Source organism: Cygnus atratus, chromosome 6, assembly GCF_013377495.2.
Source record: "Cygnus atratus isolate AKBS03 ecotype Queensland, Australia chromosome 6, CAtr_DNAZoo_HiC_assembly, whole genome shotgun sequence".
NCBI classification, from domain to species: domain Eukaryota; kingdom Metazoa; phylum Chordata; class Aves; order Anseriformes; family Anatidae; genus Cygnus; species Cygnus atratus.
This window is the reverse complement of record NC_066367.1, coordinates 6453807-6525668: the sequence shown is the minus strand read 5'-3', so window position 1 is coordinate 6525668 and position 71862 is coordinate 6453807. Positions and strand designations below refer to the sequence as shown.

Sequence of the window (71862 nt, the reverse complement as noted above, 5' to 3'; positions counted from 1 at the left end):
TATCTTTCCACTGTAACCTAAGAAAAGCAAACTGCCTTTCAATGAAGTCACCAAATGTCTTAAGTACAACAGCAATGCAGAAAAAAACTGCAGAACAAATGCACTGACAAAACACGTATGCACGCTAGTGGAATCAAGTTCGCTGAAGCCACTCCCTGCTCCTTTAAATAATCAGGTTTGGGTATGCAAGAAGACAACTGCATATTTTAAAAATATAAAAATAACATGTCTAATATTGGGACAATTAGTTTACAGTCTAAACAGTACTCCCCCTTATTAAGTTAACTGAAAGCACTATCACTGCAACACACCAATGTGATCTCACCGAACATTATCTTCCCTTGGCTGGGAAGGCTGAATCATGCTCTGTACAGTGCCAATAAACTGCTCATCCTCAACACATTCCACTTCCAAACTGTTATAAATCCTTCAAAGACTCATTTGCAAAAAGTATGCAATGCAAAGGCAAAGTTACATCAAATTATTTGCTTAAGTATTTGTTTGATTTTAAATGCCAAGAAGTTACCCTTATACAGCCTGTGATCCACTTGCAGTGTGAGAGAAATCTAGAAGACCAGTAAGTTATTACTAGCTTTAAACCAAAATGTGCATTAACTTAAATGTCAAGCAGATATTCAGACATCTTACCTGCAATCTAAACCAATCTAATCTCATTCCTCTGAAGTCAAATACCTCTCCATCTTCAACTGTAGCAGGGAAAAATACAGAACATAAAGCCTTTAGGGAAACAACTACAATTCAGAAATACTAAATCAGATTGTCTAAAAAAATAAAAAACAAAAACAAAAACCTCCAAAGTACTTGAAAACTTAAAGTGTTTGCTTTTAATCGAAGAATTTCAAACCAGCACAACCATGCTAATAGGAATTTAAATAGTTAGACAAAATACGTATAACATACTTTCTAAATTAAAAGGTAGGATTATTTCAAAATAGCACCCTTCAAAAACCTTATCTGTACAGACCTGCCCAGGAAAAGGGACACAGAACAAGAAGCAGGTATCGTAATAGAAGAGAGACAGGGGAATAAATACAGTTTATGCAAGTTATCTGCTAGCACTGATTGCACAAAACAAAAAGCAATGAAGCTTTCAAGGAGAATCTTTCATTCAGTTACCATTTTCCCAAGTTCATTTGAACAGACTTACCTTGTTTCACGCTTAGTGAAGTCATAGTGTTTACAAAAGAGGACATGATGATTGATTCATCCTCTGGGCACACTGAAAGATTCTAAAATAAATGTTGTTACTATTTCAAACTTCATTTGTGAAAAAGTGTCAAATCCCACAACCAATTTATCAGCTGCAGTCTGAAAAATATTTTATATAGTTTACAAAAAGTAACTTTATCAATGGATTATCGTAAATAGTACTATTTCATAACTTCTATTTTTTAATTCATTGGTTGATGAAAAACACCTAAAAAAAAGGCTGCTTCTAAACCAACATAGACTCAAAAGAGAAAAATCTGTCAATAAACATGCCCGCACATTTTCAGACTGCAGTCATTTACAGAACGGACACACAACATGTTTTTGTTATACAGCAGACACCAAACATTTGTCTGACCTCTCCAGGCATCTGATCCGTCTGCACAGAAAATTTAGCCACGGCAAAATATAACAGAGCTGACATCAGCATCACTTTGCTTCCCACAGAACCATCTAACAACAGATTTCTACTAACACTGAATTGAATGATTTCTAACACCTGAAAGATAGCCCCTCAAAAGTCCTACAATAAGCAATAGTTCATGAAGAAGCAGTTTCAACAACTAAGATCACATTTCTGTCAAATAGAAGATTCATGTAATTATAGATATGACTGACATACAACCTAAAGGTTGAAAAAAATCCTAACTATCACTCGTTTCTGTCTACTCTCGTATTTTATACTTTTTATGAGTTAACTACATCTAAAATGCAAGCTACTCTTTCTTTTTTCCCCTCATTTCAGTTTGACCCTAAGGATTACAGTACAAATAACACAATATTTGTGCCATTTGTATAACTTTTAGAATTCTTTCACTAAATCTAGAAAACCATTTCAGGAATCGATGACAAATCTCAAAAAATATTTCATTTTGTTATCAACAGAACTGTTAACATGTAAGTATATAGTTACGAGCAAAAAAACCAAATACAGTTGTTTTGGCATTAAAAGTAAAATGAAGGATTCATTTATATTTAATAGTTTAAAGAACTGTGATATAAATGGGTATTTAAACTGTTTCAATAGTTTGTTATATAACAAACATGAACAGCAGAGTGAAAATAATAAATGAACAGCAGAGTATATAAGTTCCACCCTCTGGTCATCAATGTATTACTGTTCGACGCATAGAAGTGATTTCTGAAAACAACATAAAAGCTTAAAATTCAATAGAAGCTTGTCCAGTTTGAGGAGCTGAAGTTTTCACAAAATTTGGGCTCCACCTAGTGGTCACTAGGGAATCAAATCAAAACAGTGCAGAAGTCCTGTCATTTCCTTGTCAGTGTAGACAAGAAAAATAATTTCTGCACTGCTCCTTCAGCGGCAGTATCTGTTTATCTGGATTACATTAAATCAGTCCTGAAAATTCAGTTCATGACCTCAAATAAATTTATACTGCCTTTACTTCAGGAACATCTTCTGCTTAGCAATAGGTGCTACTCAGTACAGAGTAATAAAGACACTTGCAGCTCTGGATGCAAACCTACATGGAACAAGAGAGGATGGTCTTCCATTGAAAACCCACCACTCTTTTCTCTGTAAGAGCACCTCCCTACTCTTACAGAGCCACACTCCATGATGTGGAGTGTGACAACCTGGGATGTCAAATCTGATGACTTTAATACTGTTCTCTTTCACTTCTGTTTAACTTCTCTTTTTGCACAAGTTCATTATTTCCACATTCAACCTTACCTACTATAAAAGATAATGTCCTCGTTACTCTCTAGAGCAGGAGGTTTTTTCTGACATGACACGCTGTTGAAGTTTATCAAGTTTGCCACTAACTTCAGTGAGAGTGGTATTTCACGTCTGAACTCTTCTCGCAAATGTCTGTGTTTCTCATGTCCATATACACGCTTAAGTTAACCGCAAGTATAATTCACTTCCAGAGAATTTAAATTGAAATAGTCACTGAAGACACCTACAACAACTTGACTTCCTATTTAGGCTTAAGAATGTCAAACTACCTCAGTTGTTTTTTTTTTTTTTTTTTTTTTTCCCTGGCAGCACACAAGAATGCAGACTCTCAACCATTAGCTTGGATAACCAATTCTGTCATTTGGTTTCTAAATGGTGCTGGCATGATACAATACTGATCCCAAGTACTTAAATTGCTTCTTAAACACAGTGATGCTGAACAAGGGAAATCATCCATTAGCAGAATATGTTAAAACAGGATACCACGGGATTCTAGTTTCTCTCTTCGCCATCATTTGTTAAACAACACAGGCCATGTTTTCTCCATCATGTCAGAAAGCAACATCTTGAAACAGCATTACGGGTACTATTGAGGCAGCACTGCTGCTTTCAAAAAAATTCAGAGAAGAAACATCCTACATAAAAGAATCACACTAATCAAGATCAGCTTGGTGTTCCTACAAGCACAATTACTTTTTCTTTTTTACTCTCAAAAGCATGGCAATGCAAAACTGTAACACACTTAAGAATAAAGCAAACAATCGCAGGAATTCCTGAAAATGTTAAAAGGAACCTCAGACCCCCAAGAGAAGCCTTTCATTAAATTCTTGCCAATCTCCATAGCCTGATGTTAAAATAAATTATAGTTTCCTCCTTGAGGAGAAAGGTAGTTTAATTGTCTCTGAAGAGAACATTGCTTAATAACATTTAAGTATTCATATGGCAACCAAAAGCACAACTCTATATCCCAGAATTAAACAACAAGCTCCGTTAGTTTTGCCTTATTCCATACCGTTCACTAAAATACACAAAACCAGAATACATTTCATGCATTTTGGACAAAAAGCCCTTCTTAAAGCCTGCAGAACTCCAAACCATTGTCTTTCCGTACCTGAACAAGCTCATTTAAGACCACTGCATCAAAGCCAGAGAGATACTGCACGTAGTATCTCTGCATCACTGGTCCATATTTCCGCACATGTGCTCGGAGCTCCTCCATGTAGAATATTAGCTCAGCTATGTGCCTAGCCAAAAAGACAAGGAAAAGCTTACAAATAGGAAACATGTAAAATATGGAAAATTATTTCCGTCAATGGAATACTTCCCATGGAAATTCCCTCCTGTACCTATTATTAATACATAACTCTTGTATTAAAATATTTGCTCACATTATAAAATAAGTTTACACAAGAAACTTTCATCTGTAAAGTAAAATACATTCAAGAGGAGATAAGTTAACAGGACCCCCTCATGGTAATCCTCAAAGGTTTGTACAACCCGTGTATTTTCTGAAGAAGCCCTTTTGTAATGCTCAATTTGAATAAGTGTACTTTCTCATGAAGCAGTTAAATCCAAAAAACAGAATTGTAATAATTACTTTTCTGAGCTCATGTCAGTAGGTCTTTATTCTTAAAAAAAAAAAAAGACTTTTCAAGATGGTAAAATTTCCCCCTCTGTTGAAAGCGCTGTACAGAGGACTTCATACCACCTGCTGGGCAGACATGAAATAAACTAAAAATAGTTTACACAGAGCAATTTTCTATGAGTAACTATCAATATTCTAACACCTGCAACACAACTTAAACTGAAAGCTTAAAATGCAGTTATTAGACCGACAGCTTCTTGGATTAAATCCCATACTGCCTGAGCAACAATCAGATGGCTTGACAAACTTCTCCAACATGCATTTTCTTTTGGCAGAAAAACTTCGCTCACATTTCACCTATTTAAACAAGACCAAGAAGAATACAGCCTTCAGAAGACCAAGAAGGCATAGTGCTAGAATTTTATGATGATTTTTAAATCCAGTCCATGAGTCCATGACTCATGACATGAAAAGGAAACACCTTAACAGTGAGTTTTTTGATCCCCAGGTTGCTAAATAAAACTGAGCAACTGTAATGGATGCTGACCACCCACACTTCGATCCCAGAGCATCACCAGGGAAGCTGTATAACAATAAAGATGGCTTTTACAGTAGAAGATGTACACAAAAAGATTTCTGTAACATTTCAGAAAGACAGCGTATTTATCTGTGGTACCTCCATCCCTAGCACCTACTCCAGTGAAGGAAACTCAACGTTTTTCTGTTCCAGCTCTACAAATAGCCTTGTAATTGACTGTCACTTGTTGTCACATGAATACTCTTTAAGATTTCTTTCCCCAGATTGAACTGATGTGCTCTATTATCTTGAGAACAACTCAAGAACAACCAGTACTCTTCTGCCTACCCACATTCCTAAGGTTTCTTAATCCCATTTCTCATTTCTGACCTGTTTATGAGGATGCTAATGCTGTATTACATGAATAAATCTTACCTGATTTTAAAGACGGTTCTGCTATGATAAAGGAGACATTTACAAACCAATCTTTTTGACAGTTTCCTTCCCAACTCATCATTCATTTGTTCAATGCAAATAAAACTTTAATGAAATCATTTTTATTTTAGATATAAACTCTCTGCAGAAAATCAGTTTTCACCAATGGGCTCCAGTTTCTAACACAATAAACACCCTAGCTTTCTGTTTTTGATGGAAACATTAAGACTGTAAAGATTTTCTGAATAGTCCCAATTCTTTTTATCTAGTCATCATTTCCTGCTATTTCTTGCCTTCAAACACATTTCCTCCATGAAGTTCACATGAATATTTAAGGTATCACACTAAAAATTGTTAACGTACTTATCTATGAAATCATCTGCACTCTTCTTTGGCATATTGTCTGCATGACGAAGAAGCCAAATAATTTCATCACGAGCAAAGGATAATGCCATAAATACAAAAAGTGCCTGAAAAAAAAATCATAAGATATATATAACAGTTGGACACCTTGTGCACACTAAGTAACAACTAGTCTCTACAACTAAACAATCTTAAAACCTAAGCAGGTTTTATCTTAGAGTAGGGGTTTTGGGTGGGTTTTGCCCTCCCTCAGACAAACTGAATGGCATAGTATCACTGATGAACAAACTGTACCATTGCCTAAAGATGAAACTCGAGGACTGTAATTACCTTGGGGCCCAGCAGGCCTGGCTGATCAGACAGGACAGTAGCCAGTTCTTTGAGTGCAGAACGTAAAAACTTGCGCCTCTCTCTATGCATTGAGCCACTACATCAAAAGAATAAACCAAAACATCATCCAATGTGCTAATCACAGTCATTTAATTTTTTCCCAGACATTTAAGGCCAAGTGTAGGTAGCTCACATCATACTAACTTCAAAAGTTCAGTATTTCAAAGGACATGGTTCATACGAAATTGGCATCTCCACTATCCATGCTGTATATTCCTGAAGTAAGGTTAAATTTAAAAACCGAGTCCTCTGCCTCTGGTCTGTGCTTTGCATTTGACTTCACTAAAATTTTCCTATTTAATTAGCATTCACATTAAGTAACTAGACAAGAAAAAAAATGGAAAATGCATTAATGCTTTCTCTCTGACAATTTGACAAATAATCTAAGACTTGGGAAGTTAAATCAATAATGGTATACCATTAGGCAAATCCAGAACAATCAGTGTATGGCCTCACATTTGAAAACGCACAGTTAGGTCAAGATTCAACAAGTCCTGTTTATACATTCTTTATAACTTCTTTGAGAAGAAAAACACTAAAAACTTACGCATGTGAAACAGCGGCTTCTTTACACTCTCTGATGTCATTAATACGTTTGTTGTAGCTGCAAGTAAACAAATAACCCAATGTGGTTAAAAGTATCAGTAACACAATTTAGCAAGAGTTGGGACTTGGGAGGAGCTGCAATTCCATAGCTAGCAGGATACAGCAAAAAGCTCACCCTCAGAACAGCTCAGGCAAGACTTCTTTCCCTGATCAGATAAATTCTAAAACCCGATACCCAAGCCAAAATCTCTCTCTAATGAAGTGCTCCTGGTTTTCTCTGGTAGAGACAACTCAACTTCATTTTTGCCTGAGTTTTCTTATGATGTATTGCAGGAATCGTGACAAATGCTTGCAACTTTTCAAGCAAACCCTGCATTCACAACATCATTTCTCTTCCCTAGATGAAGGTTTGTGGGCAAGATCATTGATTTTAAACATTTGCCATTTTAGAGACTGATTCACCAACATTTTTCAGAACTAAGATTAAAAAAAAAAAAAGCATGATGGTTATGAATCAGGCTCCTGGAAGATATGCATTAAAGAAACAGTCAAGCCACTAAGCAAAAATGTTTTGGTATTGATTATCTGCAAGTGGATCTTACATGAAGTACAATTAACTTTTTCAGGACAGTTCTTAAAGAAATGATACATTTTTAACAGATGATCTGAAAGGAGAAAAAAAAGACAAAGAAAACTTACCCTCGTATGTTTACAAACAGGTCTTCTGCAGCTTTGTGAATATGAAATACTTCATCTCTAAACAGAGCCAAGCAAGAGCTGCTTTGAAGTGCAAGTTTCCAAAGGTTCAAAGCTGTAGCATCACTATTTAGGACTCCATGGCACAAAATAAATCCAACTTCAGAAGTTCACAATCATCGTGTGTCACAAACAAGATGCACACAGACAGTAAGAGAACAGTGAGATTATTATGCATTTTCTCTTAAATTGTTTAATTAGCTTACTGAAACTCTGTATGTATAACATAATTATCCATCCATATATGTATACAAATGAAAATACCCCCACACTATGCTGTAGTAGAGGAATTCTTATATTTTTGCAGTATTCTTGTAATGAATTACTTGATACTTATACAACTCAACTATTTTCATCAGAATTACTAAAGCCACCATTTTTTAGTTTAAGTCACAAATAAATTTATGACAAACTCCATTCCAGAATAAGCTGAATTCCAGCTTCACTGTAGGAAAAGTATGATACATATACCCAAGGTTTAATCAAGTTCTCCAGAATGTGTTTTGAATCCAACAGCTTTTGTATGGTACAGGACAACAAGCTGTCTTTCAAAAAAAATTTTTTTAATATAACCATGAGCTGTTTCAGAAGATTTTACTCACAAATAATCCATTTTTCCATTGCATCCAGAGAGAGGTATTCACATGGCATCTGTAGGAAAAAACAGTAATTTGTAGCAAACTAATTATATCCAAAACAATATATTTCATGAGAAGTACTTTTTAGAAAAAGAGACAAAGTCTCAAATGCTGATGAATCACAGAAGATTGCTTCTGATTACTAACAAGTCATTGTTTCATCCCTTTAGAAACTAAGAACTTGAACATGAGATTCCATACCCTCCTATACCATGAACAAAAGTTGGACTTGATAATCCTTGCGGGTCCCTTCCAACTTGGATATTCTATGATTCTATGAAATGTTTTGTTTCAACCAACATTGTATTTAATATTCAAGAACAAAAGGCTGCTGATGTATTCTGATCACAACCTGACAGTTGTTAATGCTTGATTATCTCCCCTCCCCCCCCAAAAGATAACCGTTCATATCCCAAATGAGACAGCAAATGTAAATAGTTAATTTTTAAAGGATGTTTCAGTTCTGATTTTCAGTCTTTTGGCCCCAAAACATCCAGAGTATGCAGGATTCCTGCATACCATTCCAGAGTATGCAGGATTCCACTCTACACTGCAGGAGTAATATCACTTCCCTTCATCAGATTATCAGATACTAGAAATGAAGGCATGGGCTAATACACCAGAAGCTTTAGTTAATGCAAAAAAATCTCTCCCCTGTATATAAAGATGCAGCTCTACCAACAAACCTATTAATTTCCCTTTTTCAAAAGCCAGGTAAAGGTTAGCAAATAGAAAACGAAATATCCCTACACTGTTTCACAGAAAACATTGCTTAACTTTATCATATAAACCAAATTTAAAGGCCATACTGTGTCAGACTGTGCAGGATTAAGCATTGTACTAGGTGCACTGATGAGGCTCAGTAGTTGTGCGTTTCTCCACTGGTCTGCTGAGAGATTTCTTCGAGGATAGACCATCTGGAGTGAAATCAGAGCATCTGAAAGGGACTGAAAAGAAGACAGACAAAGGAGGTTGGTTAGAAGCTATGGTAATGCATTAGCACAAGAGTCTTAATTCACCAAAGGATCAGAAATTGAAACTGATACAAATTGCTACATGCTACCACTAAAGTTCAAAAACTGGCATATTCCAAGCACAAAAGAAGCTAAATACTATTTGTTCATTACTTATTCAAGCATCCTAATTGGGTTATTCCCTTCTCTGGCACTTCATTTATTAAGTCCTTCCCACCTTGCAAGCAAACTGCAATGGTTTTGAGCAGATACTACAGGAGCATCTTCATAACAGATTGGGCATATCCAAGTAAGTGTGGTCCCATGCTTTTTCCCTGTCTTCTGTATCAATCCTGATGCTTGCATGAGCCTATGGGGAGCCAGGTCGAAGCAATAAACCAGCAGATTAAGATCACTCAGAGAAAAGAAAAGTTCTCTGCTGGAGCTAATATTAAGGGGTAAATGGCATGGCTACCGCAAAACTGTGGGATGATAGAAGGACAACTTATGTACACTCTTCCATGACAACCTAAGTAAGTATGTACTTCTGTGGCATGCTGCCTGAAGGGATCCCTGACCCCAATTTATACCTCTAGCAGAGAATCAGCAGAAGAGCAAAAACTGGCCTGGAAAATGGCTTCACGAAACATTTCAAGGGAAAGCATTGGTCCATTATTAAAGGCAAATGCATAAACAAAGATGATACCAAAAAGTGGAGCATCTTTGCTACAATGCACACGAGAAAAGATTACCTGTAAGTCAGATCTTTAGCAACTTAAGTCTTAACAAGACAGGAATCATGCACAGGAAAGTGTAAAAAAAAGTAAGATTACTGATTATTTAGACAAATGACAAGTATTTATAACCAGTTCAGAGCACTTAGAGAAGCAGCTGAAAAATTCTCTGAACTTCTACTGACTATCTTCAAAAGTTTAAGGAAATGCATCAAATCTAAAGAGGACTACAACCAATACCCGGATTTCAAAACATGAAGACAAAACAACTTTAAAACTTTAGGCAGTTACTTAGGATTTAACTTAAACTCCTGCCAAAAATTCCAAAATGTTTGCTGTTAGGCAAACAATCTGCAAGCACCTAGAGAACAACACCTGCCATTACGGGTTGGTCAGTACTGATCACATCAAACAAATCTAGTTTCCTTTGACAGGGCAGCACGCCTAGTGAACATGTGGGAAGTGATAAACAAGATATACATTGACTTTGGCAAGGCTTCCATCACTTTTCCAAAGGTATTCTCATACGAAAACACAGTTTAGATAAATCACCAGAGAACTGGTACACAACCAGTTGTGTAAGAATACTAGTTTAAAAACATTTGTACAAAAGAGGCTAAAGGCTCATTTAACTTGGCAGGGTCAACTGAGCAGGATACACAATGCCAGCTTTTGCATACACGTGGTGATCAACCATTCTCCAGGATGCCCAATTTAAGGGCATTCCAAAGAAAAAACCCTCAGGTTACAAAACAGAAAGAGACACTCAACTAGGATAGTAAGCCAGAAAAGAATAGTTTCGTAGAAACATTACAAATCTCCTTCATTTCAAGCTACAAAGCAAACCAAAACACAGAATCAGCCATAGCAGATGAACCACAACTGATTTTTAAGCAATTTTTACTGAATAAACTGAAGTCTTACCAATGGGTCCTAGCATTCCTGTATTTCTATAGTTTTCATTTAATAGGGTATGAATCCTCAGCCCCATCCATTATAATTAAGATCTCCTGTAAAATTTATACCTAATAGTATTGGACAAAAACTCCTGTGTATTTATTTATTTATTTTTTTAATCTCTGCTTCTCTCAATTAAGGTTACCATGTTCCTGTGAAAAGTGGTTACATACTTTACTGTGAGGTACAAATTCCTCCATCATTTTCTTTAAAGGATTTTCATAGTCCACAATCATCTGGCCAAGGCGTGGATATTCTCTGTCGCTAAAAGCAACAACAAATAATTCACGCAGGTGTAGTTATTACGTGTTTTTTTAAATACATTTCCTACACAGCAGATTTTTACCTTGCTCCATGTGTCATTTCATGAGCATAGTTATACAATCCAATGATAGCCTTCCTTTCTTCAATTCGAGACAGCAGTATCATTAGAGTCGTGTAGGTTATAATCAAATCTAGGTAGTTCTTCGTTAAATCAAAGTTTACAGTCTAGAGATTTAAAAAAAAATATCATTTTGAAACTCTCAGAAATAAGCATAAAACTTTCCTCATCTCTCCACCCATTTTCAGCCTTTTAAAAATACAATGGACTGTCTTGACCAGTACTTTTGGTCTGTTTGCACATAGACTTTGTATGATCTTAATTTATTCATCCAAATCCCCAGAACTGCTTGTATTTGTGAAAGCAAGCATGCAAATAAACCTTTTCAGGCCCAAGCATCACAGCTGACAGACAGAAAAGCTTTTCTTGGGTGTTACTAAGCACTCAACAAGTGTTGAACTGTATTTTAATAAGACTGTCTGAACTGTACTGTATTAAGACTCCAATGTAAAAAGCCAGCACACAGGCACTGACCTGCAACAATCATTCAGTAGGATACATGCCTGTTCCTCTTTTGTATTATGAAACTAAGTCAGCCAAAATTAAGAATAACTAAAACTAACAAGGTGGCATTATGAACAATAGGAAAGAAAGCTGAAACCAAAAGGAAAAGGTGTTTGAGTTATTTTATTTTAAATATAACACTCAGGTGTTTGTTCTTCCTTTAGCCAACAGAAGCAATGCCCACAAACAACCCACATATACGAGGGGGAAACTGTTAATATTCTTGTTTTTGAGCCTCACATGACTTAAGCATACAGATTGCGGTAAATCTCTAAGAATTAATTAGCAGAAGCAACGGTGCAAAAAATACAGTCTGCATTTTGCTGTTACTACTGTCCATAATTAGCCTGTTTAAAAGTACTCAGGAGATTTTACACTATTTATGAAAGTTAGAGATGTGAACATTATGGTACCTGTATTTCTCTTGTGTTTATAACTGGAGATGTCATGTTTCTTGAGCTAAAATAAACGTCTTTTTAACTGTCCATGCAGAACTTGGATCAGAAACATTTTTAAGTGGCTTTTGAAAATTTAAACCCAGAAACTTACAATATCAAAGAAGACTTGGCAAGCATCAATAGTGTTCAGCAGCTCACAAACATGGTCCTTGAAAAACAAAAGGGATCATTTTAAAGAGATTTAAGTAAATCACTTTGCTACGCTTAATGACCAGGACTATGTTGATTTTTTAAAAAAAAAAAAACATAACTACGAGTTCAAATGTTTCACTATGAAGTATTCATTCACAAATAAAAACCAGAAGCCTGATGTGACATACGTGCTGTACCTTACCTTAAATTCCATTACATCAACAAATGTGAAGTAGTATAATGCCAGGTTCTTCAAAATCTCTGATTTTTCTTTCTGTAGCTGAGCAAGCTGTTGCTAGAAGAGAAACAGAAACATGTTTACAGTTCTGAGATCTTGAGAAGACAGCTGAAAAATAATACCTGAGAGATGCAGATTAACCACCAGGACATATAAATAAATCTTAACATAGTTTTCTAAGCCTGAGGTTCTGTGTGTCTCTTAAATGCACACAAACTTCTCAAAACGGGTCATTTAATAGCTGCTGACTATACTCTGCAGATAAAAATCAAATTAGTATACATTAGTACCAAAGTAATATTGTTTAGCTCAACTAGAGATGAAAATGGATAGTTAGGAAAACAGTGTTATCGCGTGTAAAAATAGCAACAGCAGAACAGTACGTGAGCACAAATCAGTATGGTAAAAAAATAATGACGTTACTCGAGGTGGGAAAAAAGGTGGCAGGTTACAAATTTTACTACAGAAAAACATTATGCTTTTAAAGTCTGAACTTACCAAAAAGAATATCCAGGCAAAGCCACGTTAAGCATGCAAAATAAAATGTAGATACAAACATAAAATACAGTAACGGTTCTTTGACCAGTTCCATATAACACAATAATACAATCAAACAAAAGCAACAAAATAAAGAAAAAAAAAGAAGCAAAACACTAGCATTAGACACTGGTGGATAAAATGGAAAAGGCAAATGTGAATACAAAGGCGCAAAATAGTCCACATGAATTATTATTATTTTAAATCTGACGAAGAAATCTCATTTAATTTCCTTTTTTTTTTCATAATTTTCTTGCAGCCAGACTGCTCACTTAAATGATTACAATCCAGTTACTAATTACTCTCTTGATATGTGAATTAAAGTGAATAAAAGCAATCTTATAACACTTAACACGAAAAATTGCCCAAAGTATCTGTAACATTTTAAATTAAAGACTGGTCAAGTTAAACAGGGTTGTATTCCGAGCAAAAGAAATCAATTATTTTAAAAAAAAATTGTTTTGTTTTCAAGATTGAATAAAATGAAATGCATTCCTTTTGTGACTTCTCCTGATACTCACATCTACTAGGAAATAGGTTATTGCCATTCAAATGGCAGCGGTACAAGATCTGTTTTCAAACAGTCCTTTGAGCTCTACTTTGACACTTTGTACGAATTTGCTACCAACTTTACACTTCAGCTGTCTTGTGATCAGAAAATGAAGCACCCATTATCATTGTACATAGAGGAAAGAGGACGTTGTACTTTCAGGGCTGCTTCATTAGTCCACAGTCATTACACGACCAAAGTGAATTGCCTAAAACGTTTGGGTTTAGTCTTCAGCCTAACCTAAGATGCTTAAAAAATTTATTGCAAATAATCTGCATTTAAAATACTAAGAAAAATAGGGTTTATTTCTGTGTAACTAACACAAGTGTGAACTGCATGAATTTGAGGAGTCATTTCATGAATTTTCAGTACCAGACTACAGGATACTGTTCAGAAATAAGTGTACTTGAGTGCAGAGAGGAAAAAAAGTGGCATTGCAAGTGCACATGTGGCTTAACACCTTTTTCCTAGAGCAATCCTAACTCAGTCAAAGGAAGGGGGCAATGCTAAGATGAGACCATCACGGCAGTAGGGTGCTGTATAGGGCACCTACACATTGTGGTTAGGACAAGACTGCTTTGAGGCCGCAGTGCCCGGAGTGGGGAGTTATGGCACTACAGGAGGCGGTGCTGGAAACCGTGCTTGCAAGAGCATTAAGTTATTTTCAGAAATTATCTGAAGTTGTTCATTAAATAAAAGTGTATCGGGAGGTATTAATTACACTCCCCCACAAATTAAGGCATTGCTGCTGTGTGCTGTTAACTAGTTACCTTCCTAGCTATCTTCCCAAAAATATTTAAACAAAACTACGGCATCCTTACAGAGTGAAGCTCATTGTTCTTTGAGCTTTGAGGCTTAAGAAGGTAGGAGCAAGTTTTTCTTTGCAGTATAAAAATCCAAATAAAATAATATGTCAACTGCAATCTGTTAGGTAAGGATGGTGCAAAAAGTTCAACTCATACAACGCAGACCCAACAGTGAGATTTAAAAGTAGTTTACAGCATGTAGTGTCTTGGATGCCTATTTGCATTTTTATCGCTCAGGAATGCGGGTGTAGCTCTTTCCACACCCACTGCAACAAAACTTTCCATTACCAATTCTCTAACAGCTGTTTAGATGCATCGGGTGCTATATGGTTCTGTGTTTGATTTAAGGCTGTTTTCCTCAGCTTTAATTCTCATTTATCAGCAAACACTTTTGATTGTAATATTCAGCAAACGTTTTAAAATAGGATAAGCTGAAGAAGTAACTCCTAAAACATTAATATCACCACAAGATTGTTTTAACTATAGATAAATGATTTGGTGATTAGTCAGATGTAAGAGTTTTACCTATTCTTACAGAATTGGAAGTACAAAACCTACCCGAAAGGATAACACTGTTTTCTTGAAGAAGGTTAGATTTAAGACATATGAAAAGCTGTAGAAATTTTAGAACTAGAGCAAGATCAGAAAAAATCTGAAACCATTTATATGAAATCATTTCTGCTGACAAAATACCACCTCTCCAGTCATATTGGAATATTATTTAGAAATTGGGATTTTGAATACCAGAGACTGAAGCTGACAGTTTGTGAAGCACGTTATCTGCAGGAGAGGAACTGACCTTTACCAAGTTGTCTTGTGTTTTTCCTTCTTCGTATTAACCCCCCTAAGTCTTTATGTAATTGATTGTGTTCACAGAGAAAGTATATTAAAAGAAGCAATAAACAAATCAGGAATTGCAACATCACTTAAAGCTTGTATGAATGCTCAGAGACAAGAGTAACAACACAGGAAAAATATAAGACAACTGGAAAGGTTGTTCAGAGAGCTGTGTGTGGAAAAACAGGATAACTGTCCTTCTGTAACTATTTTATCATATTTATTTGACTGGTAACAGCGGCATGTGAACAAATGTCTTATTCCATGTATCCAGGAGTAGACAGTAGGGAAGGGAATTCTCTGCTTCTTACATCATTGACATTTTTCCTGCATTAAACACTATCTGTTTTCTATAAACCGACACCACAGATACTACAATCCCCTCAGAGAACACACCACCACCTTCATCTTCCCAGCTGACACGTATGTCCCAAAAAGCACTATTACAAATTCTGACTATTAAAATTTGTGGGATACAGGGAAAGTAATGTCTGCCAGTATTCTTGCTGTCATTTATTTTATTCAATATGCCTGCCATGTGTAGGGTTTTAGACTCAAGACTTCAAAGATTCAATTCCTTGGAACAAAATTCTGCATCGACAAAAGCCATAGCAGAACGATGAAGAGAAAGAAGAAGGATGTAACTAAATGAAGAAAAAGTTTTAAATTCTGTAAATTAACTGTAGAATGATGGATGTGTCCTCGATTTTATGATCTCCAATTAAAAGCAGGCTCTAAAGTGGCAGACTGCAGATAAAAAAGATGTAACAATATTTAACATGTTTACTAACTAATGCATTTGTACCATATGATCTACTTTTTGTTTGTTCTCAAGCTTCTAGCACTAAAGCAGCTCTTCTGAAAAGGAAATAACCACCCATGACCCTCCACAACTGTTACTGTCCCTAGGTTGACCGCCTTATCAATAATGACAGTCAATGTACTTTGGGGGCAGTGAGGCTCCTCTTCAGAAACCAACCAACCAGCCAGTCAGTCTTAAGGGACAGTTTCCCCATTCCCTCAATTTTACATTAATTCCTGCATTAATTCCTACAGTAAGCTCAATATGTATTACTGTATCACCCAAAGCACGGTCGCAGGTCTTGATGTCACTGTGGCAACTGTTTGTGGAATAAAGTGCTCTGCCATGATGTTGTACAGATAAATGTTTGGGACAGAAGTCTAGCTACTTGCATACTTATATTTATAGCATGAAATCATGAAGGAACTCTTCATTCAAAATGCATGAAAACTAATTTTGAAATGCCATTTCAGTAACACTGAATAACTAATACAGTGTTTAGGTACTAATGAGCTTGTGGTGCTTTTTTTTGTTGTTTTCTTTTTAATGGCCAAGCTGTTAAGTTCTCAATCATCAAATCAAAAGATTTTGATGTGAATGGATGAAGCAAACGGTTTAAGTGTTACACACATTTGTTCTTTTGCAAGTACTGCATATGCTATTAAGCAACAAGAGCCACATTACAAGTTCGGCTTACCTTGGCAAGTGACTCATAAGGACTGATTTCACTTACAGCAGTATAATACAATGATTTATTACAAATAGTGATAAAATGAAATTGTGTTTGGACGCTGCTCCATCTCAAAGTCATGCACAATCAAGGGTTAAACCACGAATAAACATCAGTGCTAAGAGGGCTTACAGTTTTCAAGAAAAATAAATTACTTTAAAATGTTCACCAAAAAGAACTGTCATAAAGAGAAGTTAACATTTCACGTTACTTGTTGGGATTGCTAATGAAAAATAATAAAAATGTTCACTTCCAAAAGACTTAGTTTGAAAATTACTACCTAATATTTTCCGATTATGTTAAAGCCTAAGCCACTTTAACTTGTGAAGTCATGTGAGAATTGAAGACATCAGACAGTACTGCATAGAAAACTAAAACAGAAGGCAGGAGTGTATCAGAGTAAGGCATTAGCAGAGAAATTCATATTGGAATGATTCTTAGGAAATATATAGATAAAATTTTAATTGTTGCAGAGAATATACAGTTTCTTCTGAAATAGTATCATCACAACCACCACTAGAAAACACTATGGCTAGTGCAAAGCTGAAGAGAAAGCAGTTGTTACTCAGATTACTTTACTCACACAGGGCATCTCCTGTAAGCTAAATGACTGCATTGGGGAGCTCAGGGAAGCCCATCTCATTGTGGTGCCTCCAGCGCTGCAGGCTCCTCAAGCAGCACAGGAGCTGAACAAGCAGCCATGCAAGGAGAGCACAGCATCCTCTTACCCAGAAAGGGTTTCCGTCTTCCTGGCCAGGAAGCCAGGTAGCTTTGTGGTGGCATACAGGGACTTGTTTTTTTATTGCTTAGACAATAAGGTGTCTGAAAAAAAATTAAGTCTCCCAGGCAAGAAATCCAGCACTCCAGAAAGCTGGAGAAACAGATTTAGTCTTGAGTTTACTGACTAGGGGGATTTAAGTTGCCTGACTTTTAAAAAACAGCTGCCGTAGGTGTTAATACCTTACCATTTCCTGGAAAGTAAATGATTAGTTTTTCATGAAGAAGTATTACTAATACATGACGCAGCAAAGCTAAGACCTAGAAATTCCCTTGGATGAAAAACTACTCCAGGATTATCTTCATTAGCACTGTGCAAATGATAATAGTAAGATCTTCATTAAAAACAAGCAAGCAACCAACCAACACCTGCTTATTGGCACTGTACTCGCAGGGCCTGAAAGAAGTAATTTTAAAATCAAAGTTAAAAAAATGGTTTTTATTTGTATTGTGTTTTGAAAAGGAAAAAATATTGGAAGAACCTATCACAAATTAATATCAAGGTTGATTATAAAGCCCATATTTAAACAATTTAATTATACAAGAAAACATTTAATAAAGGCATGCATTAATGTCATCTAGTAAGCTTCAGCCAAGGACGGCCAGCCACCCTGTGCCTGCAGCACCTCTCCCACAGGCTGTGCAACCAACTTGCTGTGCAACCAGGTCACTCCAAAGTGAAAGTGGGAAAGGGACAGCCAGCAGCCCAGGCATACCTGTTGGGATCTAAAAGGAAGAAGCCAAAACACCAAGGAACAATAATAAAAACAGAGTGAACTAATTCACGTGGACAGACCCTAACCCACGCAGGCCAGAAGCGGGCTCACCGCTTGCACTGTGTTCTCATCTGATCTTATTTCCAGTCCCCACTGGCACAAAGCAGCAGATACAGTTGGATTGGTCAGCTGGGAGGTATTCCCCTATCTCAAGGATTTGAGTGGGCAGTCAGCACAAAACCCATCTGAAGAGATAAGCACAGTACTGGGAATGTAGCTACTAGCAAATCTAGATTAACAGGAGCTGGAAAACATGGACATTCCCCCCCACTAAGACTCCTTGGGAGGAAGGTCTCACTGCTCTGCTGGCTGTTAAGCAATGACTAAGGCTCAACATCACCAGAAGACATTTCAAAATACAGGAAGGTTTTCTACAGGAAAATTGCTCAGGAGCAACGTGAGTAGAACAACATATGTTCGGGAAAAAATGCAGGAATCCTCACTACTTCCCATATGTGCTGTTTTGGAAAGCAGAAAGGAGGCTAGCTTCATTACATAAAACAGAGCTTTACCTACGCAGACAGTAGATTTTCACTTCCTACCCACAATCTACAGAAAATCTATGTCTTTTCTCCCTTCATCTCCACTACCTGATTGTGAAGTGCTTTATTCCTGCTTTGCAATGTAATTAAATGTTAGCACTGGCTAAGAAGAGTCATTTTTACGTCCTCCTACACTTTTGGGAAGACCGGGATGTTCTCGGATTTGTCTACAGTGAGCACTTAACCCATACACCTCATGAGAGGATACATCCTTAAAACACTTCAGAAAAACCAGACCGCTTCCATGTCCCTTACTGAGGAACTTCTCTTCTGAAGCCAATCAAAGAAATTCAGTACAAATAAATTCCCCTGTGCCAGTTGTAACACAACCAGCTCACTGATCTGACCCAGAATGGAGGAGCTGCAAAGTTTTGGGAGGGCTTCTCCAGTTTAGAAGACTTCTCTGAAACAAACATTAAGTCAATTTAAAGTAAGTATCAATACCAGGATTTCCCAAGGACAGAAAGCAGATATTTTTTGTTATATAGTTTCCTTTTCAAATACCACTCTGAAGTGCTCCAGCTTCTCTTTGTCAATCCTTCAGATCACTGTTTACACAATAGCATGTTTCATACTCCGTAAAGCAATGCTACCTTGCTGGCCAACAGCCGCAACAGTTAATTTAAGAGCTCAGTCTTCAAACTACCCATTTACAAGGTTATATGGCTCAAGACAGTGATTGGAGAATAAAGGCCAAGTGTAAGATCACTGGGACTGCCCTCTGACAGAAGGAGAGAGAGAGAGTTATGAACTGATGAGCTCCACAGTTATCTATAATCAATCTTTTGGAAGACAGACTACTCCACTTAATTTTCCAGCCTGGTCAGCAAGGATTCATTGGATGCTTCATTTTCATTTTAACTGCTCAAACGTTCACTCTTGTTGCAATATTGAAGCTACTGCAGCGATTGTCAGGCATGAATCTAGTCTGACTCAGCAAGCCAAACACTGAAGGTGGATCACAACCAGAAGCCATGGATTTTACCAATAAAAATGTAAAAGCTATCCATGGTAAATGTAACAGAACCACTGGTTACACAGGAATAAAATGCACACATTTCAAGATCAGGCATCCATTTAATTACAGTGCAGACTGCTCATACTCCTCAATAAAACATGGTCTTCACCTCTGACACACACAGTACTATACATGATGGAATGTGAGAAAAAACAATCTAACAGGTAAGAATAGGTAAAAAAAAAAATCCAAAAAGCGAGTACTGATGATTCTCTATCTGAATGCAAGCTTGTTTGTTTGGCAACATTACCTACTGATGTATCAGTAGGCATTACAAACTGTGCAGATGCACAATGCTAAGCAATAGCAACTGCTGCAATTGAATGTACAAAATCCAAAAATCATCCTTGAAAGGCTGTCCTGGAGTTTTCATCGCAAGGACACAGCTTGTGATTTCTCAACTATTTCCCCTCTAATTATCCTCAATAATATGAACTGATGTCTCCCTGCGCCAATAAACTTTTTGCCCTTTTCAATCCCTAAGCGTGTTTCCCTGCTGAAGGAACTTATTGGTCTGCCTTTCTAATTTGTAGTGAGCTGGTTTTTGGCCAGTGGGAGAAAGGAGACAAAGAGCAAGGAGGGAAGCTCAGCCTCTTCCTGACTCGGAGCTAGATGCTTACGCCTTTTTAAACCTAAGCTTTATGAACAAAAGTTCATCTCACTTCAAACTTGTGAACCTTCCCTGCAACATGACACGGCTTTTGCCTCAGTAGGTACCTCTTATGGGTAAAGGTTTCTTTTGGAAGATACAATGCTCCACAGAAAAATGTGTAAATAACTTCAGAAAAGCAAACTGCTGTCTGCTGAGTCCACAGGGAGGGAAAGCCCCCAGTTGCCTATTGCTGCAAGACAAAATCCATGGTTTAAACTGTGCTCAAAGATACACTGTAGGCTTTTGATAACTTTGCTTAATAACATTGCTTTCGTTAAACACAGGCCTGGCTGCCTCATGGTAAATAAACGCAAGGCAACGAGGAAACATTATGAGTGTGTCCTATTTTAAAAAACGGAATTGTCAAAATACCTCAAATTAGCTGTCATCAACTTCCATAAACTTCACCGTAACAAATCCTTCAGTATCATTATTTAAGCTCTAAATTCATAGTCAACAACTGGAGGACTCTTAGAGCATACACATTATTGCATTGAACAAGTTCTTATGTACATAATAACCTTTTGTTTTTAATAAGTCTGCCACAGAAGTTTAGAGAACACAGAAGCACTTACAGAACATGGTTTGAAGTATTTACTGTTCACGTAAATTTGATAAAGAATTGCCTGCATTTGTTAGCAACACAATCATATTCAATATAAAGACAAGCAATATTAAACAGTACAAAACATGAGTAAGTTCTAAATGAGAAAGCACATTGTCACTGAAATAGTTCCACCATAAGGGAGAGTTTTTCTGATTTTGTGTGTTGGCATTACTGGAGACATTGCATGGGAGTTCTAGAAGGTATTATAAAAGAAACTAATTATTCCCATTGCTACTACCACTACCACTCTGCAGAAACCAGAATGCTTAAAGCAAGCCTAAACGTCTCAAGCATACATGCAAGTAACTGCATGCAGGGAACATGCAAACCCCATCACCTACCTCCACTTTCCACCTTTTGAAAGAAATATAAGCAGTTAAAAAAAAATAATCCTTCCCTTTACTTTCAAATTGAAACAGAGAAACTAATGTTCATCACCTGCCAAAAGACACCTGTAACCTGTAATCTAATTACCTTATTTACCCCCAAAAGACTACAAAGTCATATTCAGCAATACTGGATCACTCAGAAGGGTGAAGCATGATTTCCTATTGCAACTGAACTCACCACATCTGAAAAAGAAATAATTATATTTCCTCGGGATCCGTGTTTTTGTACTTTGCAAGGTTTCTCCTACATACTAACACATTCTTTATTCCCATGGAGACTGCCCCCACAGGCAAGAACACCTGTGTGGTACATTTTCCCATTTTTCAGTCAGTCGGCTTTTACTGATCTGCTGGTGAGGTCTCATCACAAAATGTTATGCAACTTCAAATTTCCACGATCAAAATGTCACCAACAATTTCTGCTATCAAAGTAAGGCAGGACATAAATTTAGATTTTTGTGTAGGATTATTTCCCATTGATAACTCTTTGAAATTGAACAAAGAGTAAGTAAAAAGAAAACCCTAATCAAAAAGAAGATAGAATTACAGTATAATATTCTAACTTTGGAGTTAATTCATTCTATAGTATCTTGTCAGACATCCAAATCAACAACTGTTGGGCATTTGAATCAACAACTGTATTCCAAGTATGACTGTCAGTGTCAGATGTTTTCTAAGAACACACAAAACCTCTAAGTTCCAAGCAACATATGTTGAACAGTACCAAAAAGAATAGTATTTGTATAGCCATTTAGTTACTTACATTGTTGTTGCGTGTTTCTACTGCTGGAAACTTCCTGACTATGAATTTGACAGCAGATTCCAGGTTTTTGTCAATAAGATAGGATGGTTTGGCTTTGGGGTCACCACATGCCTATAAAAAAATACAATACAAAATGAAATAAAAAAACACAATCATCCATCTAAAGTAAAGTGATAGTTGCAAATCTGAAGACAAACTAGAAAGATTTTGTTTTGTTTTAAGTGAGCAGGTGATAATGAGAGGCAAAGTGCAGGGACTGTCACAGCTGAAATATGCAATGGGAAACAGTACAGAGATGCTCTTCTACTGAAAAAGATGCATGGAAGTATCAAAGCAGTTAGTGCAGAACAGCAGTGAGAGGAAAAAAATCAATCCTAAAAGAAAGAAAAATACGTTTTCTTTTTACTGCTATTCCTGGTTTGAGGTAGTGTTGTATTCATTCATCTGGAGTTAATAAACTGTTAGAAAATTCAATCATTTCATCATCTGTGGAGGACTATCCTTTGTGAAACAAAACTAAAAAGCCCCACCACCAATCTGCATTTAATTTTTCTTTAAATTGTTAACTGCAAGAGAGCTTTCCATCCCACAATAAAACCACCAGTACTTGCCTAAAATGCCCTATTTCCTTAAATTAGGAACTAATGTTTTGCTCATTCTCTTCATTCCTACAGAAGCATAAGCTGTGCTTTAAAAGCAGCACTCAAGAAATTTCATTAAATTTCGATTTGAACAGAAGTCACAACTAAATGTCAAGTCTTTTAAAGAGCCTACGCGGACATATCAGAAGAACAGGTTCAGTGAACAAGCAACTGATGAAGAACCTACTTTTGCCAGCTGCAGTGCATGCTGTCAGACACACTACTTATTCTCAACTACCCTAACAAGCCATGCTATATGCTTTAGTTGGGAGAAACATACTTAAAAGCAGCATTATTAACCTAACAAAATTGGTGCTCAAATTGTATTTTCTTTCAAACGTGTGTTCAGCTTTATTGTCCTCAGAGGGATTTGCAAAGAAGTTCAGTGTCTCATGCAAAACTAAATTACATGCTATGCGTTTCTACGCAACACAGTGAACTCAAATGGCAGCTCATTTAAACTTTCCACATCGATTTCTATGGCTGAGTTGCAGACCGTAGAGACAGAAGTCATGGAGTATGAGACCGATTCTGAAAGCGGGCAAGCGGGCAAAGGGAAGGTGAAAAGCTTTGCAAACCTTCCAAACTTGTCCTTGCTGGGAAAGCATTGTAATAAAAAGAGAGAAAAATTACATATAAACAAATGACTCTTAAATTCTAAAATACGTTACAGTTAAGTGAACCAATACACTATTACCTACATCCGAGAGAACATTAAGACCGTCTGTTACTATAGACTGCACACGTTCTACTGGATAGTGATTATTTTGGTACTCACAAACACATTTACACGTACTTTTTAGTTACTATTGTACAAAGCTCTGAGTATATGCTGAAACATGTAACTGCTAATAGTACTTCCAAACTTAAGTTCAGGTAGGGAGAGAAAAAAGGAGTTAAACATCACATGCATCTACAGGGGGAAAAAGGAGAGAAACTCAGTGAAGTTTTACATACCTGAAAAAGAAACGGTAGCCAAGAAAAAAAAAAAAAAAACAAAACAAAAAGTCATTATTGTAAGTTTCTAAAACTCCTGCCTGCAGTACATGACCATTAAAATATATGCTAATGTACTACTCTAATACCCAAAGTCTTACATTTGCTAGTTTTTTTCCCAAAACAAATACTAAATTTTGTTAAAAGTTACATCCATAACACTCCAAGAGGAATTTATAACAAATTCAGCAACGTTCACATCATTGACTAGATATGAAATAGTTGCTCTCATGTTCTTGCAAGAGCAAACAATGTGTGCCACGGGACTTTTCTATACACACTTTAAAGTCTTGACACAATTTCTAAAGTAAAGATCATACTATAAATAGGTTTCAAAAATTAAACAACTCGCTCTTCAATGAAGTCTTAATTAATTAGATATCATGGATTTCTCAAAAGCTGTGTCAGATGAATGCAATTTACCAGCTTTGCCACACACTATGTAACTTTCTCTACCAAAAGAAGTATTACAAACTAGGAAAAGAGCTTAGCAGACAACATATACCTGTGTTCCAATTTGAATGTGCTTGCTCTCATACAGGAGATGAAAAATGTTCATCTTGCCATCGCTGACTTCCTAAACTTTTCAGTCTGAATTCCAACATTACTTCTACATACACTATTTCTTAATTCTTCCTAGCAACAGATGTGTTTTCCTCCTATAAATCAAAGGTTTACTATTCTAGAAATGACATTCTATCCAGGCCCTTGCATGCAGATTATTCACACGGAAACAAATATCTGAAAATACTAACACCAACATCCTCACAAGGTTTCGGGAACTCGGTTCTTTGCAATGACGAATATTATCCACAGCCTAAGTGGCATACCCCTAAATACATACGAATATGCGAGAGACAGCTTTGTTCCTTTCCATCGTGTGTTTGCTATCCTCACACTTAGAGCAACCGTAATTCTTCCTCCAGTACTCTACTATACAAGATTAATCCACAGAGTAGAAAGAAGACTTCTGCAAGATGGGAGGTTGGAAGTATTGTTCGCCCAAGCTGCACCTCCAGGAAGCTGGGCGAGCCTACCCACGCGGACTGTTCCAGCAGCTCAGCCCACTTCTAACAACTCTATTTACTTATTTGATTACCAGCTTTCTTTCATCCATACATTTTCCATCCATGCTGTTACAAGCCATGTTGAATGCAGGTAAAGTCTGTATAAGCCAAACCTTTCCTAAACTGCATACGGACCTACGAGGCTCATGCTCAGGACAGTTCACTCTAGAAAGCATACAGGCATGAAAAGACAAACCCCCGTCCTAGAGGACGTACTTTTCTGCACAATTGTAGAAGTGTGGTAAGGCACCTAACCACAGTTTTGCACTGTAGAAAGAACAAAGACATTGAGGGCAATGGTCGTGGGTAGAATACAGATAAGAAAGGTGGGTTTTGCTTTTATTAATACAAATCCCTTGTCAATATTGCAATAGGCAGGCACGCTGTGGAATGACATACAAAAATCACTTTGCCACATACAGATCTCCAGCAGTTCAACAGAAATACTGCAGCAACACTCAACGTTCATTCTCAGCCTCAGAAATCACTTCTTCCCCCAAGTGGGCTGCAATAACCTTTTTTTTTTTTTTTCCCATTTCTTATCTTTTTTAAAAGCAACAGAATGGCTACATGTCTGAGCATTAAAAAGAAATCCAGGAGTTGAAACGGTCTTGGTCGTGCAACATTCATGGCATACAGCTCTCAGAAGCTATGGGATTCCAGCCCCTTCAGGCCCGAAATACTACACGCTCAGAATCTCCCCACAGCCATCTCCAAATTCTTTTGTACATTATTCAACAGCTGCCAAGCAGTTATGATAAAAAAGACGATGCAAAGCTACCATTAAGACTGATCTACATAATTATTTTTTTAAAAAAGGACTCAGACACTGGATTTCTATCAAATCAGGCATCATTTCTTTCCACAGCACTTCAGAACGGTACCCTATTATGACCAGCGCTGAACCAAGTAAGCATCTTTTCTTGATCCGACTCGGTGCATCCAACACTAACAACAACAACGCGATTTCTACGGCTACAGGGGATTCATTACCCAGACTACTTCTTTGCCATCATATGCACAGGTCATCGTTCCAGACAAGGTGGACCAAATTCCATCAAGCGTTCAGAACTGTTCCACTATGCCATGCCTTATGAACTAAAGCAACATTTTCCTCTCTCAGGAAAACAACGTATTATCATTATTAAACAAAATTGAGGTTATTCTTCACTTGAGGCTATTACGGTTCTTCTATACAATTGTCACTTTGAAAATGAAGAATACTACAAAGCTTCATTTTCTAGGTGGCGCTCTCTAAGAGGCACCCTACGAGGAAGCACCGAGCAACAAAAACGTGCTTAAGTTCTACATTTAAGGTAAGCAGTCCCTGAAGAACGGCCCAGAATCCACTACAGCTGCCCACGGACCACAGTACACCTACTTTAAGAGGCATACCAAAGAGATCTTTTGCCCCAATACAGTTAGAGTTACCACTGCAAAAATCAAAGCCTAACATTTCACTTCCTTGTTGAGGACAGAGGGTGTTGGACAATGATGATAAAAGATCCAGCAACATAATTCCTACACAAAGCGAGCTGATATCACACAAATTAAGTTTACGTTCAGGCAATCGTCCAAAGCCAGTCGCACGGCACAGCGTACGGGTGCAAAACTGCATTGCAAATAATGAGCTTTGTTCCTGCCTTTTTTGCATAGACCTGTGACATGTGCTCACATAAGAGCATAGGGAAACACACCTGAGTTACACCATGAATAAAAAAGCCTAAGCTCGTGTCATATGGAAATCGCTTTTATACCTTTCTTTTTAGTGCTAAAGCCAATCTATTCCAATTAATTAGCAGGGTTGTTGCCCAAAAAAAAAAAAAAAAAAAAAAAAAAGAGAAACAGGGCCAGCAGAGAGTTATCATTTGAATTGGTATTTCCTATTTTTCACCCTCCAAACTGTCAGTATCAGAAGACAATCATAAAACAAGTCGTATTTTGCAGCAGTTGAACATGGTTTTATTACTTTAAGAGAACTAGATTTTACTGTAACTGCAGACTTGAGGTAAAATACTCCTGAGCACAGTTCTTTCCACTGGTGGCATCAGAAACCAAAGTAATCTTGGTCAGCAAATCACCCCACCTTCAATTTTCATTTATGAGTGAATCTGCATTAAAAAGCACTGCAAATTTAACCAGCAAATAGATGGAATTTCTGTGACAGCAAGAAAAAAAAAACAACCTCCAATCCCCGAGCTAACAACTTTCATTAGAAAACAGAAATACACTAAGATTTCTAGCATTAAAAAAGGAAAAACTCCTGTGTGAACCATTTACAGCTTACTACAGCACATTCCCTCGACACACAGGAAAGGCATGTGCAGTAAAACCATTCTCCCCTTGTACTAGCTGCTGACATTAAAGACTTCACCCTAAAGTTTATCTGTAAGCTTCAATGCCTGGTTTGTGGCCGTGCATCCTACAAAATTATACTAACACATGGCAAAGAAGTATTCAGAGACAGGTTCATCAAAAACTTTCTGCAAGCTAGGATGTATTATTTATTCTCCACTTATGTCATGCATTTAAAACTAATGAGATTACCACCCGACAATCTCTAATTTTGAAAAAGCAAAACTATTGAGCACAGAGAGGTGAATAATCGATGAAGAGCTGCTTTGAATGCTGAATACATTAGGAAACAGTTCACACTACGTTTGCTTTAACATCGCTGATGAATCCTACCACAGACACTTTGTTGTATTTTAGGTTTTGTGGAAGCCTGAGTTTAATAATACACAGGCTTGTCCCAGATAAGCCTTGTGAATGAAGCCTTGTCCCTCTTAACAGCTATGAAAGAAGATGCGAAAATTAACTGGTCACACAGAGACAAATTATTATAGTTCAATATTTTGATGGCTAAAATTTAACTGTCCTACTCAAGTATCATTTGGGTAATCTTGTACCGAGTAAATTCACTTACTGGTGTTTGCAGTTACATAAATGGTGCTCATATAAAATGTGAACCTATTCCATACATTTCGTATGTGTTGTTCCATGATCCAACTAGGATCTGGAATACAGGGGAAAGGCTCCAGTTACCTCATTTCAGGACATATATATAGGCCTAGTACTTATCCAAACTATGGCTCAAAATTATTATAAATGTAATGGTTATTTCATTTTCACACACAAAGGTTGAGTTTGAAGGATACTGCACTTTCACCCCACAGTATATACTTCATTTTGAATCCCGGTATCTCTGTACTCAGAGATCCAACCCATTAAATGTAAGCTCACGTGAAGCCAGAAAAAACAAGGCTAGAATAGACCTCAAAAAATTGCCTACCCTACTTTCCTGTTCCAAAGCAGGATAAGCTGTATCTCTGTTGCTCCTAGGAGATATCTGCTACATCTTCACTTACAGGTCTCCAATGGACTATATTCAAAAACATCCTCAGATAGCCTTTTCCATTATTTAACTAACTTGATCATCAGGAAGTTCTAAAATATAACCTGCACTTTTCTTGCTACAATTTAATCCAGAGAACTTCACGTTCTCTGCACCCATACTGACTTGGACAAGTTATTTCCCTTCTCCTTACAGAAGTGTTAAGTACTTAAAACCCTGCATTAATCATAATTTACTTTTCAAAAAAATCTCCTGCTTTTTTTTTTTTTTTTTTTAAAGGGATCAAATTGTCTGCATCTCTGGTCATCCTCGCTTTTCTTCTTTGCACTTTCTGCATTTTGTCCACATCCCTCTTGAAGAGCATGTTGAATCACATACTTTAGAGCATGTTGAATCACATACTTTTCAGATGAGTCTTCATGCACACCACATACCTACTCATACATTTCCGAAATCTCCCCTTATTTTTTGCAATTCAGCCTACTTGGCTGAAGTTTACCCTAACTTCTCCCAACTACTTTCTGCAGGCTTACTGCCTCATTACTCTTCATCTTCCATTTTACATTTTAGTAAGCACAAAATAAGTTACAATCACACTTGCTCAGCCGCCTCCAAAATTCGTTAGAGCATACCTATGATTTGGTAGGCTCAAACTGAATTCTAATTACATTTTTCATTATTTCTGCAGCTCCTGCCAGTTTTCTACCTGCAAAGTTAATAAGCAGGCTGGATTCATCACCTAGGTTGTTAACGCGGAGACTGGCTGGAGCAGAGCTAGGGGACAGCCCAGTGAGACCTGTCGGACTGCAGTCTGACGACAGGATCTCCGTAACCGCTCCCTAATTTGGTTGTCCGTCTGCTTTCATTATTACAATTTCACCCAGGCTCTATTTCCTTAGATTGTTCTTACGAACAATCAGATGAGGTAATGTCAGCAGCCTTGCTAAGGTCAATGTGTAAAATATCTACCCAGTTGTCCTTACTGGAGCGACCTGTCACCTCCCTGATGAAAGAAATACACTTGGTTTGGCACTATCTGTACATGATAAACTCGTATCTTCTTCTGTTTGTAGCACCTGTTTAAATAAGCACTTGGGTCTATTAATCAAATACATGGCAGGTGAGATGCAAACAAAAAAATGAAGAGGAGTTTCACTGCCACAAAACTTTCCTTAAACGTAATTTATCAAGTAAGACTCTAAAAAGGAAAATAAGACAATGGGCACGTCCAGTCCATTTGGACTCTAGAGCAGGAATTGTTACAAACTTTCAGCTGCATCTCCTCTGCAGAGGATCTTAAAAATCTCCTGCAACTAAAACTGGATTTGCTTTTGTGTCAGCACACAGCAGGGCAAATGAACAGCAGCTGGGGGGGAGGGTGGGCAGGTAATATTCATATTCCTAAACAAAGAAAGAATGCAAGGTGATTTGGGGCACCTATAAGCGATGCAAGAGGATAAAGCCCATCTGGATTTCTTTTTGTATATTTGAGAAGATTCAATAAGATATTTTTGAATTGTATTAAGAAGTATCATTGCTTCCTTACAAAATCCTAGAATGGTTCAGGTTGGAAGGGACCTTAAAGCCCACCTGGTTCCAACTCCCTGGCATGGGCAGGATGCCACTAACTATATCAGGTTGCTCAGGGCCTCATCTAACTTGGCCTTGAACACCTCCAGGGACGGGGCATCCACAGCTTCACTGAGCGGCCTGTGCCAGGGTCTCACCATGCTCCAAGTGAAGAATTTCCTCCTAAACTCTAATCTAAATCTCCCCTCTTTTACTTTAAAACCATTCCCCCTTGTCCTGTCATTAGCTGAACGAGCAAAAAGTTGTTCTCCATCTTCTTTATAACCCCCCTCAAGTATTGAAAAGCTGGAATGAGGTCTCCGTGGAGCCTTCTCTTCTTAGGCTGAGAGAGCTGGGGCTGTTCAGCCTGTTCTTCATAGGAGAGACTGAATTTTAAATCTGAAAAAAAAATGTGACATGATACCACATGATACCATTTGTTTTTGCTTCCTGACCAAAGCAATTAGCTTTTTTGCTTCACCAGGACTGATCATGTTTGAGGTTTTCTGCTCTATTATCAGCTGGGCAGGACCATTCCTCTATGATTATAAACGCAAACGGACCAACATATACTGCCATCTCGACCTTTAAGGAACCGCTAGTATCTATCGCACTAAGAACACTGCCCCACCCTAAGTCACTTCCTGAAGCCTGGAAGACAATCTGTTCCTTCCAATACCAACCTTTCGGTTCAGAACAAGATTATCAGTGAGCTTCTCCTCTCAGCTCAAAGCTCTGCACTCCCGCATAGAGCCCTGTGTCAAAAAAGTGATCCAGTCCTACACCCTTCCGGACTTAAGAGCTCTGCAGACTGGAAATTTCTCCATGCTCTGCCCGTCACTTAAGAGGCTTTTCTACTAAGTTTTGGTTTAGAATGGTAAAGATAAGGGCAATTAAAGCCCTTGCAAATATTTTTCTCTTCTTTACCTGTTATTTAGGTTTGGTTTTGCAGTTTGTATCTAAGAGTCTGTTGTAGAGCCTCATTTTTCAGATACTATGTGATCGTAGGAGTTACAATTAACACTAAGTAACAGACTCATCATTTTTGATTAACATATACTGTAAATAATTCAAAAACCATAACTTTTACCCTGAACAGTTCAAAGTAGCGTGACATTCTGCTCTGACATTCATCAAAATCATACTCTCTTGATTTGATCTAAGTCTATGGTTCAGATGTTTTAACATGAAATCTCTTATTGCAAATACTTTCTGTTATCCACATAGTTTATGAAAAAGCAAACCCTGACTCATAGAAAATAAGATTATTTCCCTGCAACCACTCTTGAACAACACGCTCACTTTACAGTACTGGCAGCATTACACAAAGCATACCAACATGGTTTGTCTGCTCTGACAGGTAACAACAAAATTCAAGTTTCACCCAAAGCAGGATGGCACAAAAAACAACTGCGTGTGATTTATAGACATTTAGTTGAATGCTCAACAACAAGAGTGATAATAGAGTTGTTAGCCTGTATAAATGAGGATAAATGCTTAAAAAGCAGGAGAAAAAAAAGGAGAGAAACTGCAATAATACCATTTTCAAATTCAGGACCAATACTAGTCCCAGCACAAAAGGCAGCTACAGACAGCTGAAAGCAACAGGCAAAGTGTTATCCTTTAAAAAAAAATTAAAAAAAAAATCCACCTCCATACAGATCTAACAGGAATTTAGTCTCATCATCCACTATTACTTCAGTAACTCTACATCTCATATTTTCCATGCCACTCTCAAAGAGGCAGAAAATCATGCCTTCACATACTCTATCTTAAAAACAAACTAAACTGTTTCAGAAGACAACAACAGCACAGGAGGTCAGCAAACAGGAAATGATGAGCAATCAACAGTTATAAGCAAAATAAGATCAAAATTGAATTCTTTATAGGAAAAGGAAGTATAAATATCAAGTTTCTAACTGCTTTTAACAATTTCTGTAATTCCCCAGGAAGAAAAATTTTCCAGCAGTCAAGAAAATTCACAACCCTTTAAAATCTCTGCTCCCTAGACAGCATCTACAGCAATCTGTAAGGCTTCACCTCTCACTTCCTCTTACTAAAAAGAGTCTTAACCATTTCCTTTAACCGCAATACCACACATTGTGTAGTTCTCTACTAACTTGAGTTTTGATATTGTCTTCTGTGGAGGAAGCTATGAAAACCTTAAGCAGCAGTTTTGAAATCAACTGCTTTCAAAAAGGGTAAAAGTGAGGAAAAAAGAGGAAAAGAAGAAAGTGTTGCAGGAAGCCAGCTATGCTGAAGCTGATCTCCCAAGAGACAAAACAATTACCAATCTCAAGACTTCTAGGTCTCGCCATTAGAGCCAGCCAGCTACCACTGTCATGCAGTGTTTACTGCAGCTCAAGAAAATAACTACTTGGATCTCAAACCACCATTTGAATATGCAGTGCTGTACGTGGGGCAGCTCCAGATTTGCCAAGCTGTACGTCCCGCAATAACCGAGCTGCTTGGACATGCCTCACATCTGCGTATGCAAGACCTAAGCAGTTTTGGACTCAGTTCATGGCATTTGCAGGAAAAATTGCTGTCACCTCCACTGCTGACGCTCCCACACTGAGAGCCCATCCACTCGCATCACTTCACCGACACCAGCAGAGCTTCCATATGGACAAACCTGCGCAGGGCTCCGTCAGCCAAACACAGCAGCGGAAACCTGCCTGTAGGCACTGGACCACGCACTGTAAGCGCCCCCAAACCAGTAATCAAACAGAGCCCACACTTACAGTTTTCAAAACACAGCTATATGTCACAAGGTCTGGCTTCTCCTGCCTCTTTTCCTGCCTTCTTCCCATAAAGCACGGCCACGCCGGCCCAGGGCCTTGCTCAGGCAAAATTCCACTGGGCTGGGCTTTTTTTCAGCTGACATTTCTCTTGAAGCACAACAAATACACACATAAGTGCCTTCAACATTTTGATGTTTCTCCTCGTAAATAGGGAACCATCACCATTAATAAGTTGCTGCAGTTTTCCAACATGAAAAACTGCAAGCTAAAAGGAACCTCATTTCTATTTCTGGAAGATACCAGATAGCAATATTTTAGTCAGAATAGCTGATTTATGCCGGTGAAGATCTGCATAAACACTTACGTGCCTCAAACTAGAGGAATTGCTTTGGATTAGCACTGACTTTGGAATACCACAACCCTTCTTTTTTTCCTGGAGACACCAGCTTGAGTCAGATCAGCCCAGTGCTTGGGACAACCAAGCAGCCCTCCTGGAGCAGAGGTCTCCCCTGGGAGTGGGGCAGCCCAGCAGAGCACAGCCCTCAGCCCCAACCCACTGGGAAGCGGGGTGCAGAGCTCTCAGTGGGTAAGCAGGAGCTGCAACCCCCTGGGCTGTCCCTGACGGCTGATGGTGCCCAGCTCGGGGCCTCTTCACCCGCCTCACCCTGCAGCAGCGTAACGGCACGGGCATTTTGACTCACTCAGCCCACGAGGGCTCGCTCCTTGCTCGACCGCAGCGGCTGAAGTTTTCTTTGCCGCAGGATGAACAGCCTCGGAAGCGAGCACCGCGTCCGAGGCCGGCCTACACAACCAGGGCTGAAAATCCCCCGGAGGAGCCGCATTACGTAAACGCGGGCGTTCACACGGGGCGCTGCCACCGGGGTACCGAGGCACCGAGGCGGGCAGGCCGGGCCGGGCTGGGGCCGGCGGCCCAGCGGGGCCAGCCCCCTCCCGCGGCCTCCCCGGCCGACACCGAAGCCGTGAGTCCCCGGGGAGCCCCGGGAGCCCTCCCGCAGCCCCCTGCCCGCCGCAGCCGACGCGACGGGGCCCGGGGCCGGGCCTAGGCCCCGCAGCGGCGACTGGGGGGCTCCGGGCCCTGCGCTCCGGGTCTGCCCAACGCCGGGTCACCGGGCCCGGGCCTCCCCGCCCTGCCCTGCCCGAGGCTAGGCCGCGCCACCGCCCGGGGCTGCCTCCTCCTCCTTCCTCCTCCTCGTCCGTCCTTTTCACCGTCTTCTTCCTCCCGCCCCTCCCCCCCCCCCGGCGGGGCCCCCCGCACCTTCTTGATGTTGTAGAGGCGGGTGAGCATGCCGACGCCCCGGTCGTTGAGGATGGTGAGCTTCTCCGCCAGCTTCTGCTGGCTCGGCTGCAGCACCGAGCGCGACATCCTGCCACGCTGCCCGCCCGCAACGCCGACACCGCTCGCAGCCTCGCCGTGGCGCGGCCGCCGGCCCGGCGCTGCTGGTGCTGCTGCCGCCGCCGCCGCCGCCGCCGCCGCCGCCGCCGCCGCCTCCTCCTCTTCCTCCTCCTCCTCCTCCTCCCCGCCGGCCTCGCTCGCTGCCTCCGCGAGGCACCGGCCTCCGTCACGCGGTGCCGCTCTCGGCCGCCCCCTGCGGCCCGGCGGCGGAGACGCTGAGAGGGCCCGGGGAGAGGCGCCCCCTGCCCGCTCACCTCTACAGACCTGCGGTCGTTTCTACCCCTTCCACCCGCTTGAGCTCGCTTTTCGTTGGTTTTGATTTCAGAGCCGTGAGTTACAATTCCAAGTCGCACTTCAGGGCAATGCAGAACGTTCTTCAAAGTTCATAATGAAAAGTGCTTTTCCCTTAACCACCTGAAATCAAGAACTGAGGCGTAGGAGGGTGTTGTGTGCCGTGCACTGTCCCAATTACAACACCTACGCTCTGTGGGGTACCACACAAGTGCACCTGTGATGCACCTGCTGGCACAGACAAAGTGCATAGAATGACAGCATCATTAAGGTTGGAAAAGACCTCCACGACCATCTGGTCCAACCTTCACCCTACTACCGATGTCACCCACTAGACCATGTCCCCAAGCGCCACGTCCAACCTTTCCTTGAACACCCCCAGGGACGGTGACGCCACCACCTCCCTGGGCAACCTGTTCCAATGCCTGATCGCTCTTTCTGAGAAGAAATGTCTCCTTATTTCCAAGCTGAACCTCCCCAGGCACAACTTGAGGCCACTCCCCCTAGTCCTATTACTAGTTATCTGTGAGAAGAGGCCGACCCCCAGCTCCCCACAACTTCCTTTAGGAAGTTCATCAATAAGGTCTCCCCTGAGCCTCCTCTTCTCCAGACCAAACACCCCCAGTTCCCTCAGCCGCTCATCACAGGACTTGTCTTCCAGGCCCTTCACCAGCTTCATAGCCCTGTTCTGGACACGCTCCAGGGCCTCGATGTCCTTCTTGTAGTGAGGGGCCCAAAACTGAACACAGCACGGCCACCCCCCAGACCCAGCCAGCCCACACATTGGTGGCTCTCTGAAATGGAGGAGGCTTGGGCCCCTTCTCTGAGCCATGGCTCTATATTGCCACGCAGCAAATTCAGAGAGATGCCATTTCACCAATTAGATGAGTCACATCCCGACTATTTTTACTCTCGAAGCCACGAGAATTAAAAGCATATATTTGAAGTACGAGTGAGGTTCCCATGCTGTGAATGTCAGCGTGAGGCCTCCATGGGACCTACCCCTCACTGCCAGCCCTGCTGATACCAGCTCTGAGACTGTGCTCTGCTTAGCAGCCAGCACAGCCAGCTGGCATGAAGGGCTCCCTAACCTAGTTTATGGGAGAGAAGCTTAAGAATTAACCTTCTAATCTAATTTTTTAAAATAATTGCACCACCATCTGTGCTTTATATATATGTAAATACTTATGTTTAATTTTCAGTTTGTATTTTTACATTATAAATCAGAATCAGATTACCTCAGTCTTTCAGCAGTTTTAAACGAATAGATTTTAGAAAGCATAGAAATGAACGTGCGAAGCCTAAATGTAATTAAATTGTTGCTGACCTTCTTTTTAGCAGTTACAAGATAATTTATGATTCAGAATGAAACCAGGAAGCAAGAACTTAGAGTTCCAATCTTAAGCCTGCTATTGACTCATTTTTTGGCCTTTATCAGATAATTTTCTGTCCCAGCTTTGCGTCCAAGAGTTGGGAATACCTAGCAACAATGCTGTACTGATTAATTGGGTTAGACCTGACCTTTCAGTACTGGAGCCTATTGAAAACATCAGAAGTGTTCAAATCAGTCTTTAAATTAATGAAGCATAAAATGCTATGTAATGTCAAAGTGTTTAATGAAATGTCTATAGTAATAATCCTTCCTTTGCAGAAGGATTGTTCCTTCTATTCTGAATTCATTAAAAATAAATATTACTATTTCTAGTTACAATAAAGATGTTTCCCATGTAGTTGCACTGCAAAATAAGAAATACTATTGCTGAGTGCATTTTTTTTCCTCATCTACAGCTAAAACAAGTAGCAGTCAATTTTTAATTCTGTATTCAATTATTTCTGAGCCATATTCAGTCTTCTGGTAGTTTCAAAAAATAACAGTCACAGAATATGTCATTTATATATAGCCTAGCAAGTAGAATGACAGTAACATCGTGACAGTTCATTGTGAGTTTTTGGGTGTCATATTAAATCATCTGTGCTCTAATATCCCAACCTTTCTCTCCCTGAAATGAGTACAAAAGCTGTGGATTACGATGGAGACCAGGTAACGTGGTTTTGATAAGGTTTGTGTTTATAGAGCTTGCTGGAGAGCTTTCAAGCTCCCTGTAACTACTAACATAGTTTTCAACATGAAAGCAATCACAATTGCTCTCCATGCTGCAAAGATAACAACAGGCTGAGGCAGAGAAGGAAATAATGACTGACTCTTTCTCCTTTGTACTAATGGCAGAGCATCCTGGTTTTAAACTCCCACGCTATTCATGAGGCTATTTACAAAATCCTATTATAGAGAGCACCCCTGGTTGCTATAATTTTTAATGCAAATGACGCTGAGTTAGCTGCATTACTTGAAAACATACTGTATAACAGAATAGGGAAGGGATCAGCATCAGTAAGCAAGAATCTCTCATACTTACACGGAATTTTTACTATCTTGCAGCTGTACATATCTACTACTAAATAGAATATTATCTGAATTATCACTGTAACATTTTTAGTTGGACTTTTAATGATTTTCTATTGATATTTAAGCAGATACTTTAAAATGAAAAAGTATCTCTTTGTTAAGTGAAGCCTGACCAAGTAGACCAGATGTTTTCAAGTACAGACTGTCCCTTACAAACCTCAGTAAAACAAGTTTTTTTCAGCAAAGGTATCAGCAAGGTGCTGAGACCTGATTAGAAGCAGTAGGTGTGTCTAAACTCTGCTCAGAGGAAGATGTGAAAGGCGAGTTCAGAACTCAGTGACAGAAGATGTTACTGCCCACGCAGACGCAAGATGCTGCTGATCACATAACTGGCAGCATTTTGCTAATCAGTGTCAGGACTGGTGTCAAGTTTGGAACTACAAAGCATGCATTTTTTCCTTTTGCTTCAAAACACTCCACTGCTTATTAGAGGGAGAAAATGTGCACATCTCTTAGGGACCATAGGATGTAACTGAAAAGTTACATTTCATAGAAACTGCATCAGAAAGAAAAGCAGCTCAGAAACCTTCAATATATGTGAATGGAGAAATCACAGCTACAGATGAGCTAAAGCAGATGTTACTGAGATCAAACTTAGTTAATGTGATTGTATACACTTAAGCAGTCAACAGAAATTTGTCATTGCTTTTAATGGCTGTACATATTGTCATACTACTTTTGCTGGAACTTAATGTAGAAACTGCTGGCCTATGTATAGGTTTTCAGTAGGAAGATCTATTGCTTATTGGATTATAAAAACATGCCTGCATCATACAATCTGGGTTCACCAGTCTAGCAACAAGCATAACAATAAAGTGGAAATACAAGCTTTGTCAGTAACAGCATAGCTCTTACAGGTGTGGCAAAATTAAATGAAGGGAAGGGGGAAAAAAAAGGCTTTACACAATTATTTTTAAAACACAACTATTTATTTGACATTTGATTAATGATTATCATTCAAATGGCTTTCTATATTACAAAATTACAAATTTAGAGTAAGTTTCAAACAACATTTTAGATTTGTTTTGGGCTCAGCTCTGGTCCTTTTAAAGCCAACTTTCAGTTCAGTCCAGTGTTTAACAGTGCAATTCACTATGGGACTTTCAGACAGTAATGAAAATTTTGTCTGAGAACTTTGGAAAGAGAATTGCCACAAGCCAAGTAGCTCCACATGCACCAAATCCAGCTGGTGTTTTGCAAAGTATGTAAATTGTATGCATACTTTTCTAGCACTGCAACTTTAAAATATGCAATGGGCAATTCATTACTGCAGAGCAGACAGGATTGTCACCTAGGTCCTTGCTACTCTTCCAACTTATATTTCTCTCTATATTTCCTTACCTGTCTGCACTTTATTCCTGGTTAAACTTCTGACCTGGGGACTGTTAATGACTCCATAAACACTGTGAAATGGCAGCCATAAGGAGCTGATGGCAAGTGACCTAGCACGGTCCACTGCAAGGCTACTGCCAATTTGGCCAACAGAACTCGAGAAGCAATTCTTGCGCAGACTCATTTTGTTCAGTATCTCCTTTTCAAACAGAAATCAGAACAAAGCCAAACTGTTATTTGAACTGGCTGACTAGAGTTTTTAAATTACCAGTGTAATCCCAATTATTTAGTTTATGTCACAGTATTTATTGGTTAGTAATAGCAAATATTTATTGCAGAGTTAATCTTGCACCAAAAGGCAAACAGGCTGAAAACTTTACCATACAAAGTCTATACCATTTGTTAGATCACCTGTAAAAATAATAAATAGCATGGAACAAATGCTATTGAACAGGCTTTTGTCCAGAGGGGCAACAGATTCAAAAGACCTATCATCCTCACTAAATCAAGCTGACACAGATTCGTTATATTTCAATCTGCAGTTTCCTTGATGAGTCTCAACCTTTTTCATTATTTAAACTGTCAGGAAGCTACCATGTCTGCAATCTTCCATGAAAAAAAATTCTTCTCTTGAGAAGTATTTGGACATAATTTTAATTTATTCTGTCATTAACACCTGAGCATTGTCTGCTCCTTGCTCAGTTTTGTGCACATCTCAGTAAGTCCTAGTAGCTGAGCTGGTATATGTCACACAGCAGTTGCTCAGGGTATACTAGGTTTTTGAATTCTAAAGAAAATAACTTAAACATTGGATATGGAGGACACGAAAGGTGTGCAAAGCTGGTTTGAAACAGGTGAAGAATACTGTAACAGCTGTTATCTAATGAAGAAACCTGCTGGTTTGAGAATGCATGAGCCCTTCTGCTCATACTGGAAGGACAAGTACAATGAGCCTACTCCAGAACATCTAGTCCTACACTATGCCAATGAGCCTTAATCAGTAGAGAAGCAGGTTGTTATCAACGTCTGAGAGAGAGCGTTCTCAGCGTGTCCCAGGTCCTTGATACACCAGTCATAATTGGCAAATCAATGTCAGCCTGGTGCCTACAGAAGTCTGTGACAGCAGGAAGAAAGTTGTTATCTGTGAGCTACCAGTATGGCTATACAGAACGAACTTAGAAAGTTTTGGTGGGCTAGGATTTGTCTTGTTTCAGAATGAAGCACTGGCCACTTTAGAACAAAGGTAGGATCAAAGTGCTAGCTTAGATCTAATTGTATGTTTTCAGAGCTAGGGTTACAGTTGGCTCTTGCAGAACCCATTGAACAAATGGATTAAAGAATTTTCTCTCTGACTATCAAATAAAGCCCAGGAAGCATGTCAGAATGAGTCACCCAACTAAATTAAAGCCCTAATCTGACATGGGCGTAGACCTTAAGTTAGGTTTCTAGGCAGAGGTTACATCGCCAGGTTTATATACACCCTGGTAAGTATTGAAATCAGAAAGGGCACTGGATTAGGAGTCTACCTAGAGCAGAAAGCAGATTTATTTGCAGTTTCCTTATAGGCTGAGAAGTAAAGATGAACCATCAGCAATCTCTGAGGTGTCCATGCAGCTACCAATTAGAGACAATGCCTAATGGGCCTGCAAATCTTTACCATAAAGATGAGTTAGCCTACATTAACCAGTCACTGGCTAGAATAAGTCACAAGTGATCAATTTGCAAGGAGTGATCTCCATCCCCTTTGAAACTGGGATGTGGTCAGAAAGTAATGGGTTGCTGCTGGAATACAGCTGTCAGCTAGTCAAACAGGACCCATCAAGGTGGTCCTGCACACAAAAACTCTGGGGCTCCCGCTGTCCCCACAGTCTTTTTCCAGTATCTTGCTCTACCTACAGAACCTTCTCTGGCAGGCACATAGAAGCTCATGTGCTCTGACCTGCTTTCGTCAGACTGTGTCCTAGACAAATGGGGTAGCACCAGGGACTAATGTGTGGCTGCAGTTATAACTGTACAAAAATAACCTCTTATGGGTTTCTTTGTCTCACCCCTTCCCCCAAGAGAATGCTGGGGAATAGCACATATACCTTTAAATACAATAGCTTTTATGGTCTATCCAAAGATTGAGAAAAAAACCTGATGCATTAAACTTACCCTACATTTAGGGGTGGGAAATTTTAGTCAGGGAACAGCCAAAGAAGGAAGGGTTATCCCCTGCTGTTGCTAGGAATCATGTTTACCGACCAGTGGGGACCTTGAATACCAACTATAGTAAAAATCAAGCTAAAAAGTTTTAGGTTTGCATACAACAGAGCAATCCAACAGTAGTTGGATTTTTATAGTAAAAAAAAAGTGTGTGGAGAGAAGAAAGCTAGCGGGGGATGACACCAGCATCACCCAAATTGTCACACCCATGAGCTAGCATCAAACTGGGGAAAAAAAAATTGAAAAACTACTACAGTTATCCTCTACATCTCCGTCTGTAATGTTTTCTTGATTTGACAAAAATATGAATCACTCGAGGGTATAGAAAACATAACACTTGTTTCACACAACGCAGAAATATACAACTCAAAACAGAAGTGGAAGCAATACTGTGATAGATATGACAAAAGTATATCTCTGGTATGCAGTGTGAATCCACATGTGTGGAGAAGGGCAGCTCGACAGGATAAGGCTGTGAACACTAAGTAGTGCTCATGCTTCAAATAATTTTAGCTCAGATCTAAAGTTCAGTGATTATTAAGATTGCTACAATAAAAATGATATGATCGTCACTTCAAATTCAGATCACTTGAAACACAGATGGGATGAACTGGCATCTTAATATTTGCTGTTCAAACAGCATAGTTTGTTGAATTCCTTGAAATAAGATGCAGAAGGTGTTGCTTATGGGGAAACCAGGTACGATAACTTTACTATAGGGAACATAAGTACTTCAAAAGTATTTATTTCCTAATGCTTTGGTTCTCTAGGGAAACACTGCATGATTGCTTTCACTGAAGTAGAGGACTAGATATCAAAGAATCTGGTTGTGTAGGTTACTTAAACAACTAATTTGTGTATTTTTATTTATTTTTTTTTATTTTCAGTTTATGTAATAAGAGTGATAAAGCAGAATGTGAAACAATACAAACAATTTCAAGGAAGTATAAAAGGTGTTAAAATCATTAAGATCTATACAGATTATTTCTAGTGGATCTACTTAGATAGATTAGTTCTACTGCATTTAGAATATTTCACATACATTTGTCCTTTGGTGATAAAATTTTCAGGATTTGTCAGGTTTTGTTTAATTTTTTTAGTTATTTTTTTAAACATATGTTCCCCTGAATACCTTTAAACATGACTGAAAAAAAGTTTGGCTTACAGGTATAACTCACCTCTATGTATCTTCCAGTTTTGTTTTGTTTTGTTTTTTTTTCTTTTTTTTTTTTTCAATATTTCATGACATTGATAACAAAGCTGTTAATGGTCTAGCATGTACTACTCACAAACAAGTATTATTTCTAATCCATAAAAATCCTGTCCTTTTATAGGTAGTGCTAACATCACAAATAGCTTCTTGTTGAGGTTCAACTTTTTGAATTATGTTTCAGTAATAAGGGATGTCATTAGCACACCAGCATCAGAGATTTCATCTGCTTGAATTAATGAAGCTCATTGTTTAGGGTTGGACAGAAAACAGCTATTCTATCTTTGGAAAAATTGTGAAGTTTCAAAATTAAGGCAAAGCCAAGAACTCTACATGCTACTCACAAAAAAAGTCAGTGACTGGTACTTAAAATATTAAACAGCCTTTTCGGTAGGATGCTTGTCCTGCCAACCAAATCTGAATGGATTTCTTTCACATTCAAGAACAATGTTATTCAGTAATTCTTTTGGTGATTTTGAAAATGTGGTTAAAAGATGTGGGGGAAACAGGAAGAAAGGGAAAAGCTCATCATGACTTGCTCTGACAAGACAGTCCCAAAGGTAAGAACTATTCCTAATTAAGATGTTATCAAAGTAGTAAATTAATTTAAATGTATCCCCATTGAATTCCAAATTTGTAATTTTCTACCATAAGTCTAAGTCTAAATGATTTACATGTTTTTTTCTGAAGTAAATCAGAAAATATTGCTATCTCATCTAGAATTTCAAAAAAATATTGACTTTTTTTTTTTTTTTTCAATGAGCAAACAGAATGGAAGCCTTTGGTTACTTTCAGTCATGATTAAATAAGATAAAGTTAGGAGTAACTTTTGAACTGAAACAGAATGATTCTGTACTTTTTCTTTTCTGAAAAGAAAAAGAGAAGGCAGTTAAAATAAAATAAAATAAAAAGGAACCTTTCAACCTGTCTGCTTATTAAAGAATAAAAGGGAAATATTAAATACACTGTATGAGACCTCTTAGGTCAATCTGGGTCATTCTTTGACAGTGCAGTATAGCAAAAATGATTTTTTTTCAGATTGTGTGTGCATGTGTGTATTCCAGGATCTAGCTTCTTTTTCTAGAAGTGTCTTTCCTTTATGTTATCACTTCTTTTAGCTTCTTTGAAGCCATGGTTTTCAAATAGTTTCAGCTATCACCAAAATATTGATAGATACATCTATCTCAGTCCCCACAATGAAAATAAATCCCAGCAGCATCACTTTCTTTGCTGACACAAGTAATACCATGTTACAAACTTAGTTATGATATTTTTTTATCCCATAAACATTATTGACTAGAAGGGCTTTACTCCGTCATCTGTGATTTCTATTCCCTTACAGTTCACAGATACATAATCTCTGGGGTCAGGGGGTTTATGTAATTAAAATATTACATGAATTTATGAAAATTTTAAGCTTTGTAATGTTAATCATATTCATTTTTATTATTCAGTTGACAAGGAAAAAGATTGGAACATGTGAACTTCCTCAGATCCAAAGTAAGTCCATCCATCCTCAGTACCCTGTATCTTACCTGTGGCTAAAGAATGGAGCCCTGAGGAAGTATGAGAACAAAGTGCATTATCTGTGCTTCTGCAGAATATACTCGCAGATTCCCAGCAATTTATGGCTCTGGGACTTTGTGAGCCAGAGACATCATCTTGCATGTAATAGCTGTTGATCTGCTCTTATCTGAATGCGTCCATCACTTTCGGAACCCATGCAAACTTTTGCAATTCTGTTGTAAAGGCTCACTGAGCTTAATTTGTGTGCAGGAATTTGAAGGAATAATGCCTCAACTCCTGCCTCAACATATTTGTATTTTGAGAGGGAAAGACAAATCAGATTTCTCCTTGTTAGTGGGACCGAAGTTATTAGGAAGCTCTGCTCTGGCTAGATCAAGCTGTAGATGTAGAATGAGATAGGGCACAGATAGCTTTGTTTTCCTTCCCTGCCTGCAGGGAACTTCTTCCCACACATGAACATACAAGCGCAATGCAATATTAGCAGTATGTTACGACAAGAAAAGGGTATGCTGAGAAAACATGTTCTCTGATTTTATTTTTTTTAGCAGGAAGTGAGATGCTATGCTCATGCATGTTCCATCTCACCTTAACCCCCACTTACAGAAGACATACCTTCACAGTGAACAGTAAGAACAGGTCCTACTTCCATGTCTGACTAAGCTAATCTACAAAATAATTCTCTTACTGCATTTGGGTTTTCATCTTGGCATCAAATACAACTAGAAGCTATAATGATTTCCCTCTTGAGCTCTGAAGCTAGAAAAACTTGTAATGCATCCTTGTACAAATCTGAATATTTTATTATGCCTGTGGAACTACACGTAAGCAAAACCTACACATAAGATGCTACGACGGTTGTGAAATTAACTCTGATTTGATCTTTTTTAACTTCAATTTTCCAGGCTGTAGGCTTGGCCTTTGCTGCAAGAGAAAGTTTTGAGAACTTTTGTTCTTAAGTAACTCTTGTGTCTTTGAACGACCACTGAAATAAAACTGTACAGAAACAAGGTTAGGAGAAAGATTAATTGCTTTTATGCAGAAGCAGGCTGCTAGAACTTGAGGTTGCTCTTTTGAGTGTTCTGGTAGAACAACAAATTGCGAATGGTCTAATGATCAGCTATTGAAAAATTATATATATATATATCTATAATTTTATTTTTTTGACTGGAGAAGGAAAACTATGATATTGTTTTCAAAGGACTTGAAAACATTGCAGAAGTTCACCAATGTTAACATTATTTCTCCTGAAAAGCTCATTTTTTCTCTTCTTTTTGTGAAAGTCCTGAACCCTACATGTTCTTTTCAGGCCCTTCTGCAAAGTTATCTTTTCTAAAGTCACTGTTTCTTAAGTGAAAGCATTCTTAAAATACAGTAACACAAACAGTGGAGAACAACTGCCCTAGTGACTGACAGTCTGTGCTAACTGTATAGTTAGCCATCACTCATTTGCAGAGCAGGGAGTATGGGTGGAAAGCATTTTGTATGTGGACATTTCTGTTAAAATAAGTCATGTTTTTGTAGTCTCCCCTTTCCCTGCTAACTAACAGACTGCCCCTTCCCCTGATTAACTATGTGTCATTACTAATGAGTTCACACAGCCCGTGTATCTTTATATATTTCTTTGTATATCTTAGCTCATAAGTGACTGCACTGAAGCAAGATGAAGGGCTTCTGCAAAAGAGAAACTTGAGTGCAAATGGGAATGGAATTCAGATTCTACTTATTTTATACAGAAATTAGTTGTGCCAGAGCTTCCTCACACCAACACGTCCCCAGGGATATGGCTTAAACTCTTCAGATCTGGAGTCTACCCTGTTCCTCAGTGCTCATTATTCAGCACAATTTCTGACACATTATAAAAATACACATCTTTAGATCAGTGAATCAGCCTGCTCATTTGCATGGATTGCTCACAAAGTGTGGTGAGAGCAGAGAGGAATGCCTTGATAAGTGTTTGTAGGGCCATGCCTGGTTATGGGCATGGCTTTGCTTCTGGGGGAATTTCCCTGCAGCAATATGAGAAGATATCCAACTGGGAACACCATTGGTTCAGGCTAGCTTTATAGGAACCAGCAAACAATACTGCCTGAATAAATAGTATAAACTGCCTACCTCCAGTCCATAGACATAAGGTAGTGTTTGGAGCAGGTCAACAGATCTGCCAAGATTATTAGGAACTAAGGCCTCTGGTTGTCTGCAGTTTTCTGCAGTATGAACTGGGCTTTCATTTGTGCATTTTCGGAGTCAGATCACCAATTTGGCATCCTGGGCTACAAACAGCTCAAAGACTTGAGGAGTCGGCTGTCTTTCCGAGATTGACCAATATCCATCCTCTGTTTTCACCTAAAAAAAAAAAAAAGATATGTAAGTAAAGCTGGTCAAGAATGACATAGCCTACTCCAGAAGCATAGCTTTAACAGAAGTTTTGATTTGTATGTTAAGGGGTATAAGAAAAGGGGATATACTTATTGTGTGCTTCAGATACATACTACCCCCTACAGTGGGAAACCCTCTGTAGCAGTAAATGAGCACCACAGATATGCAGAACCAAAGCACAAAGAAGTTTCAAGAAGGCTCCCACTACTTCTTGTCTCACCCCATTCCCAAACACAGGCAACTGGGCATTGTTTGGCCAATGGCATCTAGTGCTTCTAATGCATTACAAACAGGCAGCCAGATATCTGGAAACAAACAACTTACACCGAAGCTTAACTCACTGACAAGCAGGTCACAGTATGTGTAACTGCAGCAGTAGGTAACATGCAGGAATGCCCTGGTAACTTCTGCTAAATTTCTGTACAGAGCCTTCAGCACAGTTTGGCTACCCATAACTTTCCCTCCTTAGATCAACTACTATGGCAATATTTAAATGCCATATACTTACCAACCCACCCCTGCCCTTACCCCTTCTTCCTATGTTCCTAGGGGAAAAAACAAACAAACAAAACCAACCAACTAACCAACCCAACCCAACCCAACCCAAAACAAAACAAAACAAAAAAAACCATCTCCCACCCCACCCACTATCCCAGAATCCCAGAATCATAGAATGGCTTGGGTTGGAAAGGACCTTAAAGATCACCCAGTTCCAACCCCCCTGCCATGATCAGGGACACCATCCACTACATCAGGTTGCCCAGGGCCTCGTCCAGCCTGGCCTTGAACACCTCCAGGGATGGGGCATCCAAAGTTTCTCTTGAGCAGCCTGTGCCATGGCCTCACCACCCTCCGAGTGAAGAATTTCTTCCTAATATCTAATCTAAATCTACCCTTTTTTAGTTTAAAACCATTCCCCCTTGTCCTGTCATTACCTGCCTTAGTGAAATGGGGACAGGTCATTCTTAAATGACATCACTGACGCTTTGCTGGTACCCCAGTTTTCTTCCAGAAAATTCTTTTCATGTCTGCTTTGCCTCATGCCTTTTTCATGTAGATCCACCTCTAGTCATGAGAAGTCTTAAGAAAGGAAACGAATGGAGGAGAACGAATGAGCAGTTGTCTCTCAGTTAAAACCTCTCTACATGAGGGATATGGTATGGGATGCAGACTTGTACCAAAACAAACAACTCCAAAGGGAAATGTGATTTTTTTCCTCTTTTTTTTCTAGAAGGAAAAAAAGCATTTCATCCGTCATGCTCTAGACATCCTCCCATGTGTCATCTTGTCCTTCTGCTTTGGGTGTGAACAATCCTGACCTTGTTACTCCGAACTGCTACTTTCTTCAGTGATATGAAGGGCAGCAAGAGTAGGCATCATGACCTGACAACTTTGCAAAGCTGAAACTGAGACTCTGCACCAGATTAGGGCCTCTGCACTGTGTGAGGCACACCATTCTGGAGTATATGAAGCTGGGAAGTCATTGCTAGAAGTGCTGGTGTGTGCAGTGGCACAAATGGTGGGGAAATACCTACTATGCCAGGGGGCTATTCCTGCTCGGGTTAGTATGGACATGAGCTGCCTGTCCCAAGAGGTCATTGTACCACTGAGTGCTTTGTCAAGTGTCCAACACATACAGAGCAATTTAAGCTATTCTGTGTGCTTGTTTCATAAATCCTTTTAAAATATGGTCATCCCCAAGCAGCACAATGCATTTCAGAACAGGCTTACAGAACTTCATGCAATAGCATTATCATTTCCCCCTCTCTACTTCAATTATATCTTGATGCATTCTACGGTCATGCTTGCCTTTCTCATCACCACAGTACAGTCATGATTCACAGTCACCCTGTGACCAACTGGTACACACAGTTATTTTCAACTTCTCATTTATTTTTTGCTATTAAAGTTCCAGAGTGCAACAGAAGCTTGTATTATTAGTTAGATATGAGCTAACTAACTAACTAACTAACTATATATGTGTATATATATATATATATACATATATATATATATTTTTGGGGGGGTCTCATTTCTCTTACAACAGTCATCAAAGTCATCTGGTTACCTCAGTTTAAAATAACTAGCATACTAGTTATGGTTTAATTCTCTGCTTCACTTAAGTTATTGATATAAGCAATCTATGTTCAAATTTTGGTGCATTTTGCAATCAAGTTCAACTCTCTTAACGTACACATTCTTTAGAGTACAAGACTGGTTTCTCAAAGTCAGCTATCTGGAATCTCTGATTATCATTTCAGATAGAAGTTGGCTCTTTTGCATGGATGAGTAAGAGCAGTATCTAGGCCAAAATGAATAGTGGAAGGAAATGAATACAACAGAGAGATGATACATATTGTCATATGGGCTTTCTGAATGTGTAAAAGCTGTTTTCTGTAACAGTTGATAACTACTAGAACAGGTTCTGTTGAATTTCTTGACAGAAAACAGAAGAACCGTGAACTTAAAGACAACTTCAAACTCTACTGCATATGCATTGGTAGGTAGTTTATTCAAAAACTGAAGATTCAGCAATACCATAAATGCATTCAGCCAGTTAAGTAGAGACAGTATCCAACTCCTGACATATCTTTAGAGAACTCTTCTATCTTCAGAAAAGCATGCAAGAAAAGAATGGACTGAGATCCCAGTTTTAAACTCGAATCTCACAATCATCTTTTTTTTTCATCTTGCAATGTAGAGCATGAACAACTTGACAGCAGCATGTAAATGCCTGCATGACAAAAAATTGTTTGTCAATATTCAGGCTCGATCTAATGTTTACAATATTGACACACTAATAATTAATATACGAGTTCCTTATTAAATATCTGCTGAATATTTGCTTTTCAAAGAGATAAAAATAGTGCAGATTTTATGTCCAGTAGTGACGCCTGGTGGCTAAGGTAGTTATAGCAATGACAACCATTCCTGGCAGAAGATCACGGAGTCATAGAATCATTAAGGTCGGAAAAGACCTCCAGGATCATCTGGTCCAATCCTCACCCTACTACCAATGTCACCCAATAAACCACGTCCCTAAGCAGCACATCCAAACCTTTCCTTGAACACCCCCAGGGACAGTGATGCCACCACCTCCCTGGACAACCCGTTCCAAGGCCTGAGAGATCTTTCTGAGAAGAAACATCTCCTAATTTCCAACCTAAACCTCCCCTGGTGCAACTTGAGGCCATTCCCTCCAGTCCTATCACTACTTATCTGCGAGAAGAGGCTGACCCCCAGCTCCCCACAACTTCCTTTCAGGTGGTGGTAGAGAGCAATAAGGTCTCCCCTGAGCCTCTCTTCTCCAGACTAAACAACCCAAGTTCCCTCAGCTGCTCATCTCAGGACTTGTGTTCCAGGCCCTTCACCAGCTTCATAGCCCTTCTCTGGACATGCTCCAGGGCCTCGATGTCCTTCTTGTACTGAGGGGCTCAAAACTGAACACAGTACTCAAGGTGTGGCCTCACCAGAGCAGAGTACAGGGGGGATGATCACCTCTCTTGCCCTGCTGGTTACACTATTCCTGATACAAACCAGGATGTCATTGGCCTTCTTGGCCACCTGGGCACACTGCTGGCTCATGTTCAGGTGAGCATTGACCCAGATTCTTTTCCTGTTCACAGCTTTCCAGCCACTCCGCCCCAAGTCTGTAGGGTTGCATGGGGTTGTTGTGACCAATGTGCAGGACCTGGCACTTAGCCACATTGAACCTCATCCCCTTGGCATCTGCCCATTGAGCCAACCTGTCCAGGTCCCTCTGCAGAGCCTTCCTACCCTCCGGCAGATAGACACTTCCACCCAGCTTTGTGTCATCTGCAAATTTACTGAGGGTGCACTCAATTCCCTCATCCAAATTATCAATAAATATGTTAAAGAGGAAGGGCCCCTACAACAACCCCTGGGGAACAACAGTTGTGAATGAGAGTGAGATACTTTGGAGTGAGATACTTTGGAATCAGCTCCTTTTCTGTGCCCACACATATTGCAGACTCTTCCTCAGATACCAAGGAACAATATACAAATGTATTATTAAGTTTTAATCATAAACATCTTACAGTTCTGTCACAGTTTTGTCTTGCAGACTCTTACACAATGTGCCCCATACTTGTATGGTGCAGAAGTCAATTATAAGGCACATCCTAGAGCCCTGCTACTCCAGTGGCAGGCTCCTGAGTTTAGACTGCAAGGAGATTTTGCTGAGGCCTTGCCAAAATTCCTGACATAAGAGGCTCTCTGCATTTTTGTGGGATACCCCACAGTTGTTGGCCTTTCACCATTTCTCAAGGGCAGCTGTACCAAGCCAATGCAACCTAAGTATAGCTATGAACTACTGTGTAATTCCTGGCCTAACCCACAGCCCCCCATTGCTTACAGCTGATCTATTTCATCAAAATTATTCAGTAGACTTTGATAAAAAATGAATGATCTTCTATCTCACTGTTTGAACGTAACTACTATAAGCCACAGACCACTTTCAGAGAGACTACAGAATACAGAGCTATTGTGCAGAACATTATAAAACCTGCTGCTTGTATTTTGAATGTAAATTTAGTTGTAGAAAATGATTGCTGAAAGCTATGTTTAGTCCTGGAGCCTTCTGTTTGGCACCTTTGTTACCTTGGTCTCTTCTCTGCCTTCCTGTCCCCATCCTAACTCTTTTCCTTAGTTTTCTCTCTCAGTTTTCACTATTGCTTTTCCCGACACCATAGCATTCTGCTTTTCTCAGATGAACTTAATTTTACGTCTAATTCCTGTGATAAGATTGCCTCTGTAGTCCCTAGAAATAACTTATGCTGTTGCAGCTCCTAACACTACTTTATACTTCTTGAGTTGACTAGGTATTTGTAGACCTCCTTACGTGGAACTAAATTGCCTGTACTTGGTTCCGTACTAGGAAACTATCAGAACGATCTTTCCAGTCATATCCTGTCAGCACAAGGATATTTATGGATATTTTAACATCAGAGGGGATGTACTGTAGTAATTTATGCAACTTTATCCAATTAACTGACAAGGAGGATTTTAAAAAAAACAACAACTGAGGTGAATTTTGGGCACAATCTAAGTTAACGGCAATACCATGTAACTTCATGAATCAAAATGTCACACATAACACTATATTTACTGTTGTTTATAACTATATTTAGCGTTATATGTCACGTATATACTATATGTACCGTTTAACACTAATATAGAGTACAGAAACACATGGGCATTAAGTGGCTTAGGAACAAACAGAAGGGAAGAAAGCCTCCTGTTGCCTTCTTCATTTGGCTCTTCATATAAGAGGCTGATTTTGATTACTCTTTGGTTACTAGCCCATGATTTCATTCCCGTATTTCCCATTTAACCGTTCATGGTACATTTTTCTTGCTTCCCATGCAGCGAGGTAATCTTTGGCCGGGGGAGGCGCCCACATTCCCTCAGCGCGGCCGGGTGGGGCCGGGCGGGCGGCAATGGCGGCAACGGGGGCGGTGCAACTGTGCGCCCAGGCACCGCCCCGGGGCCGAGCCGGGCCGGGCCGGGTCGGGCCGAGCGGCGGGCAGCCAGGTGCTGGTGCCATGCAGTCCCTCGCCCAGGAGATCCGGAGCTTCTCCAGGGCCAACCTGCGGCAGCAGCGCACGCGGGTGACGACACTGACGGGCAGGCGGCTGGTCGAGACGTGGCGGGGCGCCTGCCTGCAGGTGTCCGAGGAGGAGGAGGCGCTGCCGGGCGGCGGCTTCGTGCGGGACCTGAGCTGCGATCTGCAGGTCGGCGCCGTGCGGCCGTGGCTGCTGCTGGGTGAGTGCGGGGCGAGGGGCGGCCGCGGAGGGGCGTGAGGTGAGCGGCGGCGGTGGCAACGGGCTCGCTCTCTTCGCAGGGTCGCAGGACGCCGCTCACGATCTGGACACCCTCACCAAGCACGAGGTAACGTCGCGCCAAGGCGGGCCGGGGATGGTTATTTTCGAGTTGGAAATGCTGAGGTGTCCTCGAGTAACTTCGAGTTACTAGTCCTTGTAAAAGGCAGTCGCTCGCAGCTGCTCCATGCCTCAGGGCTTCGCAAGAAGCCAGAGTGTTCCCCTACACAACTTGTACTCTGGTGACAAGTGAATTCCTCATTGCCCTGTGTGTGTTCATGGTTTGGATGCTGAGCAGAACCAGATCCATGTCCTTACAGCGGCTTCTGGAACAAGGAAAACAAAGCAATAGCGCCAAGCTTGTCCTCAAGTCTGGTCTTTTCAGAGTAACGGGGTGATATGGCCTATGGACAGTTCAGCAGGGCAGGGAATGCACCAGTCTGGCATCTATTGCCATCTAAACATCAGTTCAGAGTAAATTAAAATAATTCACAAGCTGGCCTTACCCTGAACAGAGCACAGATGGCAGGAGGCCAGACTCAGTGTCTTCTGCCAAGTGCAGGTATAGTTTACTTGGAGATCCTTGTGCTCCAGCAAACAGTGTGGGTAACTCAGCACAAACATTAGGCTGATGGGTTTGGGCAGGCTTTAAATCTGGGGAATCACTGGGTGATCTGTGCTCTCCCATTGCTTTCTGTTTTATCATCCACCGGTGGACTGACATCTCTCTTTTCTGCTGAAAATCCTTCCTTCAGTCTCTGTATTTGGGTGAGCACAGATCTTTTTATTTCCTCTCATTTGTCTTGAGAGGGAAAGGAAAACTCTTCAAGCACGTGGTTTGTAGCAGGAGGTGTAAAGCTCACTGATCAGATTGACAGCAGGTCTTCCTTGCTGTGGTACTAAATGTTGAGGTGTTAAGAGTCATCTGTGACTACTGAGGTATTTATGGTCACTTGAAATTTCTTGGCATTTCCCTGCAATATGTTGACTGTCACATTCAGTGTACCTAAAAACTTTTTTTACAAATTGATATTTATTCTTTTCCCGTTGGACAGTGTGTCTGTACTGTAAAACAGAACTTCTGTTCCATCCTGAGTTGTTTAAACTGTAGTGCTGAATCACATGATTCCTACTTGTAAACTGAAATGGATCTTGAATACCCACACAGACATTAAATAAATGAAAACTAAGACTTGAAATAGCTTCAGTAGGTATGAAGACTTGAAATACCCCTGTTGCCTGGATGGTAATTGACAATTTGTTTCAGTTAAAGTGAAATATAGCACAACATATATATATAACATATATAGCATATATATATATATATGTTGTGCTAAATTTTAACTCATAGTAAAACTTGTAGAAAAGCATGTCATATGTATGTAAAACTGACCAATGCGATTAGACATACGCAGATTGTAACTTACACAAAAAATTATTTACCATTGTTACTGCTCATTTTGCTTGCTGTCTTTAGAAAATGCCTTTTTTTTTTTTTTTTTAACTTAGGTTACGCATATTCTAAATGTGGCATATGGAGTCCAAAATGCCTTTGTTAATGACTTTATATACAAGACCATTTCTATTCTGGACATCCCAGAAACTGATATCACCTCCTATTTCCCAGAATGTTTTGAGTTTATTGAGAAGGCCAAGATCCAGGTACAGTATGTCAATAACTAATGCTATTAGTTATTTATTTCCCTATTTGAAATCTAAAGCAGCTTCTTCTGTCAAAAACCATGCATCCACATACAGTTATGTACCAAGACTGTCAGAGAATGCATTAGTAGGCTTGGAGCCAACCAGCGATTTTAACTGCTGAAAAAAAAAGACATAGCATAGGAAATAACATGATGGGACTGCATTTGGGGTTGCTTGGCAGCCCTGCATATAACTGAGACTATCCCTGACTCTTACTTGTTATATTTGGGTTTACTGTATAATTTATAACAACCATTGTTTGTTTTAAACACAATGATGTGACAACCAGATGTTACTGTACCTTATTTTACTATATCTACCATATTCATTACTTACATAGCTTGAGATAAAAGAAGATAATCTTGCCCCAGCTTGCTTTGTGTCACACAATGTTCTTTCCTCTCATGTATCATTTATAAGCTATGTGATACACATTGTCAATGACCAATTCAAAGTTTCTTGTTACAGTTTCCACTTCATTTCTAAATGAGACTTGCCATTCATAACTGCATGGTGTTGTTTTCTGCTTCTGCTATTTATGTTCCAGTTACTATTTTGTAAACTAGGCGGTTTTCCTGATTTTTTTACAGAAATATCAGTAGTTTTGTAATGAAAAAGTTACTCGAAAGATCAGGTAGTTGATGGAATAGATGTTCTGCAAGGTCAGTTCATGAAGCATATGACAGTAGTGTGGGGGCAAATCTCCAGATGTTTTTGAATCACTTTATTTGCTTTGTCAAGCTGGTGTTAAAAGTCCTTATGATAAAGCGTATCATGAAGTGCTATTTTGTGTAAGTAATTACAAAGAGATACTACTGTTTCATCTCCTGAGGTGGCAGAGGAAGAGACCCTTCTCTGGTGAGAAAACATGCTATATAAGAAATTATTACTAAAACATTGTTAATAATAAAGTAGCATGAGAGCATTTAAATTAGAGAATGTAAATAAAGCATGTAAGTTGTTCAGTAAGTTGCTGACAGCTGGTACTTGTAACAGGATCGAGTTTTCTAAAACTGCTAACTGCTTGAATCTGTAGACATCACGGTACAAATTCTGATACTGATCAGAGCTCACCTCTTCCTCTAGGCTGCAAATTGGCAGGCAGATTTTCCATGACATGGTGACCTGTGTCAAATCATATTGCTCATATATAATGCAAAATTAGTCAAGAATTATGTGCCAAATTCAACTTCATATAAATAAGCAACAGGGTTTAGCAAGGAAAAATGAATGTGCTCAGTATTATATTTGATTTAATGTGATTGCCCATGTTTCCAAGTCTACTCTGTGGATATCATTATATAATTTTTGGCAATGTATAACAAAGTAGGCATAAATAGAAACTTTAAAGCAATGTGAACGTGGAAAATAAAGCATGAACTCTACAAAGGAAAAAAATGGATAACTTTAACTGCTTATTTTTTATCTTCAGTGCCACTGCAAGATATTCATCTCAATTATGGTAGGTTTGCCTGGAAAAAAATTATCAGTAAAATAATATTTTTCTGAGTAAAATCACTAAAAACTGGTTAAATCAGTAAAAACTACTCTGGATCTACAGTGGTTAAGCTGGAATAATTGCTTCATTAGCTGTAGCATAACAGTAATTTTAATGGTTTATTTTTGTAAAGGAGACAGTGGATTACAGGTTGCCAGTGACAATTCCTACGTGAGGGGAAGTACATGTAGAAGTCTGCCTTCTACTGTGCTACAGTCTGTGTGATTAGGAAACACACCCCTATGAATGTGAGCAAGTGAATGAAGGTTACAGTTTCCAGCAGGTGATGTGAAGGGGATGTGATTTCCATTGCGAAAAAAGAGTGGGTTTGTGATTCATTTTGCTGGGATGCGCAAGCTTAGATTCAGTTCCTAGGTCCGCCATAATCTTATTGTGTTAACTTGAGCAAGTCATTCCTCTCCTCTCAGCTTAGCATTTCATCAACAAGGATAATAAAACTCATACTTGGTCTTATTTTTTAAACTGGAAGATTTTTGGAGCAGGAACCATTTTCTGCTCTGTGTGTACATTAATACACCAGGTAACTGGAACTCCCATCTCTGTGACATAAATCATAAAGTTCTTGCAGCCCTGTTGGCTACAACATCTTTTTCTCCTCTGGTCAACATGTCCATTGAATAATTTGTGCATGTTAAGGACAGACAGAGCAGGCTGTTTATGTCTAGAAAATACTTGTGTAGCCTCAAATATCTGAGCAGGTTGTATTGTGTTTTAATATCTTTATTCAGAATATGGAGATGCTCATGATTTTGTTGTTGTTGCTGTTGAAAAGTGGTGTTTGGCAAACAGTTCAGGCCAAGCCTTTGCCAGGCCATAGTCTGGCACACAACCATGACAAGGTCACAGAGCCTGGGCACTGGAAATGTGTCTGAAGCCACACTAGATTATCTAGATGTCTTTGTGCTCAGTATTTTGTAATGGAACTTGCAGCATCTTTTTAGAGTCATTCAGGTATCTCAAAGATTGTGTGAGAAATTTTTAAGTAGGCTAATAATACCAGTTCTGTATATAATACAGGCTAAGCCTGATTTTAACCACCAGGAGAAACATTTGTGAATTGACAAGAAGCTCAGTAGCGTTGGATTTTGCACCTTAGTCCCCAGGCAAGGGACCATAGTTGAGCCAGCTGTACCAACCACTACAATTGTATCAGCAGTGTGATGGTGAGGTGGAGATTTGTTGCAAATCACACGATATCTTTTCTGATTTTTCTATTCCTATGCATGATCCTGCTTACCCAGAATCTTCACTGAAGAACTCCAGAGTATGCAAGAAGCGTGTGACTGAAACTACAGGATGTTCTAATAGCTGCCTCTGTGCCTAGCTGTTTGCTGCCTTTCTGTATTTTTAACCTGGTAACAAGATAGAGTTAAGTTCCTTTCCATATTGCAAATAAAATACATTTTAAAGTTAGCACCCAAGTAGATCAAGGATCTTAGTATCCCAGATATCTGTGATTTGGTTTTTACGTGAGGAGGCAGTTGGAAGGTGTTGGGGAAAGGGACACAGGAATGTTTTTTAGTTCTGAAACATTAGTTAGATCTGAAGTATTTGGTAATTATAAAGTGGCCTTGATTACAAAAATATTCAATTTGGACTCACGTATCTGTTTTTTGGGTTGTCTATATGTATATATATTTGCTTTGAGCTCAGCAAGGAACTTTTAATAAATTTGAATAGATTGTAAATAAAGTTCCTCTGCTATAATGTTTCTTGTTGTTATCTACTTAATGAATATCCCAACTAATGTTTCATTTTGTTTCTTGAAGGACGGTGTGGTGCTGGTCCACTGTAATGCAGGAGTCTCTCGTGCAGCAGCAATAGTCATTGGTTTTCTGATGAATTCAGAAAGACTGAGTTTTGCTAGAGCCTATTCCTTGGTGAAAAGTGCAAGGCCTGCTGTTTGTCCAAATCCTGGCTTCATGGAGCAGCTTCACAAGTATGAAGAACAGAATATAAAGGCAAATGGAAGCATAGATGATCACGACTGATCAAAAGGGTGAATTGAAACAATCTGTTTTGACTATACAGTACCAGATGCTGTTTGTGCTTTAATCTCTCGTTTTGCAGTCCCCTTTCACAGGTGCATTTTAAACTCTTTATGTTTTTTTTCCAGTGTTCACCCTTCTGTCCCCGTTTTTCAGCATCTAGTCTAAAGGCCATATGGTACTACACAGATTTGATAGATGATTTAGCCCAAGAGCAAGCTTTTCCTAGAGCAAGGATAAAAGATAATTCTTCCTTGCAATAGTAGAATAAAGAGATTTTTTTTTTAATAATTTTTAATGAACCATCAGAGAATATAGGCAGTAGAGAAAGGAAATAAAATCTTAACTGAGATAATAAAGTTGCCCTATTTTCTTTAATGCTAAACCAAATCTTTATCCATCCTAGCTGGTTGTAAAATCTAGATAATAAGATGTTCATATAATAAAGTACCTTGCTATTGGATCTTAAATTGATAGTGCAACTAAAAAGGATTTTAGTACTTTTTGTGGGCTAGCCAGCCATTAAATATTTTTAGAAATTAAAACAGATGGTCTTTTGATAGAAGTAAAAAGGTGTAGGATGCTTTAATGCTTCATTTCTTTCTACTATTTCCCATCAAGCAGTGACTCGAAGTGCACTAATATGATGTTTGTGAAGTGGTGGGAACCAAGCTATCAGTTGTTTTTTTTTTTTTGGTAATTACTTCAGCGGAGATAAGAAGAACATTTATATCTCCCTGCTACTGCCTTGTCTTTGCGTTCAGTCCTCCACTGCTGTCCCCTCACTCTATTGCACGTCACATATAAAGAACAGACAACATAGGATAGATGGCATTGGTTTATTTTTCTTCTTACCATCCTGACAGATCTCAGGCTGGAAAAAGCTTCTTAAGTTGATGTGTGTGAAAAAAACCAACCACAAAACCACACCACAGAATCTGTTAAAAAAAGATGTTATTAATAGCTGTATTTTTGTGGTCTTCACGCCAGTTCTAAATGGTTGGATATGTTGATGTACAATAAAATAATAGAAGAAAAGCACTGCGTGTGGTTGTTCTGTGTTAACGGGCTGAAGCCGAAGGGACCCCCCCGTCCCTCAGTCGGGAGGCGGGCCCGGCACAAGATGGCGGCCGGGCGGCTCGGAAGTGACGGCGGGAGGAAGGGCTGGCCCGTTTGAAAGCGCTGCTGCCGCTGGCCCTTTCCCGCCGCCTCCGCCATGGAGCCGCCGGCCGCAGGTGAGCTGCGGGGCTGCCTCCGACCCTCTTTGCTCCTTTCCCTTCTCTCCCCGTCCTCCGGGAGCCAGCGGGGGGCCGCAAGCCTGGCCGCGGCGGCTGGGCTGAGGGGAAGCGGCGAGGTGGGCGCGGTGGGCCCGAGCCAGGCGGAGTGGGAGGCCGGGCTCGTCAGGATTTCACTTCGTGTAACAAACACCCCTAAAACAACGTGCCACCACAGCGATATTTGTTAGGAACAGAGTCTCTGCGCGGCGGTTCGTGCTGTTCTTAAAAATAAAAGACTGAGATAAGTTATGTTTCAAGTAGGCGAAGTTGCAGCGTCTTACTCGCTATATGTTCTTCTATTTTAAATAGAACCGCTGTTTAAGCGATGCAATGGTCTAGACCATTTGGCTTCCTCAATGTTTTTAACTCTCGTTTGCGTTACAACAGGAGCTGAGCCGATGACTCTGGGCTCCCCCATGTCTCCCAAGCCAGGAGCCAGCGCTCAGTTCCTCCCCGGGTTCCTGATGGGAGATCTACCTGCTCCGGTGACTCCACAGCCCCGCTCCTTGAGTGGCCCTTCTGTTGGCGTAATGGAAATGAGATCTCCTCTGCTTGCAGGTCAGGACTCATAAAATGCTGAAAATTTATACTGAAAGAAAAAAAATTTGGTTCATCTTACTGCTCAGCGTGACTGTTGCAGGCTTTATAATTTGCTTAATGCTGAGTTCATGTATGTTCAATAAAGTTTGTCAAAGTTCTTTAAAGTAGGCTTAAGATTAATAAATGCTTTAAACATAGAAGCTTTGGTACCAGAAACAGTTGCTTTTACAGGGAAGGTAACATGAGCCTTGCCTAACATAAATTCAGTTTATATATCTCTTTACAGGTTGATTGTATGTAGAGCTATCAATGTTTTCTTTGTTCGAAGCAGGGAGATGTGCTTGCTAACTTGTACAAGCGGCTTGTGGAAGCAGCTGATTTCTTTACAATGAATTCTAGAAAGCTTTTTTTTAGTTTTCAGACTTAAAAAAAACTGGAAAGAGAAAAATTAAGAAATAATTAGTATGTAGTAATTTAACTTTACACTATTAGTGTCTGCTGTAATTGGGTTGGAGTAGTGATATTTCCCAGAAGTAGATGCAGAAGAATTTTTTTTTTTTGCCTGTACTTCAGGGATGATGTCATTACATGTCAGTTTCACAGAGGAATGAAGCAATAGTTGTAACACTGTCTTCTGTATCATGGGTGGTGTTGGCTTTTGTAATGAATTATTGGGCGTAATATAAATATGAGGTGATGTTAGTGTGCTAGTTCTTTTGAAAGAAATCTAAGGTGAAAATACTCCAAGACAATCTTTTTCTTTCAGTTTCATAGTAGGATTGGTTGTCTGTTGTTTTCCTACTTTTGGTTTGTTTCTTCTTGAATACAAGCCTCTTAGGAAACTTGGGCATATGATTATTTCGTGTGTATTTGGCCTAATAATTTTTTAAAAGGGATTATTACAGCCACAGAGTTTCAGTTACAGAAAAGGAGGAATGAATAAGACACTAACCAAAATGAGTGGTTAAGTACATGGTTTGAACTTAGGCCTTGAGGGTGGAGTGCTTTATTAATACAGTATAGCAGTTCTTGTGTGTGTTACACTATTGAGAGAGTACTGAAGCTCAGAGTTAAGTTTTTCAGAAGTACTTTTCAATCCTTAAGTGACGTGTTTTTTTTTTTTCTGTAAGTAAAAACTGTTAGTTCAAACTGCTTTTTCTGGGGTAAACCTACACAAAGTATTCAAAGGTACATATAAAAATATTTCAGTCAGTGTAATTCTCTGGTATGCTGGAAGCCCCAGAATAAATATAAGAAAAAAGAGAGATTAGGTTACTTAACTTCATCCTGTCCAAATGCAAGGTAGTTCCTGCTTTCAAGAGCTTACGCTTTTCTTTCTAATGAAGTTTCATATTAAATAAAGGAGTTTGGACAGCGGGATTGTGGTGGCATGTGCAATGTTTGTGCGCTTCTTTGTATGATTATTTAGCATGTAGTATGCCCCTTAAGTCTTAAACCATGCTTTTTCATCTCTGCTACAAGACATCATTCTTTGAAACAATGAAGCTCTATTACTAATCTGCCTCAAAATAGAAAAATGTAGCTATGCTCAGAACTGCTCATAAAGAGCAAGTGTGTGTAAGTAGTGAACGTATCGCATTTAATCAGGTGTGTTTGGTATCCAGAGATCTAAAAGTTTTAAATGATATTTCTGTAAAGAGACATTTTCTGGTAAATAGGTGGTATTCTTGCACAGAACATTCAAACCTGAACAGTTTGGTCAGCTGGTATTAACTCCTAGTGAAAGAATCAAGTCTGTCATGACTAAATTTCTGTTGAACTTCCAAGAACAATTAGCCCTAGACTAAAATTACAAGTTTTCTTATGTTTTTCATTTTATCCTTTTAATTGCAGGTGGCTCTCCCCCACAGCCAGTAGTCCCTACGCACAAAGATAAAAGCGGTGCTCCACCAGTTAGAAGCATATATGATGAATTATCTAGTCCTGGACTTGGATCTACACCGCTAACCTCAAGAAGACCAGTAAGTGTTTTAAGTACTGCCTTTTTCTTAGCAGAAGATGTGAGATAGCTCCACGACTGCATCTCTCAGGGTACGGAGAAACAGGCACACGAAATAACTGAATTAAGTAACAGCATGATCTGAAGACTCACCAGACACTTTTCTAAATTCTCAGTTATATAAACCGTTGTAGTAAAGTGAAGTAATAAGCTATCTCCTGTCGTTAAGGTTTTTTGATAGACTGCAGAGAAAGAAAAATAGGAATCATTCTTCTGTTGTGCTTTGTATGTGACAAATGCAAACTTGTTACAGCTTTTCACCTTCCTGTCAATTTATTAAGCTGCTGATTGCCAGAAAGGTCCAAATATGTGTTCTTTTTCTTTTAGTAGGCAACAGAGGCAATGCTACCAAGGTAGAAGGAAATTTATGCTGAGTAAAATATCTGATCAAAATTTGGGTGAGGGGGTGGGGTTAACTTCAAAAGAGTATCAGTAAAATTTCTAGAAGGTTATGCTAATAATAAGCTCTGCTGCTTACCTCAACTGAGCAGTCAAGCGTTAGTGGGTTAGCGTCAGTGAACATGCATCTGTTGATGCAGGGAGAAGGCCTTTCACTGGTTGAGTAGACCTTTCATTGAATTTTGCCTTCTGAAAGGTTTATTCTGAAAGTTTTCCAAAAAGGGAGAGAATCCTTTACTGTGTTAAAGGACTAGATAACTTCAAAAAAATAATGAGAATGCACGTGGCTGGGATGACAGGTGCTGCAGTTCATTTGAACTTCTTTCTAAGATATGCCACGATTGAGGATAAAAATATGCTAAAATTGTTTCAAAAATTGAAATTCTTCTGTGTTTTTTTAAAAAAACAAAACCAAAAAACAAACAAACAAACAAAAAAACACAGAAAGCAACCCCCCAAACTATTAGCAATTAAAACTTGACACTAAATAGTTTAGAGGGAAAGTAGTAATGACTACAATTGTTCTAAGCTGTTTAGAAGGTGAAAATCAGATGCTGGTAATTTATGATACTGGCATCCTTTCCATCAGGATGTACTTAGTGTGAATTGCTGGCTGATAGCAGTGGTGAAATGCCTATTTTGAGAAAGATGAAGTATAAGATTTCTGAGTATTGATACCAAAAGTTACTAAGCTTCACCAAGTACATGTGATTGGTGTTAGGTGAAGGGTTTGTTAACCAAATTTTCCAATGCTTAAAGCTTGACCTAAATTTAAGTAAGCCTTTTTTCTCGTATAACAGCAGTGCTTTCTTGTTAGATAAAATACTCTAGATGCTTTCAATCCTGTTGCTTGTGTTGCTTGCCTTATGTGAAGTAGCTTGGTCTGCATTCCCATACACTCTAATACTTAACTCTTGATAAGAGGCTTAAATTTAACTGCATATTTTAAGGCTTACTAATCAGCTGGAAACTCCAGAATGTAATAGTTGAGGCCTACTGGGTGCTGGAATGTAAAAGGTGTCAAATAGCTTCTTTAGGAACTTTGTGTTAAACATAAATGTAAATGTCTGCTATTACTCTTAAGTTACTCCTGACTTAAGGCAGGCTTAATATTCCCGCCTGACACTTAAGTTGCCTGAAAAAGATCTCTTTTGGTCTGAAAAGCGTACCAGTAAGAATGATTTGTTACTTTCTGTGTTTTTAATGCAGGCCAGCTTTTCCCTAACACAGAGCCCGCTGGTTGGAAATATGCCATCAACCCCTGGAACAGGTAGATATTCTATCAAAATAGGCAATCTACTTTCTTAATTCATTCCTTAGTAGGCAAAAATCAATGTCCAAACTACACCAACTCCTTGCTCATTTGCAAAGGATCTGCATCTGTTCTTTTAACTAGTTTTTCAGATAGTATGTGGATAGGAAATTCTTTTCCACTCAGACTGGTTGAGTTTCAGTCAACTTTACTTACTCCTTATATAGAATCTTTCTGAAGAGAGCACAAAGGTGTTTATACTTGAGTTAAACTGCAGAGATTGATGACTGGTCTTCCATCTTCATAGTTTCTGTATGAACCCGTGGCTTCTTGCTAAGCTTAACTCTGGGTGCATTGTTCCTATATGATACCTGTATTCATCTGCTGCTGTTGAGGGGTTAAGGAGGAAGCTAGGTAACTAGTCACAAAACTTAGTAGTATCTTGTCAGTTATGAAGTTTGGATTGACGTACTGTCTGTCTGCAAATAAACCTCTACCAAACCTCTTTCATGTACAAGTGAAACACTTGATACTGAATTTATTCTTTTAGTAGAGGCTTTTAAGCTAAGTTGTCTTGCAAAAATAACTTGTTAAACAGTACCATTTCAATTTAACAGCTTCAAGTATGTTCAGTCCTGCAAGTATTGGACAGCCCAGAAAGACTACTCTATCTCCTGCTCAGCTAGATCCTTTTTATACTCAGGGTGATTCCCTAACTTCAGAAGATCAACTTGATGACACATGGGTAACTGTATTTGGGTAAGTTAATATCTCAAATATTAGGAGAATCATGGGCAAAGTCTTGGCAATGTATGGGAACAAGGAGCACTTGGACATTGTTACTGTCTGGCAATCCTGGGTTATGCAGGAAATACAGCTGTGATTAAAGCCAGCAGTTGCACATACCTGTTACCTTAAACTGCATTATCATTATTTTAAGTTGAAAAGGCACCATTCTACAATTTTGCGTGGCAAAGTAAAATTGCCTAGAAGATAGCATTACACAAGTTACTGCTTCTAAAACAGTATTAACATATTGGTCTGTTCTGGATTTCTAAAAGCCCTTCACAGAGTTGCATTTTAGCACCAAAAATCCTAAACAACTCATAATTTCTGGAGAATTTTTCCTGTCTTTCAGATTTCCTCAAGCATCTGCTTCATATATTCTTCTACAGTTTGCTCAGTATGGAAACATATTAAAGCACGTGGTATGTCTTTCCAAACTTATTTCTGAAAACACTGTCTCATTGTTTAAAAAGGCTAAATTTCACAGTTTTTTTCATTTAATCGCATGTAGATGTCCAACACAGGAAATTGGATGCATATTCGATATCAGTCTAAGCTTCAAGCCCGAAAAGCCTTAAGCAAAGATGGAAGAATTTTTGGTGAATCTATCATGATCGGTGTCAAACCTTGTATAGATAAAGTAAGTTAACAGCTGCTCTCATTTAAATGTAAGGCGCTCTGCTTTTGGGATTCCTCTTTATTTCTTCCACTCCCTTTATTTTATTTTTTTTTTGTTTGAATAACAAAGCATTATGTAGTTGTTACATATAGTCTATTATACCTTACGTGAATTTTTCTTACTTAGTCAACAAAATGACCTGCTGAGAAGGATCATTATGGGAAATCTGTGATGGATGGAAGCTATAATGCATGGAGTTATGTTGCTGTGTAAGATAAAGTGAAACCATAACACAGACAATTGAGGGACTGGGGTAGATATGTGAGGGTGGATTAAGACTGCTATTGCTCCCAGCTGTCGCTTGAATCTTCTGACTCCTTTTTATGTGACTACTTGCCTGATGCTGACTCTTTAGTTTATCTTAGTACATTAGGCAGAAAACTTGCTAGCAACACAGTTCTAACCCTATTTTTCTTTTGGTCTACTCTAAGGATAAGTGATACTAAGGAGTAATGTAAGCTTTCAATTGTAAACCTTCTGAGAAGAAGGTCCTAGAAATTGAGCTTGAAATTACTTGATCTTATATCAGATTGAAACATTCCTTATATTGATTTAAAATTCAGAAACAAACATAGTTCAGTGCCACTTTCCTCCATGGGTTTCTAATGGTAGGGGTTTGGTTCTCTCTTCTTATTTATTTAATATTTTGCTTTCCAGTTTGTATCACTGACTGAATTTCCTGTAAACTGAAACTCTACACGTGATGATTTGGGACATTTGTCAGATATCTGATCTCTTCTTTGTTTTTGAATTCTTATTACCTCTTGTGTATAGTGTCTGCTTTAAAATATGAACAAACATAATCTGTACTGTGGAGGCAAGAGAATTCTGGAGACTAAGCCATTGAGAGCTTGGCATTAGCCTGTAAAACTTTTCCTTGCAATTGAAAAGTAAATAAGATGGATTTGATATCAGTATGGGCTTCTGATTTAAAAGTAGATATAAGCATGAGGGGAACACATGGAAATGAGTGAGCAATCAGCAGCCACCTACGCTAGATGCTAATCCTACCCAGTATTTTTGGAAAGCTTTCTTCTGCCACACGTGTTTCTGGATTTCTGCTTTCCTTAGGCTGGTTGAATGCTGTGTATGAATGCTCCACTGAGTCTGAATCCAATAAATCAGGTCTCTCCTGATTGGTTGTAATTTTCCCATCTTGTCTTTTCTGGATCCTTCTTGGAATTCATAGTTCACATCAAGTCGCTTGCTGTCTCTTCCATTCCATGTGCATTCCCTTCTAAATGTGCCTGAAGACTCCATTTTGTAGCATTTGCCAAGGGGAGTAAATGAAGCTTCTTGGTAAACTGAATCTGACCCAAAAGGTACAAGTTCATAAAGACTTGGAGGCTTTCCTAAACAGAACAGGTAAAATATTTTAGAAGCCTCCAGGAGGAGGATGTTGTACTACTTGTATTCAAATGGGCCTGAAAAAGATGAGGCTTGCTGCAAGTTTTACAGTATTTCTATATATGATTTCAAACTTGGCTGATGTTTAGTACGTGCAGCCAACGGATTATGAGCTTCACTTTGCAGTGGCACATAATGCAACATACACATAACTGCGGTTAGGAAAATGCTTGGAGTTTTGTATGTAAGCACCTTGTGTGCTCTCTACTGACAGGCACTTTAAGTGTACTCATTGCTTTCTATGGCACATAAACGCTTCTATCAACTCTAGATAAACTTACAAATGCTGCTTTTAAATATTCACTTATATTGCATTAACCTTCTTTTTAGACTGTGATGGAAAACTTTGAAAGAAGCTCTACATCTTCAGTGTCTTCAGTTTTCACTCCACCTACGAAATCTGTAGGCACACCAGTACAACCTGCAAATACTACAAGAATTTCTACAATGAGACCTCTTGCAACAGCATATAAAGCTTCCACTAGTGACTACCAGGTATTTTAAGGGAAACAGAAATGTGTGTTTTTTCTGTTGTGTGTGAGGCTTGACACACATTGACTTTAATGGGACCTTGGCCCTTTTTCTTGTCAGTTCTTATAGTGACTGGGTAAAGATGTGGCACAGGTACAAACTTAGTCAGTTTGGCCTATAAAATCATTTAAAAAAAAAAAAAAAAAAAAAAAAAAAAAAAAAAACCTCTTCACTGTTCCAGAGATTGAGAACTACTTTTGAAACTTAGATATTTGTCAATATATAGTAACACTTAAATTACAAAAAAAAAAAAAAAAAAAAAAAAGTTAGTGTAAAAAGAATTAAACTACATGAACTGATTTTTTTTTTCTCTTGCTGTTTTTCCTTGCCTTCTAGGTGGTTTCTGACAGACAAACGCCTAGGAAAGATGAAAGTATTGTATCTAAAGCAATGGAATATATGTTTGGCTGGTAATATACAAGAGGAAGTAACATACTGAGTTGGTCAGGGTTTGAAATATGCTGCTGTCATCAGTGGTTAGTTGTATAACTACTGGTGTCAGTATTTTAATTTGCATCTCACCTGTTATGCCTTCAAGGAATTCAGCAGACATGTAGCTTGCACTTTAAATGATGGCAATGTACACATGGTTTTAAAAACTGAATCCGTGTAAATAAGTGCTTGTTTCCTGTTTGTGCTCTGAATGCATGATTGTAAAAATATAAGCACTGACTTTTCCTCTGTGATGACTTTCTGTGAATTACTTCCCAGTAAAGATGATGGGCTACTTGCAGGAAGAATGCTATTTACAGCTGGCTCCCAGGGACAGGGACGGTTCTTAGTACATGTGATTTTAATTCTTTTTTAGTCTGGATTCATTGCTGTTTTACGATTATCTGACATCTTGTTCTAAATGCCACATCAACCTTTTAATTGTTTTATTAATAAAGCTAAGTAAAGTTAAGTTTTCTTAGGCTCTTTTTAGAGAAGTATGAGTTCTAGTTCTATTAGGAAATACTGTTTGCATTACTTTTAATAGTATGATGCTGCTTAATCTTTATAGAAGTGTTTATCAGCTGAGCAGATGCTGTTGACTCTTATTGAAGTACCAACCTGTGTTAAAACTAGTTAGGGTTTCAGTATTTTTACTTGTAAGAATGCTTAAACTACATATTCCTATGTAAGTTATCTCCATGGGTATTTCATTGTGGTATGCACTTCAAAAGTTAACACATTGTAGCACCTTCTACACTGTAAAATGTTGAGCTAAAATAACTGAATAGAAAAATGCAGTATGTCAGTGACCAGAGCTATGTTCATTTCAGGACTCTAATTCCTTCTAAGGTATTGTGTGAACGATGAATTTTGTTTTTACAATTGAACACTTCCCCTTCATCTCCCCCCCACAAGTGTTTTCTTGGAGTTGAGCCACTTCAGAAATCACGTTCATTGTATGAGCTCATAGTCTTTGAGATGGCTGGGAAAAGAATATTTTTTTCTCCAATACTTGGTAAACTACATGCAACTATTACTGTTTTATGATTTTTTTGGCTGTTTTAGGGATGGCCATTTTAGTTTGGGTCAATAGTGTATGCTCCTAAAGTGAAGCTCCAGTCATACCTAATCATAATGTTTTGCTTCATACTGCGATGTGGTCTCAAAATTCATCAGCTGCACTTTTCAGATTATTTTAGCTGAGAAGATTAGTCCACGAGCATGCCTAATATACTCTGGATGCTAATGGGCATTCAATTTACAGGATTAAGCTCAAGAAAGTCCTGAGTAAAATCCCTGAAGTGCTGAGTGAGAAGCCAAGTTCTCTGCACTTACTGTGGTTGGGCTGCGTGACTTTCTTATGTAAGTTGACTTGATGTACTATGCCTGTGCTCCTTACGGGTGGGGGTGGAGGAAGAATGAAGAGGAAAAATAACTTGGAGCTGAAAGGCTATATTTATCAGATGTGGTTATAGTCTTGTGAAAACTACCTTTCCACAGATTCTCATAGGAAGAACTACTGTAATTGCTCTATATCTTCTGTCTTTTTGCAGATGGTTGGAATTTAGGGAGAGTTAGAACCTGAGTCTGATTTGGTTCAGGTTTTAAAATGAGTTTAAATGAATCATGGCAGGCTAGGGCAGAAGAGAGTGAATGGCTGAGTGAAAATAAAGAACTGTGGTCTAATTAGAAAAGTGGAGTTTTTTTGTAGATGCACCTGGGGATTAGGACCAGTTGTGCCAAGGTATGCTTCCAAAGCTAATCGATTAGCCAAGTGTGGAGAAGCAGGTTTGTTTACCACACAGAACTCCAGCCAGACGCAGCCATCAACAGCGCTTCCGAGGCCTTAAACTTTGGAAGTCAGCCCAGAGATCTCTGGGTCTAACAAGCTGTGTTTCTACTCTGATAGTGCATTTAACAATAGTTGTGGGACATACTATAACCCCATTTGGTTGGAGGTTGTCAATTAGTTGCATGTTTACATAGAATGTGAGTAAATCTGTTAGTGCATGTCTTTTTTTTTGCACTGTCCTTGCGCACTTCAGTCTCTCTTTTGCATGAAAGCAGCATGCCTGTATTGTTCCTTTGTTGCAGTACAGCTAATTAGTCCTCAGTGTTGGCAGGGCAAATGGATTCACAATATAGCACTGTGCTGTACTATTTCCAGTTCTGATACTAACTTGTTCCTTTCTATCTCAGGGTGCTTTGTACTTTATGGTTTAAAAGTAACCTATGTGCAGGCAGGTTCAGAAGGTTTTTGAGATGCATTTAACTGTATTTGCTGGCTGACACTTTAAGAAAGCTTAAGAAAGGAGTTGGAGACAAAGTTGTTAGTTTGGTTAAACTGTTATACCATTAGGTACCAAATTTAAAACTGCTAGTATTTTTTTCCCCACTTGTTTAACTTAGTCCCTTGATCCTTGAAGCTGTAGGGATGATTTTTCTTATAAGTCATTGCAGTTTCCTGTTCAGTAAAAGCACCAGGGAGTACTGGATGTAGTTTACGTTGTTCTGAAGGCAGTCAATAGGAGAAGACAAATGAGAACAGATAACATCTGTGTCCTTGTGGTCAGTAGCATTAGCAGCTTCTCTTCATATGGCTTCTGCTGGTGAAGGCTCCCCTTAATATGTTGACCTAGTGTCATGCACTAGGTAAGCCCTGCTGTCTGGGTTTACTGACTATGAGAACATTATGGTCCCACACTGCCAGAAGCACAGCATGGTTTTGTTGCAGCGTGGTCCTCATGGTCTTTATTAGTCACATAAGTGTACAGGGGCCGTGTGTGATGAAAGGGCTGGGGAGACAAATAAAAGTGAAGAATCTCTAACACACGTGGGAGATCCTCAAGTAAACCTTTTCAAGGCTAACTGCTGTTGGTAGGTAGTATTGCATCTAAAAATCCAGTTCTTCCTCTTTGTTAACTATGTATCTGCTGCTTGATAATAAGGAAGGATTCTCTTCTAGCTGCAGCTACCAGTGACTTGCATTATAACCAAGGTTAAGGACTTCAGCTACTGATGCATAATGTTCATGAAACTCTGTTCTGGTTTCAGTTGTAGGGGGCTTCTTGAAAGATTGCAGACTGTTTTTCATGGGATCATTACTTTAAAATAAACCTGTCATGAATATTTGCTTTCTGTCTGACTCGATTGCGAGTTACTCAGGAATCTAGTCCATTTACCTAAATCGACAGTTTTTTAAATTATATAGGGATTTGTTGTGTTGTTTCTATGGTAACTTCACTATTTTTTGGTAGAGGTTTTTGTAGCTAGCAAATAGTATTCTTGTCTTCTCTTTCTTCCAACCCCTCCTCAAACTAGTTTTCTAGTAACTTTGAAAGTGAGTGATGTTTATTCGGGTAGTATATTTACAGTAACACAATGATGAAATGTTAGAATACATCATCATGTCTACCTTTCTATTTTAAACTAATTTCAAGTTGTAGGCATCTACCTCCACCTTGTGGCAGTTCATCAGAACTTCATTAGGAGGTTTAACTGATATTGAGTGGGCTATGGTATGTTAATAATACTCTGGTTAGGCGGTGCATAAACAGTCCTGTGAGAAAATAGTACTTAAATGTCTCTTAGTGCTTACATAGTAAAAGAAGAGATAAAGATGAATTTATCCAGTATCTTAATGTAGGGCTAATTCAGACTTTTAATTGTTGCTTCAACGGAATAGTTAAGCTTTATTTCAAGTCTTAACAGCATTTACTCATCTTGTTGTTTTGTGATGGATAAACAGAAGAAAATTTATTTTCATGGATAATACAGTAAAATCCATTTTGTGTGAACGTAATAGGCTTTTTTTGATACTGGGTACATGTATAAGTATACAAGATTTTAACCAGTTTAATTTGACTGTAAATGTCTGGACCACAGATGGGTCTTCATAAATGTTGTGCTGCTTAAATAAGTTTTTTTTTTTTTAAAAAGTAAGCTATTCAACTGTTAGATAAGTGAAAACAAAATAAACTAGGTTATGAATAACTTGGAATCTGGAGTGGGTTTTCTAAATTTGAGACTGCAGGTGGTAAGGCACTGGAATAAACATCCTAGATCTCTAGTGAAAACATCAGTCCTCAGGCAACTTTGTGGCTTTGTGGTAAGCTATTTTTCTTATTATTTGTTTGGGTAACAGTAAAAGATGTTCTTTTCATGTGGTGCATGTCTCGTTATTCAAGTGCAAGCAGCACTGACTGTCAGACATTTGTCAATGTTCATAAATGAGAGTTCAGCCTTCCAAGGTGTGGGGGGAAACAAACCCACAGGTGTATGTTGAATAATGAACTGGAAACTGTCAATAACAGCCTGATGTTGGTGAAGTTACCACTAAAGAACAAGTGTGTAAATATAAGCTTAAACAAGGATTTTATTGCTCACGTAAGCAGATGCTGTTAAAGTGACCCAGAATTCCAGTCTCTGTAGATCAAGCACTGTTTTCTGTTACGCTCCTTTTGTTAATAAACATGGATACTCTGCTGATTAGAAACAGCACAGAGAAGTCGAGAACTGCATTGAACAGTTCGTTTTATTTTGCTCAGTTATTACATCGTATTTTGGTGTAGCTTTACTGCAAAAATCTGCTTAGGAACATGTTTCATTGGAGGGATGAATTCAGTTTTCAGTAGGAAAAACTAGAGAGCTTTTTCCATGTGTTGTTTTCCTTTCTGTGTATGTCAACTACCTGATTACCATCTTTTTTGGCTGCCCTGGGAGCCATGTGTGTTCTGTGAATCTTTCCCTTGCTGCAGAATTATGTTTCAAAAAATACAGTTTTCTTTTTTTTTTTTTTGAAGATATCTGCCATCCCCGTGGTGTTAAGAAGATAGCCTTGAATATCTGAAGCAAGGATAACCTGACAAATGGATGTCTGTGGAGAGTTTGGAAACAATATTTCTGTTGTGTATTATCCAGTTCGTTTTAGTAGATTATTTGTTTGAAATCTGAAGAGAGTCCGAAATATTTTCTTCTAGACTGGTTATCAGGTAAAATGCCATGGCTGAATATTTTGATGACAACCAAGACTGCTTTTGGTTTGATTTGTTTTTGGATTTGTTTTTGAGTGCAAGTAGCTAGATGGCTCTCAACCCTTTACCAAACCTTTGTTTTCCTCCTTGTAACTTAATGTTGAGCTGGCTTGGAAAAATCATGGTTGAAACACTGTAAAACGAATTTATTAAGCTATTTAGATCATGTTAATAACACATAATTAATTTGAAGTATTGTCAGCTTCCAGCCTACCGCTCAAAAATTCTCAGTGATACACACTACAGCAGAACTCAGACTTTGCTTCCAGTCTCGTGTGATTATGGTTTGGTGCTGACAGCTTTGGTCTTCACTATCAAACTGCATCAACAACTTCTTCTTTAAGAACAACAAAAAAGGACTTTGCAAAGTGACAAACTTTTCTTGCACAATGCGTTTCTCAGCTGGCAATTACTTTGACTTACTAGGCTTTCCCTCTGAGCATGCTCAGCTCCTGAGGTGAACAAATTTGCTTTGTTTCCCATGTAGGACTGATCCCCAGATGCACCACTGGGGACAGGATTGTGCTGCTGCCTTCAGTGAGATTGAGCAAAGGCCTGCAATATTTTCTAAGCATGCAATATAATAGCACGTAGGGTCACATTTCAGTAGATGAAATAAAGTTAAAATTACCCATCATAGAATAGTGTAATGTGCTATTGATTTTAGGTCTAACAATTTTTCTTTGAATTGTGTTTGTAAACATATGAAAATGTTGATACAGCGGTGGCAGTTGGCATTCTGTGAAATGAAAGCAAGTTTACGGGGTAGATGAATTACAGCTGTAACAGCATATCAAAATGGGATGCTGGTACAGCTGCATAGCTTGTTTATTTCTAGAAGATTTGAGGTATCTGACTCTAGATGGGCATATAATGAACCTTGGGAAATATCCTGAATATTTGGTATACACACAGTACCATCTACAGTATATATTGTAACAATAAACAAACCATTTCT

General features: G+C 39.0%; 3 protein-coding genes across 4 annotated transcripts in view; 2 read left to right on the top strand and 1 right to left on the bottom strand.

The window, feature by feature from the left end:
- The window catches only part of NCKAP1 (NCK associated protein 1), a 59974-nt gene extending 25768 nt beyond the window's left edge, over positions 1-34206 (bottom strand). Inside the window, exons 1-15 of one of the 2 annotated variants that reach the window (XM_035536922.2) lie at positions 33952-34206; positions 22304-22414; positions 12482-12574; positions 12239-12295; positions 11150-11292; positions 10977-11067; positions 8969-9106; positions 8124-8172; positions 7465-7621; positions 6767-6823; positions 6160-6256; positions 5830-5936; positions 4041-4173; positions 1169-1250; positions 649-707 (exon numbers count right to left, since the gene is read on the bottom strand). In XM_035536922.2, coding sequence (XP_035392815.1) covers positions 649-707; positions 1169-1250; positions 4041-4173; positions 5830-5936; positions 6160-6256; positions 6767-6823; positions 7465-7621; positions 8124-8172; positions 8969-9106; positions 10977-11067; positions 11150-11292; positions 12239-12295; positions 12482-12574; positions 22304-22414; positions 33952-34059 — 1482 coding nt within the window. In that variant the 5' untranslated portion in view covers positions 34060-34206. The remainder of the gene's footprint in view (positions 1-648; positions 708-1168; positions 1251-4040; positions 4174-5829; positions 5937-6159; positions 6257-6766; positions 6824-7464; positions 7622-8123; positions 8173-8968; positions 9107-10976; positions 11068-11149; positions 11293-12238; positions 12296-12481; positions 12575-22303; positions 22415-33951) is intronic. The other variant, XM_035536923.2, reaches the window with a different exon arrangement.
- Positions 34207-50994: 16788 nt separating this feature from the next.
- DUSP19 (dual specificity phosphatase 19) lies at positions 50995-57583 on the top strand. The gene is made up of 4 exons (XM_035571521.2): positions 50995-51278; positions 51358-51404; positions 52844-52996; positions 56327-57583. Exons 1-4 carry the CDS (start codon positions 51059-51061, stop codon positions 56546-56548), a joined length of 642 nt encoding a protein of 213 aa, XP_035427414.1. The 5' UTR covers positions 50995-51058; the 3' UTR covers positions 56549-57583.
- Positions 57584-57648: 65 nt separating this feature from the next.
- On the top strand, positions 57649-70031 carry NUP35 (nucleoporin 35). Its single transcript, XM_035571509.2, has 9 exons — positions 57649-57780; positions 58210-58380; positions 60217-60344; positions 61991-62051; positions 62651-62792; positions 63172-63241; positions 63331-63459; positions 65236-65400; positions 65773-70031. The coding sequence occupies exons 1-9, from the start codon at positions 57762-57764 to the stop codon at positions 65848-65850; spliced, it is 963 nt and encodes a 320-aa protein (XP_035427402.1). The 5' UTR covers positions 57649-57761; the 3' UTR covers positions 65851-70031.
- The last annotated feature ends 1831 nt before the right edge of the window (positions 70032-71862 follow it).

Excerpts from the sequence above, each read along its gene's own strand:
- DUSP19 (XM_035571521.2), top strand. The coding sequence starts at position 51,059 with ATGCAGTCCCTCGCCCAGGAGATCCGGAGCTTCTCCAGGGCCAACCTG. Across the intron at positions 51,279-51,357 it reads GCGGCCGTGGCTGCTGCTGG|GGTCGCAGGACGCCGCTCAC; the intron begins GTGAGTGCGGGG and ends CTCTCTTCGCAG. Across the intron at positions 52,997-56,326 it reads TTGAGAAGGCCAAGATCCAG|GACGGTGTGGTGCTGGTCCA; the intron begins GTACAGTATGTC and ends TGTTTCTTGAAG.
- NUP35 (XM_035571509.2), top strand. Across the intron at positions 62,052-62,650 it reads GCCATCAACCCCTGGAACAG|CTTCAAGTATGTTCAGTCCT; the intron begins GTAGATATTCTA and ends TCAATTTAACAG. Across the intron at positions 62,793-63,171 it reads ACATGGGTAACTGTATTTGG|ATTTCCTCAAGCATCTGCTT; the intron begins GTAAGTTAATAT and ends CCTGTCTTTCAG.